We start from the raw sequence: 72,089 nt of genomic DNA, 5'->3' as shown, positions 1-72,089 counted from the left end.
AAAATAGCTTGCACCAACAATTAACGGTATCGAACCTACTATAATGACTATAGGGATTATGGCAATGGGCCAATTTGCCAAAATGTTGAACTATCCCTTTAATATACTTAAATATACTTATGTACAGCACTCAACAAGAGTCACAGTATCATTAAACATGTGTACTGTACAGTCAGTGCTGGAGTGGCTATATAGGCAACGTGATAGGATAAAGACTAGGGGCCCTAGTTTCTTAGACCAGGTGAAGTCTAACCTCAGCGCAGCTTCGCCACGTCAACGGGGTGTGGCCCAGGTCCATTTCGCAAGTCTGGTGGGCCGCGCAGTCAGACTTAGACCAGCGCAAGCCCTCCCCTCGTCCCTCCTACCGGCGCAAACGGTGAAGAGGGAGGAGAGAGGGCGGGAGGGAGACAGGAGGAGGAGAGAAAGGCGTGGAGTGGGTTTGACACAGCCGAGTCAGATCTTCACCAATCAAATGAGCTCCTCTCCTCACCTTTAACTGCGCGAAGGGCGATGCGCGCTGCAAGTTTGTCATTTTATACTTTGACATGGACTGAGGAGACAGCGACGCCAGAGGCCGAACCTCTCCCAGGAGTAAACAGCTGTTTTGGTCCGGAGGTCCGAGCTCAGAGTGACCAATAATGAGTTTACTAATATCCTTAATCAGGTTTGATCTGATACACTGAGAACGGCTGCCCAATGTAAGAAACAACAACTAATAAACTAATAAAGAAACTCACATTTATTCAAACCCTGTGTAAGCAAGATGAGAGGTGTAGCCTACACTAATCACAACATAAACAAACACCATGCGGTATGAAATCAGCGTAAAGGACGCGCCCCCCCCCCTCTCTCTCTCTCTCTCTGTCTGTCTCTTTTTTTTCTGTGATAGAGATGCTGAGTATACTGTAGTAGGCTATATACTGACTATCTGATACCGAGGATGTTGTGGTGGACTAAGAGAGATGAAGATTTGTGTTTTGTTTTTCATTACGGCTGCGTGATGCGGTCGCTCGCGCTAATGAATTAATAAGTAAATAAATAAATAAAGCGATCATCACAAGGGCAGAGTGGTATCTCAACACGGCAGCGACATGCAGTCATCCACCCTCAGTCCTGCTTTTGGGACATCCACAGCTGCTTTTCAGTGCCAGTTCGTCCCTGCTGTGTTAATTCAGGTGGAGTTTCCTTTACGCGCCGACAGCCTTTGATCTCTGCTTTGATCTGACTCAGATGTGACGGGACAATCTATATAGATATAAATCCACGTGTTGATTCCGTTAGTTGCATTAAATAGTGGTTATTGTGGATATTTATTGCATTGAAATGTGTCTGGAACTGTGGAGATCTGCCTGTGAGGTCTTGGTGACGTGTGTGCACTGCAGGTCAGTCAGCCAAACTTCCACTGCACCTACTCTCAGCCCTGCGCTGAGAGTAGACCTGGTTGGAGGTGGCAAGCTTTCAGCGCAACCTCGGCGGGACATTTTCGCACAAAACTTCCACTGCACCAAGCTGAATCTGTGACGCCTCCCCCTGCTGCGTGGCCACGCCTATCTCAGCGCAGCGCGATCTGCCAATCTTCCAATCTGACTTTGCACTAGGCTGCGCTGGTCGAAACTTGCATTAGACCAGCTGCGTTACCTTGCGCCACCTGCGCTGCGCCAAGAAACTAGGGCCCTAGATCTTTATCATGGTGCTATAGTGGTACCACAGTGTCATTACTTCATGTCACTTACCTGGCTTGTAGAGATTTGATAGTCAAAAGCTTTGGTGAAGGAGGCGTCTGTGAAGAGTTCAGGCATGGGGATGTTTTCTTCAGCTGTCTGCAACCTCAGACCCAACAGATGTCCCTCTATTCCCTGACCGCTGACCACCTGATAGGATGCAAAACACACCAACACACACTTTATATTCATCCTCATTTCCGTCAACTCTGTCAGACATTGAAATGCATTCCCTTCCCATTCGGATTCATAAACCTGCTCAGTTCATACGGTAGTTTACCTAATACTACTCTGTCTACCCTTCACTGTTGTATAGCACTTCATCTGTGTCTGACCCAGATGTGTATTTACTACAGTATAACCTCCTCTCAGTCTTTTAAATTGGACAAGGACAATTAAATATACAGAGATGATTATAATATAGAACCTGATGTGTGTGAGTTGGAATAATATATAGAGACCATTGGGACCAATGTCTATAGGCTAATAAGCATCTTGTAGCTACGTAGCTTTGTATGTATGCAGCTATTCGGAGCAGATCACTGCTGAATGAAGCTCTGTTTTGTTTTTAATATGCAATGACAATTAATATCTATCAATCTAATAAACTGAATCAATACTGAACGGGTGCTGCAAATGATACTCACCATGTTAGTGTACCACTTGTGTGTTTTTATAGCTTTCTTCAATAAATCAGCCTTCTCTGAGTTCTGTGTGAAACAAGAAAACAAAAGTGTTACAGCCACTGTAGATGATGTAAAGCAGCCTACTCAATACCTCTGATCCATCTGATATCTCAGACCAATCAAACATACAGTAAGTGTGCTGAACACTAAATTACGGTCAGTGGTTAAGTAAAATATTAGGCACAGAGACAGTAGCTACTATGAGGGGTGTCAAAACTAGAAATGACTATACGATTAGATGCAGCTAGTAGTTACACATAGTTGATGATATAATAGTTGCATCATCACACCTTTATGTTGGGGTCATCAAAGGCCTTGACAAAGTCAGCAGAGGCCTTTGAGTTTGAATGGATGGCAGCTACACGGCCCAGTTTGAACATACGCAGGGAGGCTGGTTCAAAGGTTGGACAGCACTGGTGGTGAATCCTGGAAACAAGCAGGAGAGATGTTCTCAGTGGTCTAACATACACACTAATACTGTCACTCTGCAAACACATCAGAGGCAACAGCAACAACAGAAAAATAATTCCAGCAGTCGGTTGCCAGACCCTTGCTAAGTATAACACCCCATTGCTAGGGAACTATGCAGGATATTTACCTTATGTTTAATTTTTACCTTCATGAAACAGCTTGGGACTAATTGTGATGTTAGATAAATGACTTGTAACTTGTTACAGGGAGAGTGGAGGCTCCTTCCACATTGTGGCTGAAAACACAGCTCTCGTCTTGGTGGCACAGCGAGTCCACAACAAACGCACCCGTAAACCGTAATCTGTCTTGCACACAACCAGGAGGAGGCTTAGCAAAACAGTGGAGAAGTGACTGCTACTGGCTGGTACAATGTAAACAGGAAGTCATTGTCAAACCCATCACAATTTCTTAAAGGGACAACAAGGAGTTTTGGAAAAGCAAAGCATTTTCACACTACATTTATGAGCCTCCGCGCGCACCGTGAAATTCTTTGACCGGCGGAAGACGGACTCATGTTTTCATTCATCAAGAATTAAAGTCGGAGGTTCAAAGACGATCACATACAGTAGTCCCGACCATAAACGGCGATTCGGCGGCGTTATTCTCATGACTCGCCACGAAACCGAAAGTAATGAAACGCTGGTTGGCTCGACCAGCATTTCCGCCACCACTAATAATAACAAAATAACGATAGAGACAAAACAAAATATTTATCGAAAATGGGCCCATGAACAAGTGTGGGTAGCGTAGATACATCCACATTAACGTGAGACTTTTTTATAACCAAATAGAAACTCCTCGTTGTCCCTTTTAAATGATATAATTCAGACTAAACATAATTTTTTATGGAAACGTAATTGTATTCTGCACCCCTCTAAACGCCCCATGCAAGTATTATTTTTCTTCAGGTTGTCAGTTGGTCTTATTCTCTCATTGGGGACAGCCAGGTCAGGATATCTCTAACACGCTATATAAACTTCTAATTTGCTAAAGTGGTGGTCAAGGGTCAATCAGTACCAACCTCACAAAACACAATTTAACCAAACCTCAAGACTTAAAGCAGATAACAGCGGCACGGCCGTTTCGGCTAATGCTGTGTTCAAGGCAGGCTTTTGAAACCGTAAGTTACAGCTTCAAGTCACAACTACGACTTGGTAGCGTTCCAGGTAACCCGTAGCTCGTGTTTTTACCGTCCTGTTGTCTGTGAAAGTCACTATAACGGCCACTCGTAACTTCCGACCCGTGAACTCGTACCAGATCGAACTGGTATGACTTCACAGGAAGGAAAAACACAAAGTACGAGTTTCCTTGAACGCACCATGAGTTAGCAGCCCCCGCCCTTGTCAGGCATCAATTGGTCCTCGTGCTACGTCACCACATTCACGCGCATCCCTTGGCTGCACACACAGCCCTTCATGCCGTTCTCTCTCCTCATTGGATAACACTTGTATCCCACAAGGAAAATTTTCTCCTCGGGTTACAGCAGAGCAGAGTGACGGAGAGACTCGTGTTTAGGCTGAAATACTTCATGTAAGTGATTGCTGACGGAAAATAGGACTATTTAGGACTTATATTAACAAAAACATTCCACTGATATCTGCTTTAACACAACAATTATGATAAAACTGTCACACAAATGGTTCATATTCCATCACTGGATAAACAGTAACTGAAACAGACAGACAAACACAAGGAGGTGATTCTAGTTTACTAAGTATCCAGTGAGATGTTTGTTTATTGGTAGCTCCAGTTACTGGCTGATGACCACATCCCAGCTCCAGGGATGGACACAGCCTGATGATTAATATATCCTATAATATAAACAGTCTGCCTCCACACTCACCTGTAGTAGGCTAGCTGTATAGCCATCTGCACAAATGCATCTGGGCTCATCTTGAGGGCCTTCAGGGCGTTCTTTCCAAAGTGGTTTAACGTGGTGATTCTCAGGGTCAGGTCTCGAACCATTCTGTGGAGGTGGGGATGGGAGAGGTGTCAGCATATCTCTGTGTCTAAACCTAACAGTGGTCAAAACCTATTAAGAATTAGTTTGTGTTATACAAGTGGGTCTGGCTACTACCTAGTGAATTGAGATGTAAACCTTCATACCTACAATCTACAATAGTCCTGTTGAAGAACCCTGTATGTAGTTTATTATTAGTTAGCTGTGCTGCGTTGCCAGTGGCAGTTGTTTGTATACTGAGCAACAAGCTCTGTGCAAAACTGAAAGCATCCTGAACCTGCAGCTTCTGTGCACAACATAAATTAGTTCCAATAATTCCACGTTTCTGAAGAGGAGTCTGAACTTATTTTGGTACTGCAAGTTGCACTGTTTTGGATTCAAGTTGTGTAAACAGATTTCCGTTCATTGTTCAAACTTACTGTTGCCCTATAATCTTTGGTGATTTAAGAGATGATGCAGAAGGAAAGGACCTGAATAATATAGTTAGTATGGTAGGAAAAATGCTTTATTTTCGAAGCTACAAAAAGACAACAATTAAATATAGAACGCTTTTGAAAAAGATATGAATAGAAACAAATGGGTGTTTTTTTGTGTGTGTTTGTCCTCCTTTTGGTTTGTTTTACCATGATCGCATGTATTTGATTACATAACTATGAATTTGTATTTGTGATTTATAATATACCAAGACTGACATTCCTCTGAGCGTGCTCACCTGGTTCATATACCTCTGTTCATATACCTTGATCACAGTTTTTTTTTCTAAACTGTCGTGTTAAATTGGAAAAATGACCACTGCCACATGTGGCTGTTCACACAGCAGCACATGGGTCTGTCTTTTTCGTGTAGGTTAAAACTGGGCTCACTTGTCAATGTGCTGCTTGGCCTCCTCAATGTCCTTCTTGACCTCAGGTGTAATGTTGAAGTGAAGTTTCTGGGGCATGGGCAAAGGCTCCTCTGGAGGCCGAGTGGTCTTTGGCTTCATCCTGTTTCCAGAATGAACGGAAATGAGACGTGAGACAGAACAAACTCTAATTTGGCAAAGAATAAAAATCCACAATTGACGGTGGTTCATAAAATACATAAAAGTATGGACATCTGATGGCTGAGCAGCCTTCCTATTTGAAACTAGTTGGTTTATATTCACTCGTACCAGAGACGGGGGCTCGAGTCATTGTGACTTGGACTTGAGTCGACTCGAGTCGCTGTTTTGGTGACTTGACTTGACAAAAATAAAAGACTTGAGACTCGACTCAGACTTGGACGTTAAAGGCTCGGGATTGATTCCATGTATTTTACTGAATATCAGTAATTACAATGCAAATCCAATTAATTGTCATACTTTTAAACAGGTTGAATGAATTGGCCAATGATGTTAACTGAGAGTTACTAATATCTTGTCTGTTCACTTAATTAAAGGGACAACTAGGAGTTTGTATTTGGTTATAAAAAAAAGTCTTACCCACACTTGTTAATGGGTCCATTTTCGATAAATAGGCTATATCACCTACAATAGCTCATTTACTGTTCGTCTACTCACATGAATGTTGCAGTAAGATCGCCCAACCCCATACAGACTGTCCCATCCGCGGCAGAGTGTAAGGCGTTTGCACCACACGTCCCATCCTCTCCAATCATTATCTGACAAAGACATAAGATGCGCAAACCGAACATTAGCCTCATATCCCAACTCTGTTAGTTACATCACACCACACTATCACATACATCACACACAACACTACATCATCATTAGACTTATTATTTATTTATTTTTCAATTTATTTTCTGGTCATTTAATCAATAAGTCACTTAGGACGATGCAATCACTACTACCTTTGCACATGTTTAACCTTTTTATCTGTTATTTGCACTCTTGAGTTTTTGTTGCTGGACCATATTGATATTGATATTTGGCACTAGTTTTGTTTGTGTTTTTTTGTTTGTTCGTATGCTTTCCCTTTTCTCTTTTTTCATATAGCACTGCAAGTGGAACCAAAATTTCCTGAAGGGATTTCCCCAAGGGATCAGCCAAATCCATCTATCTATCATCTATCTGATACAAACTGGTTGTAAAACTATACAAATAAAATTGCTCTGCCTTGCCTTGATCTCATTACAGTGATTTCCTTATTAGTGATATTGGTCACCAGCATCATGATACACCATATCATTATTTGCTTATGTTATATCACCTGTAATCCCTTGTCAAACCATCGATTCCCACTGTTACATTCACTGCCCCCTCCATGCAGTATCTGCAGAATGGCACTCTGACGCGTCTCATCTGGCATTCTGGCCTGTGCATTGTCCAAACACACTGTGAAGATGCTCCTCTCAATAGCTGACAGCGATTCTCTGTTGGTCTCATCTGGACACACCGGGGACATGCACATCAGGCTGCAGCAGTGCCATTTATCAGCTTCTACTTTCACATGGTCAATCAGGGAAAACTTCACATGCCATTCACATGAATGACTGTTTTTCGGTGACATCAGGTCAGTGGTTCTTCAGGATTATACCATGGTCTGGGTGAATCCTCGATTCTGATTGGCTGCGGGGTGTCCATTAAAAAGTGATAATGGACACCTATTCATTAGATTCACATGACGTCACTGTGTTTCTCCGCCGCCATATTTGTGTCCGAATCAGGGCGATCTGGGCACAGATCACAGCGTCACGTTACCAGAACAAGTGGAGTAGTTGGAGGAAATCAGCAAGAGACCGAAAATTGACGTTATTTGAAAGATGCCAGGATTATATTGTGCTGTTGAATGTGATAGCAGTCGCCAAAAAAAACCCCGGACTGCAGTTTTATTCCATCCCAAAAGACGTAAAGTTATAGGCGAAATAAATAGTTGACTGCAGGCAGTCTATCAGTGGCAGCATGGGCTGTGACAAGTCTCACTAAAAGAGGGGATTCACTTTTTTTTTTAATAACATGGATATATTGAATTCTGCATTTTGATTACTTTCTTATTAATTACTCACTGATTCTGCATTTAGGGTCTTTTATTTCTGTATAACAGACCGTTGCTAAGTAAAACGGGCCGTTGCTAGGGTCGCCGCTCTGATCAGCGGAGCAGGGCAGAAGAACTATCAAGGATTTTTACCTTGTGTTTCATTTTTACCAGCTTCAGACTAATTGTGATGTTAGAAACATGACTTGTAGCTTGTTAGAGGGAGAGTGGAGGCTCTCTACCTCCCTCACCGCTGCTGGAAACCAAACCTGCGATCAGAGCGGACAGAGCGGACGGGCCAGCGCAGTGACACAGCTTTGACCAGCTGTGTCTGTGCCACCGCGAGTCCGTGACACAAACGTGTCCCGTATCGTAATCTCTTATGACAGCCAGGACTACATAAATGCACACAACGTAACATTTACATGATAATTCATCAATCTACTGATTGATTATCAAAAGCCCATTGAAAACAACTACACACGAGTCGACCGAGAGGAGGGTGAGGAGCAAACAGCGGAGAAGTGACCGGACTAAGGACTTTGATCAACACGTCTCAAATTAATTAATTAATTCATAAACTGTGTAATAAGTGGGATAATATAGAGTTTGTCTGTTGTTATAGAGATATAAACCCAGACAGGATGTATGAAACCCTGTCATTTTGTCAAGAAACTGTCATTTCCATCCTGCGGTTTGCATGCTGTCATATGAGGAGACCTGTCAAATCGGACACAAATATGGCGGCGGTCCCTTCGACGTGACGTCACTGCAACCCATGAATAAAGATGTTCCGGTAAAATAGCCTGATTACGTTCTAAATATTACTGCGCTGGCTCAAACGCTTGTTGGTAACCACGGCAACGGACACTCGGACCATAACAACTTTTTTTCAGCGCATCACGGCACTGGAGTCTGTAAACACACCAGCGGTAAGAAGTGCACTGGCCGTCTGAAATAATACTTTGTGTCACGTAACATTTGAGCCGTCACATCACCTCGCTTCACTGATCAACTACCAGACTGTGACAGAGTCACTGGCTGTAACGTTACGCTGCGGTCACAGCGGGTCCCTCTTTTTTTTTATTTTTTTTTTATCGCCGACGAGTTATTAAATAGTCCGCTCGGCTCAGCCGCTTAAAGACGTGTGATTTTAACGGTAAAAACAACATTTTAACGGTAAAAACAACATTAAATTATAAGTAATTGATTTAATATGTATTTATCTCGTAAGTGACCATGGTATAAGCGGGATAATGCCCTTCGAGGTGTCCGATTATCAGAGATTAATGGACTTCGCGGAAGCAACCGTCCTCCGCTTCGCGTCGGACGGTTCACGCCTCCGCGTCGTCCATTAATTTCTGATAATGGACACCTCGTCGGGCATTATCCCTTACGTAACTCACCCTGAATGAGGCAGTTGTAGGTTCTGCTCCAGATGTCTCGGTACTGTGTGGTGAGGATGCCGACAGGCTCCGTGGTGGTGTGTGGTGAGGCCTCACAGATCCTCTCCAGCTGGACGTAGAGCTGATCGGATGTCAGCAGAGTCCCGTCACTGTTATGCACATCCAGTGCAAAGAACTGCATTCAAGGGGAGGACACACAAGAAAGAATGGATTACGGACTCAGTCACATGTGTGTGTACATCTGTATGTATACTCAATGCATGAGTGTAATTTATGGGCCCCTTTTCCACAAATTAAAGTAGTTCCCAGGTGTCTTAAAGACATGTCTGTGACATGCTTTGGTCAAAATACCCCAAGGATCAAACATCACAGCTCTTTTTATTCTCTCAAAACAGCCCTGTTCACAACGGCTGGTTTCAGTGCATGTCCCTTTAAATGCAAATGAGCCACTGCTTGCCCCACCCTGCCCCTTCTATTGGTACCAGGTAGGGGTGGTATTATGCAAATTACAACAAACCACATGGATTTTAACTATAGGGAGCCTGAAAATTACAGCTCTTTTTGTCAATTATCACATTTTGGGGGCCGGAAGGCAAGACAAACACCCAAATATACTGTATGTTAAAGAGCCTTCAAAAAGTGTTATTTCCATAATATTTCCCCTTTAATTAAAAAGCATTCATCAGCACCGGGACACATGCCCCCCTCCCCATGTAGCTGTATGTAGTTATGTATAATTTAGAGTTGGGAGGCCGTGAACAGTTTGATTGTGCCAAATGACCTGGCTGGAACCCTGACCTGGCCGTTGTGCACCACGCTGATGTGTTTGGGGGCATTGGGTGTCTTGGCGTGGAACACCAGAGAGTCCGTCTTCAGACCAGGGATACGGCAGGACGACAGCGCCTGGCTGTACTGCTTCATACACAGCGGCCTCCCTCCCATGTAGTCCACTGGTACTTTGTCACTACAAAACATACACTCATTAAACATGAACTCAGCCAAACTACAACATTTACAACTCAAGCTGCCTGATTCACTGGATGCTGAGGACTATTTGAAGTTATATAGAGCTGCTTCCATCTTGACTCAGCTGTAGCCTCTTTAGCTAATAACACAAGTCTTGAAGGTCAGTATGTCTTCATTGATGTTGCAGTGTTTTTAAGAAACCTTTGTTACAGCTGACATTTTGAAATATGCACTTAAAGGGATAGTTCAACATTTTGGCAAATTGGCCCATTGCCATAATCCCTATAGTCATAGCAGTAGGTTTGTTACCTTTAATTGTCGGTGCAAGCTCTTTTTAGAACGGCGGAGCAGAGCTGCGAGCTGCTCAGAGCTACGCTACGAAGGCTAATGGGATTTCTTGGTTTCCCTCATCAAACTCATCAAATACACAATCCAACAACTCCAAAACACTCTCATGGACAAGTTGTGACCAGCAAATTCACCACGCTATGAGATGATAACGAAACATTATGAGACAGAGTTGTTTTTGAGGTAAATTCATGCAAAACCGCTGATGCGCGATCCCTTCAGGTGCAGTTTTTCGGTAAGCAGTCTCTGCATTTGCCTCGAAAACAACTCTGTCTCGTAACGTTCCGTTATTATCTCATAGCGTGGTGAATTTGCAGGTCACAACTTGTCCACAAGAGCGTTTTGGAGTTGTTGGATTGTGTATTTGATGAATTTGATTAGGGAAACCAAGAAATTCCATTAGCCTCCATAGCATAGCTCTGAACAGCTCACGGCTCGGCTCGGCCGTTCTAAAAATAGCTTGTGCTAACAAATAAAGGTAACAAACATGCCAAAATGTTGAACTATCCCTTTAAGACAATAAGTCATGGCTGGATACAAGAAGAGCATCAGACCTGGATAAGACCAGTCTGTTAATGAGCTTGAGGTTAAACTCAAAGTACAGATGTCTGGGAAAATGATGACAATTTAAGGTCGGTACTCACTTATCAACCATTGCACTTGCATTCAGGAGACCTGATGCAAATTCAGCAGCAAACCTACACAGAGAAAACAAATGAAGGACGATTTTAACAAGAACTGTATTCTGACTCATACAGGTCATTCACCCACAACCCAAAACCTCAACCTACATTTTATTTGTACATATTTTGATTATTTTGTATATGTTGTCTTGTTCTTGTCTGTGTCTTTTTGACACTTACACAAAGCCTGTATGAGACAAAAGTGCCAAAACAAGTTTCTGTGTGTGTAAACATACTGGCCAATAAAGCTGATTCTGATTCTGTGTGTGTGTTTACCTTATTTGTTCCTTTTTACTCCTGAAGCCCATGTGGGGAAGGACTGTGCCGATGTTTGAAAAAACTGTCAGAGGCTTCCGTTTGTCCAGATACTCACACTTGATATACCCCTCTGTCAACTGTAAACGAAAAGGTGCAAACAAAAAGACAGGAGCGATTGAGATGTTTGTGACGTGATCTTCTCCCAGTCTGAGGGTGATATAAATTACATCTACAAGAGGTGATGACAGTAACATGCTCTGATCTCCTCCTGGATGTAACTGTATGAAGTGTTGAAGTGTAGGATGCGGTGCAGCGTGGAAACTTCAAGTTTCCGTTCTGGTTGAAATGACTGCTGGCAATGACAGTAAAAATAAATTTTCTCTACTATAGATTATATAAATACATCAAAAGTACTTGTGCTGTGTAACTTCTCTGTTAAATACGTAGGCCACTTATAAAGCTCTGAACATATAATTTTATTTTTATCCCAGTTGTTCAAAGCAAAGTTGGATTGGTACATTCCAGATAGACAAACTTTTCAAGACGACCAAATCCAGATAATGAGTGCTCTAAATGGGACTGCATATCACACTGAAGGCTGATAGGTCTGTAAACAACAGAAGCATGGGGGTTATTTGAAAAGGGGGTGTATGTATTGTTGTGCTCTTGGTTGTTTCTTCAATGTCTTAAAAAATATACAGTACACTAGTCAAATACACTGTGAATATTTCAAACTTCAAAATTCAACTTCAAATTTCATTAAATTATCCTGTAGTTGGGGAAAAAGTTCTTCCATTGTGGAATAATCAAAAATGAACTTTATCACTGTGATGGTTTAACAATCAGGTGCAAAATATAAATCAATGTTGTTTAATTGACCAGTTTGAATTTAATTTCAATCACATTTTGTTCCTGAAATCCCCCCTGAATCCACTTAACTGGGATCAGAATAATCATGATTTTTTTGGATCAAAGTTTTCCCGATCCTACTAAATTTTTTGAACAACACAAACTGAGGGTTTGATCCAGATTAAAACCAAGACTGGATTACGTGATCTAATCTGATATCAGAATCTGTTTTTACTTTTGAACAACCCATTCTCAAGAGTTGAGCCAATCCATTATCCAAAATCCGATCAGATTACTTTTGGGCCCAGATTGTCATATAAAAAGCAAACAGATATGTTGATATATTGTTGAACTCACCCAGTTGTCAGTGTTGCTTGCTTTCCTCTCCAGGCCCCTCTGCAGTCTCTCTCCAACCCCCCCTGGTTTCAGAAAGTCCTCCATCAGCTTCTCTGTGTGTTTCAGCTCATGTGGCTCCACCATGGGCTCCAGGACGCTGAGGTAGAGCTCACAGGTCTGCTTCAGAGGGGGCACGGGCAGACTGGGCAGCGTGCTCTGCTGAGTCAGGTTTCTGCCAGCAAGAGCAGCTGCTGGTGTCACCGATGGACAAGGTTTCATCTTGCCCATCTTTGCCTGAGGGGTTACAAGAATGTATCGAAATACAAATGTCACAGCTTTTGTTTTCACTCAGTAATGTTGACTGTGCCCCAAGGGAAAACAACACACTGGATCTGTTTGCAGGTTTTTCTTTATGTCTGACCTGACACCTGAAGGAGACCATTTACAAACAAACAGATCAGGAGAAGCTGATTCATGCTTTCATTCGTAACAGTCTTCTGACTGGACACCCCCCAAAAGTATCAAACAGCTGCAGCTCATTCAGAACGCTGCAGCTCGAGTTTTAACCAGAGATCAGATCACATCACCCCGGTTCTGAAGACCTTACACTGGCTCCCAGTCAGCTACAGAATAGATTTTAAAGTTCTGCTCCTGGTTTGCAAATCACTGAATGGTTTAGGTCCAGAATACATGAAAGACATGTTAGTAGAGTATAAACCCAGTAGAGCTCTGAGATCTACTGACTCAGGTCAGATAGTGGAGCACAGAGTTCAAGCCAGACATGGTGAAGCAGCATTTAGCTGTTATGCTGCTCACAACTGGAACAAACTACCAGCAGAACTGAAATCAGCCCCAACTGTATAAAGCACTTTTAAATCCAGGTTAAAAACATTTCTCTTTTCATGTGCTTATAGCTGAGCTCTTTTTAAGAACTTAAAGCTTTATCCATTTTCTTTTCTTCTACCTTTCTATTCTTCTTTGCTCCTGCTTTTAACTCTGTTTAATGTTTACAATTTTTTTCTAATTGTTTGTTTTCATGCTGTTTTATGCTGTTCTTTTTTAGTTGCCTTGGTATGAAATGCGCTATATAAATAAAGATGCCTTGCTTTGCCTTTACAAGGTGTGTGCACACACACCTTTTAAAGGTGTACAGAAATGGCAGTTTGTCCTGTTTGTCGCGCCGAGTTGTCACGAGCTGCAACACGAGTTTACCCGAGTAAGGAAAACGAATTTGATTGGTCGATATTCAAAGCTTGGGGCGAGACCGAACTCCGTGTGTGTGTGTGTGTCTCAGACGTTTGAATGACGGATTATGGATCCAATATCAGTGGCTGGTGAATCGTGTACAGACTGACGTATAATCCGTGCGCCTGCATTATCCAATGCGGAAAAAAAATACACACTTTCATCCCAGATTTATTCAAAAATAGAATTTTGCATAAAGTTTGGCCTACATCGTCTGATAGATGAGTTATTACACTAATTTTATGACCCAGAGTGGGCTCAAATTCAATTTTCTTTTCTGTACACCTTTAAGTCTGAGTTAAAAACTGATCTCTGGGTTGACTTACCCTGAACTGTCAAACTTTTAGACATTTAGGTTTCAGAACAGCTGAGAAAGTCAGCGCTAGTTTAATACAGAGCGCGCCAAGTTCTGGTTTTCAAAATAAAACATATTAATATTGACATTATTGATCCGAAGTTGATTGAGCCATTAGGTCACATAGAGGCTATTGAACTAAAATGCTAATGTTTTCTCATGAAAAGTATTTATTCTCAATAAAGTGCTACTGTAAAAAAAAAAAAAAAAAGAGAGAGAGAAAGAAAACTGTGATCCATAATGGATGACATTTTGGACCTACTCTATTTCATCTTGTTCATCATTTACGCACTTGTTCCTGCAGCCTTTGCCTGCTAATTTGGTTGTCCGTGTTTGTCGTTGTTTTTCTTTTGCTGATGTTGTAAATCAACTTTGGGTCCCATGAAAGGCGCTATGTAAATCAAAATAATAATAATAATAGTAATAATAATAATAATAATAATAATAATAATAGTAATGTCATCATCAGCATCTTCATGTCTTTTTTTAATCTGTAAAACTGCATTGTACATAACTAAACTATACTGTATTATCATTTTAAAGTAGTTACTGTCAAATGATGAATTTTAACATTCACTCAAACTGACATATGAAGACAAATGAAGCAAAATCCAAGCTATACACTTATACTATATGCAAGTAGGAAATAGTACAGTATATTGCATAGTTTGTGACATTACATATCTTGATTAGAAACAAGATGTCACCAGCTGTGTTATTAAGTGTGAAGGTTTGTCACTTACCAGATGTCTTATGCAAATCCTCAACATGATGATCTGACAGAGAGATAAATAGATTAGTTCCTTCTCTTAAAGCTCCAGTGTCCCCTATAGCTCTGTGACATTAACGGGAGAATGATCCAGGTCCAGGCTTTTTGTACAGGACTGTGAGCTCACCAACTGTCAAACTGAGTGGTCTGAGGGAGTAAATATGTGTTCATATTGTTGATCTAAGCAACAGTTTGTTTGTCTGTTTGTCTTTTCCAAATAGACAAATGTATGCAGAACTAGAAAAAGCATTTCCAAGAATGGAAATGGTGTGACTGCTGACAGCAACTGAACGCCGTTGCAGAATTAGCAAATAGTGCAAGCTGTGATCACCATACAAATGTTTGACCAAGGTCAGAATTGAACCCACATCCTCATGGTTATTGGACTTCCACTCTGCCTCTAGGCCACGGTGCACACACAGTTGCAGAGACTGTTGTCTGTTAATGATCTGCACACTGTCAACATCAAGAAAGCTTGAGAGTCAAGCTTGAATGACTTAGAATGAAAATGTCTGTGAATTTCAGGCTGAGCACTAACCATATGGCCACAGAGAACCTGAGTTACAATGAGCTTTATACTATGAGGAATCAAAGACTGTCCAATGACAGCTGAATAATTGGAATCAAAAGTCAAGCAATGAAGTGAAAAGACTGAGGCAGGAATCGAACCCATGACCATATGATCACTAAACCTTTACTCTGCCACTCGGCTACAGAGAGCACACTGCTTTTAAAACTGTTGTCATTCATTGTAATGTGATGATGTGCTGCAAACTGGTATGAGTAATCAAGGAGATAACAAACACCTGTAACCAATTGAAGGCGGGGGAGGAGAGCAGAATTCAACATAACATAACAAGAGTTCTTCCCTTGGATTCGAACCAGTGACCTTAGGGTTGGCAAACATTCACCCTAACCCCTACACTACAGTGGAGTTGTGAAGAAGAGAGGTTGAGACTTTGATGAATGTGAGATTTTTTGTGAAAAAGTTAAATATTTTAAAAAGTATAAATAGTTAAAAAGAGAAAAGTAATGCCGATAAAGTTCAAAAAAAAGCTGCACGTTTTGATATATGAATTGTTGAAATAGCACAAAGTATGAAGGACTAGAAGAAGACCGTAAAAAGGCGGAAGAAAATGGCCAAACAGAAGAACAATAGTGTGACTGCTTCAGCAGTCACACTAATAAATGAATCACACCCAGGGGTTAATTTGAGCTGGATCCTGCCGGAACAAGATCCGGCACCTCTTAATTTTGGCCTCCCTGTGTTCTGGTACTTATTTGGGCAGATCTGGCACCTCTCATAAAAAAAAACGTTTTAACTCATTGGCTGCCAGCCATTTTCAGAGCAGAGAGCCCCATACTGCCAGCCGTTTTAGAGCATTTTGAACGATCTTAAAAGACCCACAGAATATTGTGTTCTATGACTATGTAAACACTGAAACTACCAAGAGAAAGAGTAGACTCTTTTCTTTCAATAGGAAAAAAAAGTTTGTTTCTACCTTTTTCCGTTCTTTTGTAAACAGCAGTAGAACATAGGCTGGTTTCGCCAAAAACACCAGTTTTTGACGAAAACACAAGCTTTTTGTGGAAAGAAACAGGTCAAGCAGAACAGTGACTTTGACGTTAATATTTTTTGCTTTAGTGACACCTCACACATCTGAACAGTGTTCTCCTTCTATAAAACAACAAAAACAACACTGAGAAAGGACTTTTGATGGCAAAATAATAATTTATTTACAAATATCAGTAAAAATGCATGAACTTCTTTGTACGTTTGTAGCTGTCACATGACCTCTGCCCCATGGTCGACCACTGCTTGATCCACGACCTGTAAATCATAGAAATATATAGAATTACCATAAAAATACATCTCTTATAGTTGTAGTCAGTGTGATGTGGAGTTTTTTTTTGTTTTTTTTACCTTTCCGCCGGCGATCAAAGCAATCCGCCCTAATCTAAGCAGTAAAAGTTAGCTCGCTAGCAAGTTAGTTTTTTTTTTTTTTTTACCTTTGATGTATTATATTACCTTCATGTCTTTCTGGAGCGTCTGGGGACGAGTCTCTGCTGCTCCCGGTTGATCCGGACGGAACCGCTCATCTGACGAGCACCGTCAGCTGCTGACTCTCACCACTCGGCCCGGCTTGATCGCCGGTGTCCAGCGTCGGTGTCTTTTTCAATGATCTCCGTTGTTTTCTCACGATTGCTATGGCAATGGTTTATTACGTGGTTTATTGATTAAACCATTTATGCATAAATTCATATACATTTATAAACTTTATTTAATGAATTAAATCATGTTTTCATGAATCAGTTTTTAAATCCAAAGTACTGTATCAGGGTGTCCGCGGGGTTTTAAAAAGTATTAAAAAGTGATAAATCAAAAAAGCTAAATTTAATGGCCTTAAAAAGTGATAAATTTGGTCCAAAGGTATTAATTTTAAAGAATAGGTATTATTTTTTTTCTTTTGGACAATGACTGGTTTTATTTTGATGAAATAGGCTTAATAAAATAAATAAAGCATTACTTGCTTGCGCCGCTACTTCAAAAAAAAAAAGGAATGATATTGACGTCATATCAATTCATTGGCCGCTAGAAATCTAAAATCGTCTTCGCGCGCATAGTTGTCAGGCGGATAGAAGTGCTAGTGAATCTCTTCGGATTTTAGCGTGTGGCAAAACGTTTCGAATATGGGAAAATGCAAGTTTGCAGAAGACTTAAATTGAGATGACAGGCGCCTTGATGTAGCCTATGTGTGTGTCAATGTAGATGCACGTCACGCGCCGCACATCCGATGTGCTCTTTTTTCATGCATTCGCGGCTCACAGCTCCATGAACCTTCTACCGCCAGCCCGGTGTTTAGTCGGACCGGGTCCGGGTCTGCTCCGTTTGAAAGGGCAGGAAGCCCCGAAGCGCTACAGATACAGACACCTGCAGCAGCTGCAGCTTCTACTGAGAGCTGAGGTCAGATGGAACGCACGTGAGACACAGACCGACGGTGCAGATGTGCGGACATTGTTGAAACTTTTCACACTGATGTAAAAAAAAAAACATATATATGGCCTACCACTGTGTTCTGTGACGGTAGAGACAGAACCAGGTATTTATTTAAAGAGTTAGTGAGGTGAGTTGGGTGAGGGAGGGAGGTGAGGAAGGAAGACGGAGCGAGGCAAACTGGGTGAGGGAGGGAGGGAGGGAGGGAGGTGGAGTGAGGTGAGTGAGTGGGGGGGGGGGGGGGGGGGATGACTTATGGATGATGCCCTGTTGTGCAACCGAGTCTCCTGGGTAATGGTAATGATGTAAGTAAGTGTTGGATGATAAAATCTATGTACATGTCATAAAATCTTTCTGATTGATACTTGGTGCAACTCGATGTCGTGGTGGTATTAAAAAAAATCTGAAGGTAGTGAAAAAAGGTATTAAATGGTAGTAAATTGACTCAAAGATTTGTGTATATACCCTGTGTATGTATTTATTATGAATAGCTCATTTATATATATTTTTTCAATTCCTATTTTTTAATACCCATTTAAATAACAAATGAAAGGACGCTTCATTAGTTCATAATTATTATAGCTGTGATGCTCACTGTGCAGGGGTTAGAGGTAAAAACATAGACAGCAGGTCAAGATAAACAACACTAACAAGGCCTCAGTATGAGTGACAGTCAGTGTTGGGTAGTAACGCGTTATTAGTAACGCCGTTACGTAACGCCGTTACTTTTTTCACGTAACGCGTTGTTTTTTAAAAAACGGCTATGTTTTGAAATCAGCGTTAGCTGCTAATTAGCCTGGCAGTCCGCTCGGCTACAGGCAGCGTTAGCCGCTGCCAGGCTAATTAGCAGCTAACGCTGATATCAAAACATCGCCGTCACAACGTAGTTGCCCGTCACGGCGAAGACGGCTTCCTTTATTCTTTTTTCAGCCGAGATTAGACTGAGAATTGTCGCCGCCGCAGCAGCAAAGACAGGAGCAGCTAATGGAGGCACCAGAGTTGAACCAGTTAAGCACAGCACTCTCTCTACGAGCTCAGATAGATCCATGGCTCAGATACACAGGCGAGATGAGTCCTGTGTATCTGAGCTCGATTGCTCTTCCTTCATCCTTCAAGTACCCGGATGTCTGTCACACTAAAACTGAATTTGAATTTGAATTTGAATTTGAATTTGAATTTTGAAATTTTGAAATTTTGAAAACTGAATTTGAATTTGAATTTGAATTTGAATTTTGAAATTTTGAATCTGAATTTTGAAAACTGAATTTGAATTATGAGAGTTGGATTTTCAGTGAGGATCAAATTTCATTGGATTTCAATTTCAAATTATACTATTCAGATACAGTTTTCTAATGCAATGATTCAAATTAAACAATACAATTTCAAATTATGTGATTCAAATTTTCAATTTAATTATTCAAGTTTAGCAATTCAAATTCAAATATAAATGATTCAAATTCAATTTCTGGTGGCACAAGTTTCTGCCCATAAAAAGGACTCAATGTAAAACTACTGTGACAGGTGGAAAAGGTGGAAACAGATGCATTATGTCTTGTAATTTAACAGTGTCTTGGATCGTGTATAATATAATACACTCAGTAAACAGTAACCACAGGTTCATGTCTCTGTTCCTATCTGTGGTTTTAAAGTGAACACACAGTTGGATGATGTAGCTTTACAAGAGAATGTTATACATTTTTCCAGCTGTCCTTCAGTAAGACAGTGAATAAGGGTCAAACTACTGCTATACAGTGCCAGCTGAGGTTATCTGACGTGGGCGGGTGTGAGGTCGTCATTCAGACTGTGTTTTAGTTTCAAACTGCCTCTTGGTGTTCCAGCATCTTCCTCATGTCCAGCAATGCGTCCACCATGACTTCAATCAGACGTTCTGCATTTGTTTCTTTGCAGGTGTTGGGAGGTTCAAAGCGTGACACTATCAAGCTGATGTGATCGCTCAGAATGCTGTAGCACACGTCGTACATGTCGGCAGTTTCAGGGCCGACACATGGCAGAAAGTTGGTCTTTGATATGACCTGACCGGGAACAGAGAGGAAGCAGTGGTTACTTATTCATATAGTGCACATCTATAATGTGTTTCTCTGATTTGGAAATTTGCCCAGAGAGGACCGAGACAACTTGCCCCAGTGTGATATTTTTGTATCGCAAAATAAATAAAATTGTATTGTATAGCTTTGAATAGCACAGGTTGGCTTTTCAATATCAAAATACACCTGCATGCTCTTATATTCTGTGCAAAAGTATTCTCATTGTACATGTTCAATTATCATAATGCAGTTTGGTCTAAAAATTGAGATGATAATCATTCAGTAAAGAGCTAAATAATAGGGTTCAACAGGGTGTGTCCTACAGTATGGTCTACACAGAAGTCTAGTGGACTACTTAAAGGGATAGTTCAATATTTGGGCAAATTGGCCCATTGCCGTAATCCCTATAGTTTTAGGAGTAGGTTCGTTACCTTTAATTGTCGGTGCAAGCTGTTTTTAGAACCGCGGAGCTCAGAGCTACGCTACAGAGGCTAATGGAATTTCCTTGGTTCCCCTTATCAAACTCATCAAATACACAATCCAACAACTCCAAAACGCTCTTGTTCTCAACCGCAGATGTGCGTTCCCGTCGGGGGCAGTTTTTCGGCAAGCGGTCTCTTCATCTGCCGCGAAAACAACTCCGTCTCCTAACGTTCCGTTATTATCTCATAGCGTGGTGAATGTGCAGGTCACAACTTGTCCACCAGAGCGTTTTGGAGTTGTTGGATTGTGTATTGATGAGTTTGATGAGGGAAATCAAGAAATCCCATGAGCCTCCATAGTGTAGCTCTGAGCAGCTCACGGCTCTGCTCCGCCATTCTAAAATTAGCTTGCACCGACAAGTAAAGGTAATGAACCTCTTAAGACTATTGGGATTATGGCAATGGGCCAATTCCCTTTAATATACTTAAATATACTTATGTGCAGCACTCAACAAGTAGCAGAAGTAAGCAATATTTTTGTGTTAATATAAGTCTTAAATAGTTAAATCTTGTAAAGAGTGTTTGGACCGAAACACGGGTCTGTCAGTCCCTCTGCTCTGCTCTGAGCCAAGGAGAAAACTTTTCTCGTATCCTACAAGTTTTATCCAATGAGGAGAGAGAACGGCATGCAGGGCTGTGTGTGTGCAGCCAAGGGATGTGCCTGAATGTGGTGACGTAGGGACGAGGACCAATAGATCCATGACGAGGGCGGGGGCTGCTAACTCCGTTGGCTGACAAGAAGTTATGCTGCGTTCAAGGCAACTCGTAACTCGTGTTTTTCCGACCTGTGAAGTCGTACCAGTTCGATCTGGTACGAGTTCACGGGTCAGAAGTTACGAGTGGCCGTTATAGTGACTTTCACAGGTAAAACAGGTCGGAAAAACGCGAGTGGGTTGCCTGGAACGCTACAAAGTCGTAAGTCGTGACTTGAAGCTGTAATTTACGGTTTCAAAAGCCTGCCTGGAACGCAGCATTAGCCAAAACGACCGGATCGCTTACTTCTGCTTTAACTTACTATGGATGTTTGCTCACAGTACAGTGGTATCATGGTACACATAAATGCATGATGCATCAAGAACGTCATTTAAAGAACACAGTGGTGATGCAAAAGCAAACACTACTACAGAGTCACAGTATCATTAAACATGTGTACTGTACAGTCAGTGCTGGAGTGGCTATATACTGTAGGCAAAGTGATAGGATAAAGATGCTATGGTATAGATCATGGTTCTATAGTGGTACCACAGTGTCATTACTTCATGTCACCTACCTGGCTTGTAGAGATTTGATAGTCAAAAGCTTTGGTGAAGGAGGCGTCTGTGAAGAGTTCAGGCATGGGGATGTTTTCTTCAGCTGTCTGCAACCTCAGACCCAACAGATGTCCCTCTATTCCCTGACCGCTGACCACCTGATAGGATGCAAAACACACCAACACACACCTTATATTCATCCTCATTTCCTTCAACTCTGTCAGACATTGAAATGCAATTCCTTCCCATTCACATTCATAAACCTGCTCAGTTCACACGCTGTTTACCTGCTACTCTTCTGTCTACCCTTCACTGTTGTATAGCACTTCATGTGTGTCCGACTCGGATGTGTATTTACTACAGTATAACCTCCTCTCAGTCACTTAAATTGGACAAGGACAATTAAATATACAGAGATGATTATAATATAGAACCTGATGTGTGTGAGTTGGAATAATATATAGAGACCATTGGGACCAATGTCTATAGGCTAATAAGCATCTTGTATATACGTAGCTTTGTATGTACATTTTATGTATGCAGCTATTCGGAGCAGATCACTGCTGAATGAAGCTCTGTGTATTGTTTTTATTATGCAATGACAATAAATATCTATCAATCTAATAAACTGAATCAATACTGAACGGGTGCTGCAAATGATACTCACCATGTTAGTGTACCACTTGTGTGTTTTTATAGCTTTCTTCAATAAATCAGCCTTCTCTGAGTTCTGTGTGAAACAAGAAAACAAAAGTGTTACAGCCACTGTAGATGATGTAAAGCAGCCTACTCAATTACCTCTGATCCGTCTGATATCTCAGACCAATCAAACATAAGTGTGCTGAACACTAAATTACGGTCAGTGGTTAAGTAAAATATTAGGCACAGAGACAGTAGCTACTATGAGGGGTGTCAAAACTAGAAATGACTATACGATCAGATGCAGCTAGTAGTTACACATAGTTGATGATATAATAGTTGCATCATCACACCTTTATGTTGGGGTCATCAAAGGCCTTGACAAAGTCGGCAGAGGCCTTTGAGTTTGAATGGATGGCAGCTACACGGCCCAGTTTGAACATACGCAGGGAGGCTGGTTCAAAGGTTGGACAGCACTGGTGGTGAATCCTGGAAACAAGCAGGAGAGATGTTAGATAAATGACTTGTAACTTGTTACAAGGAGAGTGGAGGCTCCTTCCACATTGTGGCTGAAAACCAAACCTTCGATCACAGCTCTGGTCTCGGTGGCACCGTGAGTCCGCAACAAATGCACCCGTAAACCGTAATCTCTTGTTTGTGACAGATAAGACTACACAAATACACACATCGTAACATGTGATAATCCATTAATCCACCCATTGTTTATAAGGGGGGCTGCACATGACCAGGAGGAGGCTTAGCAAAACAGTGGAGAAGTGACGGCCACTGGCTGGTACAATGTAAACAGGAAGTCATTGTCGAACCCATCAAAATTTCTTAAATGATTTATTTCAGACTGAACATAATTTTTTATGGAAAAGCAATAGTTGTATTCTGCACCCCTCTAAACGCCCCATGGATGTATTATTTTTCTTCAGGTTGTCAGTCGGTCTTATTCTCTCATTGGGGACAGCCAGGTCAGGATATCTCTAACGCCCTATATAAACTTCTAATTTGCTAAAGTGGTGGTCAAGGCTCAATCAGTACCAACCTCACAAAACACAATTTAGCCAAACCTCAAGACTTAACACAACAATTTTGATAAAACCGCCACACAAATGGTTCATATTCCATCACTGGATAAACAGTAACTGAAACAGACAGACAAACACAAGGAGGTGATTCTAGTTTACTAAGTATCCAGTGAGATGTTTGTTCATTGGTAGCTGCAGTTACTGGCTGATGACCACATCCCAGCTCCAGGGATGGACACAGCCTGATGATTAATATATCCTATAATATAAACAGTCCGCCTCCACACTCACCTGTAGTAGGCTAGCTGTATAGCCATCTGCACAAATGCATCTGGGCTCATCTTGAGGGCCTTCAGGGCGTTCTTTCCAAAGTGGTTGAACGTGGTGATTCTCAGGGTCAGGTCTCGAACCATTCTGTGGAGGTGGGGATGGGAGAGGTGTCAGCATATCTCTGTGTCTATATACAAGCAAACTAAACCTAACAGTGGTCAAAACCTATTTAGAATTAGTTTGTGTTATACAAGTGAGTCTGGCTACTACCTAGTGAATTGAGATTGTAAACCTTCATACCTACAATCTACAATAGTCCTGGATCAGTGATTCCTTCTGTTGAAGAACCCTGTTTCTGAGTTTATTATTAGTTAGCTGTGCTGTGTTGCCAGTGGCAGTTGTTTGTATACTGAGCAACAAGCTCTGTGCAAGACTGAAAGCATCCTGAACCTGCAGCTTCTGTGCACAACATAAATTAGTTCCAACAATTCCACGTTTCTGAAGAGGAGTCTGAACTTATTTTGATACTGCAAGTTGCACTGTTTTGGATTCAAGTTGGTAAACAGATTTCCGTTCACTGTTGCCCTATTATCTTTGGTGATTTAAGAGATGATGCAGAATGAAAGGACCTGAATAATATTAATTATTATAGTAGGAAAAATGCTTTAATTTCAAAGCTACAAAAAGACAACAATTAAATATAGAACGCTTCAAAGTGTTAATATCTGAAAAAGATATTAATAGAAACAAATGGGTGTTTTTTTTGTGTGTTTCTGTCCTCCTTTTGGTTTGTTTTAGCATGATCGCATATATTTGATTACATAACTATGAATTTGTATTTGTGATTTATAATATACCAAGACTGACATTCCTCTGAGCGTGCTCACCTGGTTCATATACCTCTGTTCATATACCTTGATCATACAGTTTTTTTTCTAAACTGTCGTGTTAAAGTTGAAAAATGACCACTTCCACATGTGGCTGTTCACACAGCAGCACATGGGTCTGTCTTTTTCGTATAGGTTAAAACCAGTGTTAATTTTGTCGGCTTTAGTTTTAGTCTTAGTCTTGTGTCAAATGCCCTTATAAGTTTTAGTCATATTTAGTCAGCTTGTATTCTTTTTTGTTTAGTCACATTTTAGTCGACGAAAAGTCTTGGCATTTTAGTCTAGTTTTAGTCAAAGAAAATCCAAAGCATTTTAGTATAGTTTTAGTCAATAGTCTTTTTTTAGTCTTTGAAAGCAGATTGACAGTAATGTTAATCACAACTAATCTACTCAAACCAATAGATTAATTTTAGTCTTTTCCTCACTCATCTCACAAGATTTGTCATTATTGACAGCTGTCAGATGAGCCAACTTTCCAGCTTGTGTGTGCGTTTATGTAGGCTATTTGTCAGTATCTAAATAGAGATGAACACACACACACAGCGTAGAAGCGACCGACCAGCGCGGAGACGCGTCCACGCCAGGGACACACCGGCCGCAGAAGCGCCGCGAGTAGCCGAGAAGCGGAGCCCTTTGATGTTAACGATTGTGTTGGTACACCAGAGCCATATCGCTCTGGTTCACAGCAGCAGCGCCGCGGCCGCGAGCCGCCAGCGATGCTGTCAAGCCAGGCAGGAAGTCGCACAAAGAAACAACGAGAGAATCCGGTTAATTTTCAAAATAAAACACAGCGATTGACAAATGCAATGATGTGAACGGGAGGGCCCCGGCTCGCACATGATTTCCGTTAGGGCTGCCCCCGACCAAAGATTTTGTTGGTCGACCAATAGTCGTCACTTATGGCGATTAGTCGACTAATCGAGCCCCCACCTTGAGGGGAAAAAAAAAAAAAATTAAATTTTCTTTTTTTTTTTTTTGGCCCGCGGTCAGGTTGAGAATTAATTAATTAATGCTCGTGACTCCGGCCGTGTTGGGTCCGAGATTCAACAACAAGCCAGTCGGGTTTCACCGTTATTACCGGCAGTATGCCCGTTTATCACCAATAAACACAGTAGATGAGGAGAGTAAAAAGTTACTGAGCTCAGGCTGTGTGACGGGGGTGCGGGGGTGGGGGTCCGCGGCGTGGAGCGGTGCAGGCATAGACATAATGTCTATGGGTGTGGGTCTCTGACTGCAGCGGGGACCAACATGGATCCGCTCCGTGACACTGAGACTGACCGCCGGTGAGCGCTGTGGGACGGGACCGGGCTATAGCTCTGGGACCGGGGCTCAGACAGCACCCGCTAATGGTTGAGAACAGCGGTGATACGAGAGAGACTGCCGTGCCGGCCGTGCCGTGTAAAAAAAAAAAAAAAAAAAGTGTCACGTCACGACTTCCTGTATCTGGCCCTTCAAAATAAAAGCCCCATTACCTTTCATATACAGTTCAGTCATTGATGTTGGCTTAATTTTGACAAGACACGGCTCCAAATGTTTGTTTTTTTTTCCTGCGACCAATCGACCAATGAAATTTTGGTTGGCTAATGATTTTTTGGTCGACCAGTGCTTGGTCGACTATTTGGGGGCAGCCCTAATTTCCGTTGCTTGGAGCTTCGCAGCGATTCCGCTGCCGGTTTACAGCGCCCGCACCCCCCCCTGCAATGGCCATGTACCCCCCCCTAGCCAGTTTGTAGCCTACTCGCCGCACTTAGCACAGACAGCACGGGTGTGTGTGTGTTCCTCACTCAGGCACACACACACTCACCCCTGGCAGCAGCGCAGGAGGAGAAAAAACCTGACATGCATCCAGTGATGTGGCACTTTTTGGATTGTAATTTAAAAGTCTGTGACGAAAAAAGAAAGAGACATGTTATTAAGTTTTTATTTGATTAAGTAGATTTCGTCGCGTCTTTTTTCGTCAACAAAAAATGCGTGTAAATTTCGTCAGTCAGTGCTTAAGGGCATTGATTTCGTCTCGTTTTCGTCATGAAAAAACCCATCGTTGACGAATATTTTTCGTCTCGTCTCATCTGACGAAATTAACACTGGTTAAGACCAAGGGGGCAGTTGTCGGTCTGAGAAGTGAAGCTCACTTCCGCGTTCAAAAAACTGCAATCCCCTCGGCTGTCGCTGGGGGCTGGTGTCAGAAGGGAGCATTCTCCATTAAAATCGCCGACTTTACATCCTCAATAAACATGATCAAAGCCTGGTGTCAGAACGTTCTTTGGTCTCAATCGATAGTTTCTACCCCCGCACACACTCTGAGGGGGGTGAATTTTTTTTAACTCTAGCGTTTTACTGTTATTAGGTTAAAACCAGTGCTTTAAGTGGGCCGGTACTCACCGGTACGGAGTACCGGCACTTCTAGATTTTAACCCCCGGCGTACCGGGACTTTTTACGGCGTACCGGGGAGTACCGGGAGTCTGGACATACTCTGTCCTGTTCTCATTCTCTCTGACCGATTTGTGATAGTGATGCCTCTTTCACCCTGAACGCCACGGTTCTGTTGCCCTGTTCTCCGCTGCTCCTCTGTCTCTCACTGAGGGGCGGGGCTGCCGCGCTGTGCGCTCTCTCATCCATGACTCTCTCACATGCACGTACGGAGCGCACGCCGCTGCCTCGTCATAGTATAACTCCATGTGTCCAGACGAGATGTGAATGTGGAGCGACTAAAACCTTCGTGAGTTACAGTGTAAAGCCATTTACATGACTTTCCAGTGGTAGCCTACCAATAAGTAGCCTTCCACTTACTGTATTCAACATGCTTAAATGTGAGTCATATTTCCCAAAATGCTTAACACTACTCGTTAACAAGAGCAGAGTAAAATGAAAGCTCTTACTGAGAAACACTGTGAAACTGTTGCTGTCAGCTTGTTAGAACAATGACAGCTGTCTGTGGAGGCTGTTTATTTGGCCACAAATCACAAAAACTTCTTGATTTTAGTGAAAATTTTAATTTGGCAATAATTTAGGACAGCAATTAGGGAAGGATAGAGATACTTTATGAAGTGGGTAAACTTAAAATAACAAATACTGATTCATTTGTCGTCATACATTATTCACAGATGGATTTTAACAAGAAAATACTTTTTAAAAATCTTTCTGGAAAGTTCAATTGAACGTTTTTCTTTTTTTAATCAACATCATATTTGAATGTAAAGTAGCCTGTCACTTAATGATGTGCTGGTATCGACCGCCCACCGCCTAATTTACCAGCCAACAGCTGAAAAGGGGAGTACCGGCACTTATTTTTTCCCACTTAAAGCACTGGTTAAAACTCTGGCCAATTAGGGCGCGGAAACGTTGAGTGACAGGTCCGGAGCGGCCCGTGGACAGCTGCTTCGAGGCCAGTGGGCGGGTTCTCGGCCGGCCAATCCAACATGGCGCTGTTCAGGCCGCCATATTTGAGTCACAAAAACGTCTCCCCAAAACCAATGGGTGAGGTCACGGATGCTAAGTCCATTCTATTTACAGTCTACGGTTAAAACTGGGCTCACTTGTCAATGTGCTGCTTGGCCTCCTCAATGTCCTTCTTGACCTCAGGTGTAATGTTGAAGTGTAGTTTCTGGGGCATGGGCAAAGGCTCCTCTGGAGGCCGAGTGGTCTTTGGCTTCATCCTGTTTCCAGAATGAACGGAAATGAGACGTGAGACAGAACAAACTCTAATTTGGCAAAGAATAAAAATCCACAATTGACGGTGGTTCATAAAATACATAAAAGTATGGACCCTATATTCACTCGTACCAGAGACGGGGGCTCGAGTCATTGTGACTTTGGGCCCTAGTTTCCTAGCCTCGTAAACCAGCCTCTCGCGGAAATGCATTTCATTTCATTTCTCGGGAGAGTCTGGCCTCATCCCCCCCTAAGCGTTTGGGGTGGGCGGGAGTAGTAGCAAAGACGGTTTAATATCTTTGGTAGTAGCGTTGACAGACAACCCCATTCAGCCATTCAGCTGATTGGCTCGGCCTTCTGAGGGTTTCAGTCCAAACGCTTAGAATGGGGATGAGGCCAGACTCTCCCTCGGAATGAAATGAAATGCACTTCCGCGAGAGGCTGGTTTACGAGGCTACTAGTTTCCTAGACCGAGCGAAGTCTAAGCTCAGCGCAGCTTCGCCACGCCAACGAGGCGTGTCCAGGTCCATTTCGCAAGTTTGGTGGGCAGCGCGGTCCGACTTAGGCCAGCGCAAGCCCTCCCCTCGTCCCTCCTACCGGCGCAAACGGCAAAGGGGGAGGAGAGAGGGCGGGAGGGAGACAGGAGGAGGAGAGAAAGGTCGATTCGGATCTTAACCAATCAAATGAGCTCCTCTCCTCACCTTGAACTGCGCCACGGGCGATGCGCGCTGCAAGTTTGTAATTTTATACAGGACATGGACGGAGGAGACAGCGACGCCAGAGGCCGAACCTCTCCCAGGAGGAAACAGCTGTTTTGGTCCGGAGGTCCGAATAATGAGTTTATTAATATCCTTAATCAGGTTTGATCTGATACACTGAGAACCGCTGCCCAGTGTAAAAAACAACAACTAATAAACTAATAAAGAAACTCACATTTATTCAATTCAATTTATTATTCCCTGTGTAAGACAGATGAGAGGTGTACACTCATCACAACATAAACAAACACCATGCGGGATGAAATCAGCGTAAAGGACGCTCTCTCTCTCTCTCTCTCTCTCTGTCTGTCCGTCTCTTTTTTTTCCTTTTTTTTTCTGTGATAGAGATGCTGAGTATAGGCTATATACTGACTATCTGATACCCAGGATGTTGTGGTGGGCTAAGAGAGATGATGATTCGTGTTTTGTTTTTCATTACGGCCGCATGACGACGCGGTCTGAATTAATAAGTAAATAAATAAATAAAGTGGATCATCACAACGGCACAGTGCGTATCTCAGCACGGCAGCGACATGCAGTCATCCTCCACCCTCAGTCCTGCTCTTGGGACATCCACAGCTGCTTTTCAGTGCCAGTTCGTCCCTGCTGTGTTAATTCAGGTGGAGTTTCCATTACGCGTGCCACAGCCTTTGATCTCTGCTTTGATCTGACGTCAGATGTGACGGGACAATCTATATAGATATAAATTCACGTGTTGATTCCATTAGTTGCATTAAATAGTGGTTATTGTGGATATTTATTGCATTGAAATGTGCCTGGAACTGTGGAAATCTGCCTGTGAGGTCTTGGTGACGTGTGTGCACTGCAGGTCAGTCAGCCAAACTTCCACTGCACCTGCTGTGCTTCGCCCTGCGCTGAGAGTAGACCTGGGGTCTCATTTATAAAACTGTGCATGGGATCGTTACTAAAAGGGTGCGTACGCCCAAAAGCCAAGTTTTGCGTGCACCAGTAAATATTCAGACTTATAAAACCCTGCGTACGCACACTTGCAAGCAAACTTCCCTTTATAAATCACAGAGTTCCTACAAGTGTGCGCAGCTGAATCCGCTTCACGTTCCGCCCTGTACACGCCCTGTTTTAACCGTAGATGGTCAATGCAAACCACCACATGAATGCATCTGCATGTCAATGAGCCTGACGTGCTCTTGTTCTGTCGGTGTTGTGAATTAGCTGCAGGTGTGAAAGTGGCGACGTGACGTGTTGCTGCAGCTGTTAACGGCGTCAGCGGCTCAGAGCGCACGCGGTGTTGTTTTGGTGCGCTGCTCTCTCACATGCTGGACCCGGTTCGGCACATTTACAACAATGACAACAGTTCTAATCTGAAACGAGTTATTAACCATTCATCATGGTCTCCCTCTCCCTCCTTTCTCCTCCAGCGGTGCCGTGGTGCAGAATTACGCACCGCTGTATTATTTACAGTAATTAGACTGATCGATAAAACTTTGAATAATTAGCAGAATCAGTTACATTCTGAGGAATGATCAAACATGACACTTCTCTTGATAACATGAAAACAGAATCTAACAATTGTGCGAACTATTACTAGATTTTTTTCCCCAGGGTTTGAGATTGAATTGACTCTCGATCATATGTTCACAGTATCATAGGAACATATAGTTATTTACACCATGTATTTATTCCATGCAGCCGCGCCGTCCTCTCCTCCTCCTGCGCTCTGGGAGTGGACAATATGACGGAGAGATGGTGGTGATTAAATATAGAGAGGGAATTTTGATTTTGAATTTTAAGTTAGATTCTAAGAAGATGTTTCTGAAACATCAGTCCGATGCAAAATAAGGGCGCTGTTGAATTAAGTCACCGTGGCAACATGGATCTAACGCATACGGGTTGAAACTAAATGTGTGACGGCCGATAATAAAAACATAATCGTTCTTCTCAATCATCATCATTTCCTGAGTCTGACTTCAGTTCACCACCACACCGTCTGTGTCGCCAATTCCCCTTTTCCTCCAAACCATGCGTACGCAAGGGTCAGAGTTTGCTTAGAGCTGCGCACATTCTCCTGTCAAGTCTGTTTTTTATAGATCACAACCTTGGCGTGAAAAGTCACGTACGCCACTTTCAGACCCGTTTTGTGCGTACGCAACGGTTATAAATGAGACCCCTGGTTTGAGGTGGCGAGCTTTCAGCGCAACCTCGGCGGGACTTTTTCGCACGAAACTTCCACTGCACCAAGCTGAATCTGTGACGCCTCCCCCTGCTGCGCGGCCACGCCTATCTCAGCGCAGCGCGATCTACCAATCTGCCAATCTGACTTTGCGCTAGGCTGCGCTGGTCGAAACTTGCATTACACCAGCTGCGCTACCTTGCGCCACCTGCGCTGCGCCACCAAACTAGGGCCCAATGTCTGTTTTGATGACTTGTGATTTGACTTGACAAAAATAAAAGACTTGAGACTCGACTTGGACGTTAAAGGCTCGGGACTTGACTTGAGACACGCTGACTTGAGTGTTGTTCATTTCATGTTTTCAGTTAAATGAAATATAAAATTAATATCTACAGTAAGACTACCCGGTATGAGCACAGGCTGATTATGGTGTTGTCATGATTGGATCACTACCCTGTCAATCAGATTGACAAAAATAAAAGACTTTCCATGTATTTTACTGAATATCAGTAATTACAATGCAAATCCAATTAAGTGTCATACTTTTTAAACAGATTTAATAAATTGGCCAATGATGTCAACTGAGAGTTACTAATATCTTGTCTTTTCACTTTATTAAGATCAGATTCTGCAGGTAAAATTGCAATGATAAAAAAAAAAGAACAAAAACTCAACACCTACAATAGCTCATTTACTGTTGGTCTACTCACATGAATGTTACGGACATATCGCCCAGCCCCATACAGACTGTCCCATCCGCGGCAGAGTGTAAGGCGTTTGCACCACACGTCCCATCCTCTCCAATCATTAGCTGACAAAGACATAAGATGCGCAAACCGAACATTAGCCTCATATCCCAACTGTGTTAGTAACATCACACCCCACTATCACATACATCACACACAACACTACATCATCATTAGACTTATTATTTATGTATTTTTCAATTAATTTTCTGGTCATTTAATCAATAAGTCACTTAGGATGATGCAACCACTACTACCTTTGCACATGTTTAACCTTTTTATCTGTTATTTGCACACTTGAGTTTTTGTTGCTGGACCATATTGACATTTGACACTATTTATTTTAGAGTTGTGTTTGTGTTTTTTTGTTTGTTCGTATGCTTTCCCTTTTCTCTTTTATGGCACTGCAACTGGGACCAAAATTTCCTGAAGGGATTTCCCCAAGGGATCAGCAAAGCCAATCAATCTATCATCTATCTGATACAAACTGGTTGTAAAAACTATACAAATAAAATTGCCCTGCCTTGCCTTGATCTCATTACAGTGATTTCCTTATTAGTGATATTGGTCACCAGCATCATGATATTATTATTATGGGGGCGGGACTAGATAAGCTTTTGCTTCTCCCGCTTTCCCTTTCGGCCATGTGTATTGTATTATTTGAACGAAGATGAAGTGTGATGATGATGATTTAAATTGACATGCCCGAAATAAACAAATTGATTGATTGATACACCATATAATCATTATTTGCTTATGTTATATCACCTGTAATCCCTTGTCAAACCATCGATTCCCACTGTTGCATTCACTGCCCCCTCCATGCAGCATCTGCAGAATGGCACTCTGGCGCGTCTCATCTGGCATTCTGGTCTGTGCATTGTCCAAACACACTGTGAAGATGCTCCTCTCAATAGCTGACAGCGATTCTCTGTTGGTCTCATCTGGACACATCAGGGACAGAGATCAGGCTGCAGCAGTGCCATTTATCTCAAGCTTCTACTTTCACATGGTCAATCAGGTCAGTGGTTCTTCAGGAGTAACTCACCCTGAATGAGGCAGTTGTAGGTTCTGCTCCAGATGTCGCGGTACTGTGTGGTGAGGATGCCGACAGGCTCCGTGGTGGTGTGTGGTGAGGCTTCACAGATCCTCTCCAGCTGGACGTAGAGCTGATCGGATGTCAGCAGAGTCCCATCACTGTTATGCACATCCAGTGCAAAGAACTGCATTCAAGGGGAGGACACACAAGAAAGAATGGATTAAAATTAAATTAAAATAGTTCCCAGGTGTCTTAAAGACATGTCTGTGACACACTTTGGTCAAAATACCCCAAGGATCAAACATCACAGCTCATTTCATCCTCTCAAAACAGCCCTGTTCAGAACGGCTGGTTTCAGTGCCTGTCCCTTTAATGTGACCAAGACCCAAGAGATGGTAGTGACCTTCTCTAAAAGACAGAGGGAGCTGGCTGAGGCTGAAGTCACCATCATCCACGCGGAACCAGTGGAAATAGTGGAGAGATACAAGTACCTGGGTACAGTATTTGATCACCAGTTGAAGTTTGACCACAACACCGATGAGATTCTTAAAAAATGACAGAAACGCCAGTACCTCCTGAGGAAGCTGAACTCCTTCAGTGTGAGCAAAAACATCCTCACAACATTCTATTACTCCTTCATAGAGAGCATCATCACCTTCTCCTTCACATGCTGGCTCCATTCCATCTCACTCCAAAATAGAGACCGGCTGTTTGGTGTTGTAAAGCTCTGCTCCAGAATCATTGGTCTCCCTCTAAGACCTCTCTCCACCCTCTGTGAGCAACAGACCTTGAGGAAAGCCAGCAGGATCCTTCAGGATTCATCTCACCCCCTCTTCTCCACATTTGAGTGGCTCCCCTCTGGGCGTCGTCTCCGATGCCTGGGCTGCAGGACTCAGAGAAGGAGGGCAACCTTCGTGCCCAGAGCTGTCCTCCTGCTCAACTCGCAGCCATCGCTGGCCCATGAACTGTGTGGAGCCCCCCCCAGCCCATCCCCATCCAGTCACTCCAACCCACCCCGACCCAACCACCCACCTCCAGGCATGAACTGTGTGGAGGGTTGGATTGGACTTGAAGGACATGAATGCACTGCACTTTAAAGTTGCATTTATTTATTTATTATTTCATTTTTGTGTGTGTGCGCGTGTGTGTTTGTTGTCTATGTGATTTTTTTTTTTTTTTTTAAGTATATTTTTCGGCTTTTTGCCTTTTATTTGATAGTGATGACAGTAGAGATAGACAGGAAATGGGGAGGCAGAGAGAGGGGGAATGACACGCAGGAAAGGTCTGCCCGACGCGGGATTCGAACCGGGGACGCCTGCGGCGAGGACTGTAGCCTCTACATGGGGCGGCCGCTCTACCCACTGCGCCACGCACCGCCCCGTCTATGTGATTTTACTTGAACTGCTCAGCTTGCTCTTAAATTACCCCTCGGGGATAAATAAAGTTTTTTGAATTGAATTGTATTGAATAACACTTTTTGAAGGCTCCGTATATTTGGGTGTTTGTCTTGCCTTCCAGCCCCCAAAATGTGAGAATTGACAAAAAAAATCTGTAATTTTCAGGCTTCCTATAGTTAAAATCCATGTGGTTTGTTGTAATTTGCATAATACCACCCCTACCTGGTACCAATAACCAGGTAGGGGCAAGCAGTGGCTCATTTGCATTTAATAACATTTTTTCTGATCCCATCTACACTTCAACTGGTTCACCGCAGGGCTGCGTTCTCTCCCCTCTCCTGTTCATTCTCTACACTGGTGAGTGCAGGTCTACCCACCGCAATTGCCATCTTGTTAAGTTTGCCGACGACACAGTCCTCCTGTCCCTTCTGTCTGGCTCCTCCCACCACCACAGGTCGTCTCTAAGTGACTTTGTTTAATGGTGTGATAGATCATGTCTGGAGCTTAACCAGCACTCTCTGTAGCTGGGTTTCCATCCGAATTTAAAAGCGGATTTTGTGAAAATGCGCAAAAAGCAAAGCGAATTTATGCCTGTTTCCATTCATTAGTGTTTTGCGATTAGGAGGAGTGCACCGTGAGATTACGTCATAAGAGAGCGTGACTGTATCCAACAGTTGACACTCAGCTGACACTCAACATCATGGACAATTTACGTACTTTCCGGACTATAGACGCACCTGTATAATCCGCACCAGCTACATTTTAAAAGAAAATACATATAGCCTATAGGCCGCACTTGAATATAAACTGCAGGTTTTCATGTTGTAACATGAGATATTTACACAGAAAGACAGTAGGAACTGTCCAAGTCCGCTCGCTTTTCCGCTGTTTTGGTTATGCTCCTCTCCTCCATGTGCATCTGTTTACATACGAAGCCGGTGAAAAATCAATAAGTTACATAACGATGTTACGGCGTGTGTTTGTGTAGTCTTAACCGTCATAAACAAAAGATTATGGGTTACGGAGCGCGTTTGTGTTGCGGTGCAGAGAGGAGAGCTGGGAGACCGGGGCGTCGCTGGGTGAAGTCCAGCAGCTTCACCCACAAACTCTGCCTCAATTCGCATAATCTGTTTCCATCACAAAAACTCGCATTTCCTTTATTCGATACGCTGACAAATCCACCCCCTCCAAGCGTATAAACTTTTATGCGCATTTACTGCCTTTATTCGAATTTCTGGCGTTTCCATTCAAGTATTTATGCGCATTTTCATAAAATGCGCATAAGAAAAGGTGGATGGAAACCCAACTTGTGGCCTGTTGGTTAAAAAATCCAGGATCCAAAGAATGAGACTGTTATCAAGATGAAAGCGGGTGGTGAGTCTTTCAGCTAGAATATGTGGCTGCAGGGTGTTGAATGCAGAGGAGAAATCAGCAAACAGCAACCTGGCTGTTGTGTTCGGGGATTCAAGATGCTTGTGTATGGTGTCTATGATAAAAACTTTTGCATCGTCCACCCCTCTCCTCGCCCGATATGCAAACTGGAGCGGATCCAGCTCAGAGTCCACTGCTGTGACGATGTGATTTTTAACGACCCTCTCCAAAGCATCGTTCGGCATCTTTACAGTGCTTTTCTTGGGGAGGGGGATGACAGTAGAGTGTTTCCACAACTGGGGAACTGCAGCTGGCAACAGAGCTCTGGAAGAGGAGCTGGAACACCCCCCCTAGCTGGTTAGCACAGTACTTCAGAGTTCGGCCACAGATCTTATCAGGTCCAGGTGCAGTGTTTCTCACCACCTCTTCAGTACAAATATTCAGAGCAGAACCACCAGTTTCCAGTGAAGTGATGCTTGTTTCCAGCTGGGTGCTGTTGTCAGTCTCAAATCTAGTGAAAAATAAGTTGAGGTCATTAGGCAGTGACGCTGGACTGCTGCCTTCAACATGGATGGCCACTGCCATGTTTTTAAGGCCTTGCCAGGCTGCACGCAGGTTCCCACTCTTGAACTTTTGCTCAACTTTGTCCCTGTCCCTCAGCTTAGCAATTTTTATGGCCCGCTTCACCTCTTTATTGATCTCCTTTTTCTCTCCGTCAGAACCAGTAAAGAATATTCTCTTTTTCCTGTTGAGAAGGGCTTTGAGTTCTTTTGTCACCCATGGTTTATTGTTAGGAAAAATGGTGGTGGTTTTGGTGGGAATGATGTTGTCCACATAAAAGGAAATATATGATGTTACAGTGTCCACCTGCTCATTGATGTTACTATTAGGTTGGTCCAATCAGTGGCTTCGAAGCAGGGGCGGATCTAGGTTCATGGGAGATCCGAGGCTTAGCCCAGAGGGAGGAAGACAAATCTGCCTTTTTTTTTTGTCTTTGTTGCTGACTGTGATAGGCCTATACTGGAAATTTGAGGTAGACAAAAGCAATGTCCTGAAGGATCCACAGGTGTTACATCATAAAAAAAAGAAAATATAAAACATGACCATAGGCTACTGTTGAGGTCACTTCCGTAGGTTTGAGCAGGTGGGCTGCCATATTGTGTAATGTTTTGATTGGTTGCCTGGTTACCTGGCCGCTTAAAGGGATAGTTCACCCTAGAATGATATTTCGCTCATTATCTACTCACCCTCATGTTGACTAAGGGCTGGAAGAAGTTTCAGATTCCTCCGTGGCTTCTCTGAGTTACAGGGGGTCTCGGCATAGCAGTGCATGTCCATATAACGGTTGCAAAGGGACACCGGAGCTCTTCGTAAAAAAACACACACAAAAAAACATCCAAATACCTCCATGATGCTCGTATGTAATGTCCGTCTTGTGCTGAAGCCCCAAATTGCGTAATTGTCCCGAAAAAAATTAAATAAGTCTATATTTCAGTGACGGCTGGTATCAATGGGCTAGTGGGGCTAAGCCCTCCCTGCATTACACAACAAAAGATGAGGAAAAAATATTATATATAGCCTATATTATATTCTCTAAATAACATACAAAAGATTGTTCTAAGTCTTAGTAAAATCGGAACTGGCAACAATATTAAATAGTTTCAAGAAAAACACAGGATATCTCTAAATGGGCTAATTTTAATCAGCCCGAGCTCACCCAGTCTGCTCTCATTCATTTTCCGACTGTGGATGATTGACAGGTGCCATGTCCCGCCCTCGCCATTCACCGACTGTTGGGGCTAATTTCATTCAGCCCACAGGCCGAGCGGTTCTGACCAATCAGCAGGGGGCTGACGCAGGGTCAGTGACTGACAGGCGTCATGTCCCGCCCCCTTGGTTAACTTGTCATTGGGGCTAATTTCATTTAGCCCAACACCGCTGTTTTCAGACCAATGACAGGAACCGGAGGAAAAGTTGTGTTGTTGTGGGAGGGAGAAGACAAAACAGCGGCGCTAGGCGCTAGCATCACAGGTAGCATTACTTTGCTGCTCTAAACTGTCTTTGCTAACATGAACGAAGCGGAGAATCTAGTTTCTAAACTCACCGGGAGCACCAGACTTAAATGACATGGCGATAACAGACCAGAAAGGCCGTCGATATGAGCTGCATATATCGTCTTTTTTATTTATTTATTTATTTTTTAATTGAGCAATATCGTCGGGTGTGTGTGCGTGCGTGCGTGCGTGCGTGTAAGTAAGTGTTTGTGTGTGTGTGTGTGTGTGTGTGTGCGTGCGTGCGCGCGCGCGCGCGTGTGCGTGTGTGCGTGCGTCTGTGTGTGTGTGCGTGCGTGCGTGAGAGAGGGAGAGAGAGAGAGAGTGTGTGAGATAACCAGGTGAAGTTTTTTTGTTTTGTTTTGGACTAGACCCTTACTTAATGCAGTGTGTAGGCCTAGTTAGTTGCTATACTTTTGTGAGATGGGATAACCCTAACTTTTAGCTGTGTTAACCATTTAATGGGTATAATTTATTTATTAGCCCACCCAACTAATTTGACCACCAGCCGCCACTGCTATATTTTAAGCTTGTTTGTAGCGGAAGCTTCTCGAAGCTCCTCTTCCTGGTCCGTCCAAATCTCACGTGATTTGCGCCGGCGTCAGTATGCGTCAGTGCGGTTACTGCGAATCACGCGAGATTTGGACGGACCAGGAAGAGGAGCTTCGAGAAGCTTCCGCCACAAACAAGCTTAAAATATAGACTTATTTAATTTTTTTCGGGACAATTACGCAATTTGGGGCTTCAGCACAAGACGGACATTACATACGAGCATCATGGAGGTATTTGGATGTTTTTTTGTGTGTGTTTTTTTACGAAGAGCTCCGGTGTCCCTTTGCAACCGTTATATGGACATGCACTGCTATGCCGAGACCCCCTGTAACTCAGAGAAGCCACGGAGGAATCTGAAACTTCTTCCAGCCCTTAGTCAACATGAGGGTGAGTAGATAATGAGCGAAATATCATTCTAGGGTGAACTATCCCTTTAAGTCTGACGTGAGCGGAAGGAGCAAGGGATGCTGGGAAAAAGCCAAAAGACAGTCTCGTGCAGCAACGAGGCGGCCGCCCCGGGGAGTTGACGAAGAATCCCCCTTCACTTCAAGCAGGGGCGGAGTGGGGCACCGCACCGGCCCACCATCGGCCCCAACCCCCCCCCCCACACACACACACACACACACACACAATTTACATATTTCTGTGCCGCTCACCGCTCAAACAGAGCTATGTTGTCATTCCATATGGCAAAATATATGAGTGCCAGAAGCAAAAATAAATAAATAAATGTGGGTGAAACAACTTAATTGGGGGTCTGGGGGCCTCCCCCAGAATTTTTTTTATAAAGGCTACACCATTTCCCATACTCTGGTGCATTTTAACACATTGTTACTTTTATCTATAGCTAAAAAAAAAAAAGAAAAGAAAAGAAAGAAATTACATATACAGAATGTGAAAGAGCTGCAATTAGTGCCTCCCAAGCAGATTTAGCCTACTTAACACTGCTGACCATAACATTACATCCAGTCATGTTTACTCCTTTATTTCCCCCTCTCAACTACTCTACTCTGCAAATTGATTTTACTAACAGCGCGCTGCAAACGCCACGGTTTCGTTTCGGGTCTTGTCCTACTCACCAACATGCTTGCGTGCCCATGGAGAAGACAGAGTAGGCTGCTGCTGTGATGTGAGAGGCTCCGCCGGCTCAAACCGCGGTCCGCGTACCAACGCCCCCTGGCCCACTTGCAGTAAAGCACGGACTGTGTTGTCTTGCTAAAATAATATAACTTATAGATAACGTAACACACGGGCAGGACTGATAAGGTTTGCTGGGTAGCTTCCGTGAGTCGATCTGTTTTTAGCCGTAGCCGCTAGTTTAATGATAACTTTCACAGTGACAGGCTGACGCATTTCCCATGAGGCTTTGCACATTGCTACATTAGTTTAAGAACAAACAAACAAATTAAATTGCTGGTTATTAATATTTTGTGGTCATGAAAGTTCTGTAACATTGAACAGCTTCACTCCCGTCAGTCTTCACAGACAGTCCACACATGAGTTTTTTGGTTTTTTTTGACCCGGCTTGTATATAGGGCCGACCTTTTTTTGTTCGTGTAATGATTGAATACAGGCCATTATTTGATGGAATGCGGTATGCTATTATAAAGTAACTTCAAATCACATAATCACTGATAAGTGTGCGTCTCTTAGCCTCGTAAACCAGCCTCTCGCGGAAGTGCATTTCATTTCATTCCGAGGGAGAGTCTGGCCTCATCCCCATTCTAAGCGTTTGGACTGAAACCCTCAGAAGGCCGAGCCAATCAGCATCGCCCGCTGTGATTGACACTGCACGTTGGCCAATCAGGGACCGACTAGTGCAAAGCCCCGTCACTACACCAACTTGCTGATTGGCTGAATGGGGTTGTCTGTCAACGCTACTACCAAAGATATTAAACCGTCTTTGCTACTACTCCCGCCCAGCTCCCGCCCATCCCAAACGCTTAGAGGGGGGATGAGGCCAGACTCTCCCGAGAAATGAAATGAAATGCATTTCCGCGAGAGGCTGGTTTACGAGGCTATGCGTCTCTCCCCCGACCCTCCCAATACAAATCCCCACCTCTCAATAAACAGTTCCGACGTCCATGAGGCTACACTTCAGACTGGTGCGGTCAGCGGAGGGAGACTGACATAAACCGCGTTGAGGTTTTTTTTGCCCCTACTGTAAAACATTCGGGGCTTTGGCAAAAACATCCGGGGCTTGAGCCCAAGTAGCCATCCCCTAACCCCGCCCCTGCTTCGAAGCATCCTTGTAGCCTCTCAATGTTGTCACTTGTCCATTGCTTGATATCCTTAATGGCCTTATCCGCTCTCCTCACAACAGGTAAGTATGATGGTGCAAGCAGAATGGAAGCATGATCAGCAGATCCAAGAGGGGGCAGGGCAACAGATTTATATGCATTAGGAACAGAGCCATAGCATTTATCAAGGGTCTTCCCCATGTGTGTGGTGCAGGTGACATACTGATAAAAACCTTTAAGAAATTTATTGTCAACACTGCAGTGGTTAAAGTCACCAAGGACGAATTTAGGAGAGTCTGGGGAGATAAGTTCAAACCTGTTGTGTGGACATAATATGGTCAGAAGCTGCAGATGGCTTAGCTTTAGGGTGGATATACACCAAAATGAAAAAAAGCTGTGGGAATTCCCTAGGAAGATAAAAGGGACGTAGGGGAGGGGGGGCATGTGTTATTTCCATAATATTTCCCCTTTAATTAAAAAGCATTCATCAGCACCGGGACACATGCCCCCCTCCCCATGTAGCTGTATGTAGTTATGTATAATTTAGAGTTGGGAGGCCGTGAACAGTTTGATTGTGCCAGATGACCTGGCTGGAACCCTGACCTGGCCGTTGTGCACCACGCTGATGTGTTTGGGGGCATTGGGTGTCTTGGCGTGGAACACCAGAGAGTCCGTCTTCAGACCAGGGATACGGCAGGATGACAGCGCCTGGCTGTACTGCTTCATACACAGCGGCCTCCCTCCCATGTAGTCCACTGGTACTTTGTCACTACAAAACATACACTCATTAAACATGAACTCAGCCAAACTACAACATTTACAACTCAAGCTGCCTGATTCACTGGATGCTGAGGACTATTTGAAGTTATATAGAGCTGCTTCCATCTTGACTCAGCTGTAGCCTCTTTAGCTATAACACAAGTCTTGAAGGTCAGTATGTCTTCATTGGTGATGCAGTGTTTTTAAGAAACCTTTGTTACAGCTGACATTTTGAAATATGCACTTAAAGGGATAGTTCAACATTTTGGCAAATTGGCCCATTGCCATAATCCCTATACTCATAGCAGTAGGTTCATCGGTGCAAGTTGTTTTTAGAACGGCGGAGCAGAGCCGCGAGCTGCTCAGAGCTACACTACGGAGGCTAATGGGATTTCTTGGTTTCCCTCATCAAACTCATCAAATACACAATCCAACAACTCCAAAACGCTCTGGTGGACAAGTTGTGACCAGCAAATTCACCACGCTATGAGATAATAACGGAACGTAGCTCTGAACAGCTCACGGCTCTGCTCCGCCGTTCTAAAAATAGCTTGCGCTAACAAATAAAGGTAACGAACCTACTCCTAAAACTACAGGGATTACGGCAATGGGCCAATTTGCCAAAATGTTGAACTATCCCTTTAAGACAATAAGTCTTGGCTGGATACAAGAAGAGCATCAGGCCTGGATAAGACCGGTCTGTTAATGAGCTTGAGGTTAAACTCCAAGTACAGATGTCTGGAAAAATGATGACAATTTAAGGTCGGTACTCACTTATCAACCATTGCACTTGCATTCAGGAAACCTGATGCAAATTCAGCAGCAAACCTACACAGAGAAAACAAAGTAAGGACGATTTTAACAAGAACTGTATTCTGGCTCGTACAGGTCATTCACCCACAACCCAAAACCTCAACACTGATCCACAATGAACCTGATTAGATCATAGGGTTTTTCAGCCTTCAGAGAGTGGCCTGCAGGACAACACTGGGATCTGATCATGTGTATTAGTTCCTGTTCAGAGAAGTAGGAGGGATGTTGTGTGCTCTGTGTGTCTCACGAACCAATCAGACAGGGTTTATCAGGGTTGACCGCTGCCCTCCAACAAAAACATCACAGCTATAGACTATATAGACGACAGTGTTTCCTTACTGGAAAACTACAGATGCATTAATGGCAAAGGCAGTATTGTTTGTTGTGGTCACTCTCTGGTTCATTAACAACACACAAACTTCACAAACTTAAGTAAGGAAATTGTTTTACCATTGTATAAAGCTCTGGTGAGATCTCATCTTGAATTTGCTAGCTCTGTCTAGTGTCCATATAAAGTAAAATATATTGAAAAAATTGAAGCAGTTCAGAGACGAGTAACCAAATTAATTCCAGGTCTGAATGTGATGTCATATGAAGAAAGATTAAGGCACTTGAAACTGCCAACTCTTGTCTAGCCATCTCAAAGGTCATTGAAAAGGTCGTAGCAGAGCAACTAGCTGCACATCTGGATTCTAAGTCCTTTTTACATCCAATGCAGTTTGGTTTCAGAAAGAAACATTCTACTGAATCTGCTTGCTGCTACTTCCTTGAGGAAATTAAAACCAGCCTAGATCAGGGAGGAGTGGTGGGAGCAGTCTTCCTTGATCTACGCAAGGCCTTTGATACAGTAAATCACGAGGTGCTGTTACATAAATTAAAAAATTATGAACTCTCTATCAATGCACAAAATTGGGTGAAATCTTACCTAAGTGGTCGACACCAGTGTGTACGAGTGAATGGTACACTATCTCCATTTCTAGCATCCACACTGGGAGTCCCACAAGGGTCAATTTTAGGGCCACTGCTGTTTTGTTTATACATTAATGACTTGCCCTCTGTCTGTCAGGATGTTAACACTGTAATGTATGCCGATGACACTGTATTGTATACTCATGGGAAAAATGTAACAGAGGTGGCTGTGAAATTAACAAAGGCAATGAACAAGGTTAGTGATTGGTTATACAACTCATGCCTCACGTTAAATGTGGAAAAAACTGTGACCATGTTCTTTACAAATAGGTGTAAACTTAAAAGTTACCCTGATATTGTAGTAAATGGGCAAAAAATAAAACATGTAGAACAATTTAAATACCTGGGGGTAACGTTGGATCCAACACTTAGTTTTAAAGGGCATGTCAAAAAGCTGAGTAACACGTTGAAATATAATTTAGCTAATTTCAGATTAGGGTTGTTCGGTATACCGGTACTAGAGTGGTACCGGTGGTACTAACGCATTTAAAACGGTACTGCGCTTAGATGGGACCGGTACTTTCATTTTGCGCCGCCGGCAGCGGTGACGTCGCTCCGTGAAGTCGCCACATTGTAATTTGAGCCGCGGCGAGCGAGTGAGCGAGTCACAAACGAAGCAAGGTGCTTTTTTTTAAAATTACCATTACAGCGCCACCTGTCCATGTGCCTGTGTTTATGTGTGTGTGTGCGCCGCGCGGGAGAGAGAGAGACGGGCTGCTACAGACTCGTTAATTAATGCAAACACTGCTGGTTGATACGGTAAGTTTCGTTTTTACCGCGCACCACCACTGGCATGCATAGTCTCTCTCTCTCTCTCTCTCTCTCTCTGTGAGTGAGTGAGTGAACACAGCGAAGGAGCGGAGGGGGGGGATCAATTTGGTCTACGTATGGGAAACAATAGGTATGTGTGTTTGAGTAAAGTGAACGTTTGTGTTTCATTCTATAAACTACTGATGACAATTTCTCCCAAAAATTACAACTGGTCAAAATAACAAAAAAAGATGCAGTGTTTTCAGACCTCAAATAATGCAAAGAAAACAAGTTGATATTAATTTTTAAACAGACCACTAATGTTTTAATTTAGGAAGAGTTCAGAATAATATAGATGGAAATTTAATCCTGCAGCAGCAGTGACTGTTTACTGATTTAGTGATTATTTACTGGTACATATGTTATAGTTCTAAAATTTTCTATTAAAATAAAGCCAATAATGACATTTTTTGTGTTCTCTTTTTATTTGGAAAAGTACCGAAAAGTATCGAAAAACATGTTGGTACCGATACCGGTACCAAAATGTTGGTATCGTGACAACACTATTTCAGATACATAAGAAATTCTCTCACCCTTGAGGCATCAAGTACATATTTAAATGCAATGATTAAGCCCCATTTTTTGTACTGTGTTACATCCTGGTCTCAGGCATGTAAAACAGTTACAAAACCACTAGAGTTATTGTACAAAAGTAGTCTTAAGATCCATGCCAAAAAACCACGGCATTACCATCATTGCCATGTACTTGCCAAATATGATATGTTGAGCTTTGAAAACTTGATTATACACTCAAATGTTTGTCTATACTTCACAAAATTATTCATAATGCTTATGCCCCCCCTCTGAAAAAGTTTGTGACACTCTGCTCTGAAAACACAGTACGTCTAACTAGATCTGTAACGAGGGGTGAGTGTAGTATTCCTCAACGTAGAACTCAGTTTGGCAGCTCTTCTTTTTCATGTGTGGCCATGAGTCAGTGGAATGTCCTTCCCACAGAACTTATTCTATGTACAAATCCTCACACATTCTCATGCCTGTCAAAGCGCTGGTTACTAAGTAAGCAAGTTTGCACACATTGTTGAGTATTATCTGAGTGTGTGTATGTGTCTGGCTATGAGTGTGATTATTAGAGGAGGATGATTGTTATCTGTGTATTGTATGTGTATGTGTTTGAATGTGTGATGAGAGTGAGAGAGAGTGTATGTGCTGTTGGTCTCTATTGTGCACTTTATGATTTGGCGCTCTTGTTTCCCTGCTTTTATTAGTGCATTCTGTCAATTTTTTAAATATTATGGTTATTATGTCTAATTTCGATTAATCTTAATATTGTATCTGTTTAGCACTTTACCTGCCCAGGGACTACAGGCAGAAATTAGCAATTGTTGCTATAACCTGGCTCAAAGCATCTCTTCTTGTTTTACAAGATTAATGTTTTTTTTGTGCATTGTCCCTGTTTTAAATAAATAAATTCAATCAATCAATCAAATAGGAGGTATAGAGGTGACATGATTGAGGTGTATAAACTTGTACATAAAATATATGACCCCACGGTGGAGCCGGTTGTTAGTTTCTGGAATAATAGTTATGAAGTAAGAGGGAATTCCTTAAAACTCCTACCAAAAAGGTGTCGTTGTGACAAAAGAAAATATTTTTTTGCACTCAGAGCTGTAAGAGTATGGAACGAGCTTCCTGAGGATGTAGTACAGGCTCCGTCAGTGAACTCTTTTAAAAATAGACTCAATCAATGTTGGTCAAACAAGGACTTTTTATATAATTACAGGGCAAGGGTATGAATTATTTTGTTTTGTGTTTGTTTCTTTCTCTTTCTTGTTTTTGTTTTTCTTCTGTAGTTTTCTTGAGATTTTTGGGGATTATTCTGTTATATGTATTTTAGTGATTATGTATGGGTTGGTATATTTGTGTTTAATTTTTGTATATTGTTATTTATTTGAGTCTGATGTAAAGGATTTATGTCCTGTATCAGATGTTTTTCATTAAATTTCATTAAACACAAAACTTAATCTTTATTTGTCTAGATCTCAATTAGATGAGTTTCTGTCATTGTGACTCTAAGCTTCTATTGACAGAATTCATCATCAGTATCTGTGTTTATTCAGAGCAGCAGTGAGAGAACAGAGAGAAAAACTTTGCATCATAGCAATAAATAAACATTCATAGGTCCCTAGTTTACTGGCGCAGCGCAGGTGGCGCAAGGTAACGCAGCTGGTCTAATGCAAGTTTCGACCAGCGCAGCCTAGTGCAAAGTCAGATTGGAAGATTGGTAGATCGCGCTGCGCTGAGATAGGCGTGGCTGCGCAGCAGGGGGAGGCGTCACAGATTCAGCTTGGTGCAGTGGAAGTTTTGTGCGAAAATGTCCCGCTGAGGTTGCGCTGAAAGCTCGCCACCTCAAACCAGGTCTACTCTCAGCGCAGGGCGGAGCGCAGCAGGTGCAGTGGAAGTTTGGCTGACTGACGTGCAGTGCACACACGTCACCAAGACCTCACAGGCAGATCTCCACAGTTCCAGACACATTTCAATGCAATAAATATCCACAATAACCACTATTTAATGCAACTAACGGAATCAACACGTGAATTTATATCTATATAGATTGTCCCGTCACATCTGACGTCAGATCAAAGCAGAGATCAAAGGCTGTGGCACGCGTAATGGAAACTCCACCTGAATTAACACAGCAGGGACGAACTGGCACTGAAAAGCAGCTGTGGATGTCCCAAAAGCAGGACTGAGGGTGGATGACTGCATGTCGCTGCCGTGTTGAGATATGCACTCTGCCCTTGTGATGATCGCTTTATTTATTTATTTACTTATTAATTCATTAGCGGCGAGCGACCGCATCACGCAGCCGTAATGAAAAACAAAACACAAATCTTCATCTCTCTTAGTCCACCACAACATCCTCGGTATCAGATAGTCAGTATATAGCCTACTACAGTATACTCAGCATCTCTATCACAGAAAAAAAAGAGACGGACAGAGAGAGAGAGAGCGTCCTTTACGCTGATTTCATCCCGCATGGTGTTTGTTTATGTTGTGATTACACCTCTCATCTTGCTTACACAGGGTTTGAATAAATGTGAGTTTCTTTATTAGTTTATTAGTTGTTGTTTCTTACATTGGACAGGGGTTCTCAGTGTATCAGATCAAACCTGATTAAGGATATTAGTAAACTCATTATTGGTCACTCTGAGCTCGGACCTCCGGACCAAAACAGCTGTTTCCTCCTGGGAGAGGTTCGGCCTCTGGCGTCGCTGTCTCCTCCGTCCATGTCCAAGTATAAAATGACAAACTTGCAGTGCGCATCGCCCGTGGCGCAGTTCAAGGTGAGGAGAGGAGCTCATTTGATTGGTGAAGATCCGAATCGGCCTTTCTCTCCTCCTCCTGTCTCCCTCCCGCCCTCTCTCCTCCCCCTTTGCCGTTTGCGCCGGTAGGAGGGACGAGGGGAGGGCTTGCGCTGGCCTAAGTCGGACCGCGCTGCCCACCAAACTTGCGAAATGGACCTGGACACGCCTCGTTGGCGTGGCGAAGCTGCGCTGAGCTTAGACTTCGCTCGGTCTAGGAAACTAGTAGCCTCGTAAACCAGCCTCTCGCGGAAGTGCATTTCATTTCATTCCAAGGGAGAGTCTGGCCTCATCCCCATTCTAAGCGTTTGGACTGAAACCCTCAGAAGGCCGAGCCAATCAGCGTCGCCCGCTGTGATTGACACAGCACGTTGGCCAATCAGGGACCGACTGGTGCAAAGCCCCGTCACTACACCAACTTGCTGATTGGCTGAATGGGGTTGTCTGTCAACGCTACTACCAAAGATATTAAACCGTCTTTGCTACTACTCCCGCCCACCCCAAACGCTTAGAGGGGGGATGAGGCCAGACTCTCCCAAGAAATGAAATGAAATGCATTTCCGCGAGAGGCTGGTTTACGAGGCTAGGAAACTAGGGCCCAAAGTCACAATGACTCGAGCCCCCGTCTCTGGTACGAGTGAATATAAACCAGCTAGTTTCAAATAGGAAGGCTGCTCAGCCGTCAGATGTCCATACTTTTATGTATTTTATGAACCACCGTCAATTGTGGATTTTTATTCTTTGCCAAATTAGAGTTTGTTCTGTCTCACGTCTCATTTCCGTTCATTCTGGAAACAGGATGAAGCCAAAGACCACTCGGCCTCCAGAGGAGCCTTTGCCCATGCCCCAGAAACTACACTTCAACATTACACCTGAGGTCAAGAAGGACATTGAGGAGGCCAAGCAGCACATTGACAAGTGAGCCCAGTTTTAACCGTAGACTGTAAATAGAATGGACGTAGCGTCCGTGACCTCACCCATTGGTTTTGGGGAGACGTTTTTGTGACTCAAATATGGCGGCCTGAACAGCGCCATGTTGGATTGGCCGGCCGAGAACCCGCCCACTGGCCTCGAAGCAGCTGTCCACGGGCCGCTCCGGACCTGTCACTCAACGTTTCCGCGCCCTAATTGGCCAGAGTTTTAACCTAATAACAGTAAAACAGTAAAAATTCACCCCCCTCAGAGTGTGTGCGGGGGTAGAAACTTATCGATTGAGACCAAAAAACGTTCTGACACCAGGCTTTGATCATGTTTATTGAGGATGTAAAGTCGGCGATTTTAATGGAGAATGCTCCCTTCTGACACCAGCCCCCAGCGACAGCCGAGGGGATTGCAGTTTTTTGAACGCGGAAGTGAGCTTCACTTCTCAGACCGACAACTGCCCCCTTGGTCTTAACCAGTGTTAATTTCGTCAGACGAGACGAGACGAAAAATATTCGTCAACGATGGGTTTTTCATGACGAAAACGAGACGAAATCAATGCCCTTAAGCACTGACTGTGACGAAATTTACACGCATTTTTTGTTGACGAAAAAAGACGCGACGAAATCTACTTAATCAAATAAAAACTTAATAACATGTCTCTTTCTTTTTTCGTCACAGACTTTTAAATTACAATCCAAAAAGTGCCACATCACTGGATGCATGTCAGGTTTTTTCTCTGCCTCTGGCGTCGCTGTCTCCTCCGTCCATGTCAAAGTATAAAATGACAAACTTGCAGTGCGCATCACCCGCGGCGCAGTTAAAGGTGAGGAGAGGAGCTCCTTTGATTGGTGAAGATCCGAATCGGCTGTGTTAATCCCACTTCTCCTCCTCCTGTCTCCCTCCCGCCCTCTCTCCTCCCTCTTTGCCGTTTGCGCCGGTGGGAGGGACGAGGGGAGGGCTTGCGCTGGTCTAAGTCTGACTGCGCGGCCCACCAATCTTGCGAAATGGACCTAGACACACCTCGTTCGCGTGGCGAAGCTGCGCTGAGGTTAGACTTCACCCGGTCTAAGAAACTAGGGCCCATAGTTGTTAAATTCTGAAATAAAGGTCACACCCTTTCTGCCTGATTGCACATTTTCTTACTGCACATCACAGTCTCTGCACATTATGTATAGTAATGTATAGTACCGTTTACATTTTTTGTATTTATATATTTTATTTGGACATATTTTGATTGTTTTGTATACATCGTCTTGTTCTTGTCTGTCTGTGTCTTTTTGACACTTTCTGTATGAGACAAAAGTGCCAAAACAAGTTTCTGTGTGTGTAAACATACTGGCCAATAAAGCTGATTCTGATTCTGTGTGTGTGTTTACCTTATTTGTTCCTTTTTACTCCTGAAGCCCATGTGGGGAAGGACTGTGCCGGGGTTTGAAAAAACTGTCAGAGGCTTCCGTTTGTCCAGATACTCACACTTGATATACCCCTCTGTCAACTGTAAACGAAAAGGTGCAAACAAAAAGACAGGAGCGATTGAGATGTTTGTGACGTGATCTTCTCCCAGTCTGAGGGTGATATAAATTACATCTACAAGAGGTGATGACAGTAACATGCTCTGATCTCCTCCTGGATGTAACTGTATGAAGTGTTGAAGTGTAGGATGCGGTGCAGCGTGGAAACTTCAAGTTTCCGTTCTGGTTGAAATGACTGCTGGCAATGACAGTAAAAATAAATTTTCTCTACTATAGATTATATAAATACATCAAAAGTACTTGTGCTGTGTAACTTCTCTGTTAAATACGTAGGCCACTTATAAAGCTCTGAACATATAATTTTATTTTTATCCCAGTTGTTCAAAGCAAAGTTGGATTGGTACATTCCAGATAGACAAACTTTTCAAGACGACCAAATCCAGATAATGAGTGCTCTAAATGGGACTGCATATCACACTGAAGGCTGTTAGGTCTGTAAACAACAGCAGCATGGGGGTTATTTGAAAAGGGGGTGTATGTATTGTTGTGCTCTTGGTTGTTTCTTCAATGTCTTAAAAAATATACAGTACACTAGTCAAATACACTGTGAATATTTCAAACTTCAAAATTCAACTTCAAATTTCATTAAATTATCCTGTAGTTGGGGAAAAAGTTCTTCCATTGTGGAATAATCAAAAATGAACTTTATCACTGTGATGGTTTAACAATCAGGTGCAAAATATAAATCAATGTTGTTTAATTGACCAGTTTGAATTTAATTTCAATCACATTTTGTTCCTGAAATCCCCCCTGAATCCACCTAACTGGGATCAGAATAATCATGATTTTTTTGGATCAAAGTTTTCCCGATCCTACTAAATTTTTGGAACAACACAAACTGAGGGTTTGATCCAGATTAAAACCAAGACTGGATTACGTGATCTAATCTGATATCAGAATCTGTTTTTACTTTTGAACAACCCATTCTCAAGAGTTGAGCCAATCCATTATCCAAAATCCGATCAGATTACTTTTGGGCCCAGATTGTCATATAAAAAGCAAACAGATATGTTGATATATTGTTGAACTCACCCAGTTGTCAGTGTTGCTTGCTTTCCTCTCCAGGCCCCTCTGCAGTCTCTCTCCAACCCCCCCTGGTTTCAGAAAGTCCTCCATCAGCTTCTCTGTGTGTTTCAGCTCATGTGGCTCCACCATGGGCTCCAGGACGCTGAGGTAGAGCTCACAGGTCTGCTTCAGAGGGGGCACGGGCAGACTGGGCAGCGTGCTCTGCTGAGTCAGGTTTCTGCCAGCAAGAGCAGCTGCTGGTGTCACCGATGGACAAGGTTTCATCTTGCCCATCTTTGCCTGAGGGGTTACAAGAATGTATCGAAATACAAATGTCACAGCTTTTGTTTTCACTCAGTAATGTTGACTGTGCCCCAAGGGAAAACAACACACTGGATCTGTTTGCAGGTTTTTCTTTATGTCTGACCTGACACCTGAAGGAGACCATTTACAAACAAACAGATCAGGAGAAGCTGATTCATGCTTTCATTCTTAACAGTCTTCTGACTGGACACCCCCCAAAAGTATCAAACAGCTGCAGCTCATTCAGAACGCTGCAGCTCGAGTTTTAACCAGAGATCAGATCACATCACCCCGGTTCTGAAGACGTTACACTGGCTCCCAGTCAGCTACAGAATAGATTTTAAAGTTCTGCTCCTGGTTTGCAAATCACTGAATGGTTTAGGTCCAGAATACATGAAAGACATGTTAGTAGAGTATAAACCCAGTAGAGCTCTGAGATCTACTGACTCAGGTCAGATAGTGGAGCACAGAGTTCAAGCCAGACATGGTGAAGCAGCATTTAGCTGTTATGCTGCTCACAACTGGAACAAACTACCAGCAGAACTGAAATCAGCCCCAACTGTATAAAGCACTTTTAAATCCAGGTTAAAAACATTTCTCTTTTCATGTGCTTATAGCTGAGCTCTTTTTAAGAACTTAAAGCTTTATCCATTTTCTTTTCTTCTACCTTTCTATTCTTCTTTGCTCCTGCTTTTAACTCTGTTTAATGTTTACAATTTTTTTCTAATTGTTTGTTTTCATGCTGTTTTATGCTGTTCTTTTTTAGTTGCCTTGGTATGAAATGCGCTATATAAATAAAGATGCCTTGCTTTGCCTTTACAAGGTGTGTGCACACACACCTTTTAAAGGTGTACAGAAATGGCCGTTTGTCCTGTTTGTCGCGCCGAGTTGTCACGAGCTGCAACACGAGTTTACCCGAGTAAGGAAAACGAATTTGATTGGTCGATATTCAAAGCTTGGGGCGAGACCGAACTCCGTGTGTGTGTGTGTGTCTCAGACGTTTGAATGACGGATTATGAATCCAATATCAGTGGCTGGTGAATCGTGTACAGACTGACGTATAATCCGTGCGCCTGCATTATCCAATGCGAAAAAAAATACACACTTTCATCCCGGATTTACTCAAAAATAGAATTTTGCATAAAGTTTGGCCTACATCGTCTGATAGATGAGTTATTACACTAATTTTATGACCCAGAGTGGGCTTAAATTCAATTTTCTTTTCTGTACACCTTTAAGTCTGAGTTAAAAACTGATCTCTGGGTTGACTTACCCTGAACTGTCAAACTTTTAGACATTTAGGTTTCAGAACAGCTGAGAAAGTCAGCGCTAGTTTAATAGAGAGCGCGCCAAGTTCTGGTTTTCAAAATAAAACATATTAATATTGACATATTATTATTGATCCGAAGTTGATTGAGCCATTAGGTCACATAGAGGCTATTGAACTAAAATGCGAATGTTTGCTCATGAAAAGTATTTATTCTCAATAAAGTGCTACTGTAAAAAAAAAAAAGAGAGAAAGAAAACTGTGATCCATAATGGATGACATTTTGGACCTACTCTATTTCATCTTGTTCATAATTTACGCACTTGTTCCTGCAGCCTTTGCCTGCTAATTTGGTTGTCCGTGTTTGTCGTTGTTTTTCTTTTGCTGATGTTGTAAATCAACTTTGGGTCCCATGAAAGGTGCTATGTAAATCAAAATAATAATAATAATAGTAATAATATTAATAATAATAATAATAATAATAATAATAATAATAATAGTAATGTCATCATCAGCATCTTCATGTCTTTTTTTAATCTGTAAAACTGCATTGTACATAACTAAACTATATTATCATTTTAAAGTAGTTACTGTCAAATGATGAATTTTAACATTCACTCAAACTGACATATGAAGACAAATGAAGCAAAATCCAAGCTATACACTTATACTATATGCAAGTAGGAAATAGTACAGTATATTGCATAGTTTGTGACATTACATATCTTGATTAGAAACAAGATGTCACCAGCTGTGTTATTAATTAATTAAGATCTGTCCAAAACGACCAACGCTGACAATTAATTAATTAAATATGAATCAAACTAAAAAACTATGGGATATCTTAAACAAAGTGACTAATAACAAAAGAGCAAAACCAAACCTCCCTCCCTACTTCAACCATAACAACACGCAAGAAGACGACCTAGGAGTCATAACAAATAGATTCAACTCATTCTTTGTAAACATCAGTCCTGAGCTAGCCAAGGACATTCCTGACTCACCCCTACACTGGGACCACTTTGATAAAGACGGAGACAGAAATCCCAACTCAATGTTTCTCACACCAGTGAAGGACACAGAGATAAGACACCTGGTCAACACATGCGTAGCAACAACATCCTCTGATGTCAATGACCTGGACATGAAGTTGATTAAGAAAGTGTTACCTGGTATCATCGCGCCGCTAACATACATATTCAATCTATCATTTCAAACTGGAACATTTCCAAACAATATGAAAGTTGCCAAAGTTGTGCCACTGTTTAAGAATGGGGACACACATGAGTTTACCAATTATAGACCAATCTCAATACTACCACAACTGTCCAAGATCCTAGAGAAGCTATTCAACAATAGACTTGACAACTTCATAAATAAGCACAAATTACTAAATGATAGCCAGTATGGATTCAGAAAGAATCACTCGACTGCCTTGGCTCTAACTGAGTCGGTGGAGATCATCACTGATGCTATTGACCAAAAACTTCACTCAATAGGAATTTTCATAGACCTGAAAAAAGCCTTCGACACCATTAACCATGATATCTTAATATCTAAACTGGAAAGATATGGCATTAGAGGCATAGTACTGAAGTGGGTCAAGAGCTACTTAGACAAAAGATCCCAATATGTTAAAATAGATGATTACTCATCCACTTGCCTAAACATAGTCTGTGGGGTCCCGCAGGGCTCAGTTCTAGGTCCGAAGCTGTTTATACTATATATAAATGACATATGTAAAGTGTCAAACATTCTGAAACTAATATTATTCGCGGATGATACCAATATTTTCTGTTCTGGGAGTAACTTGATCCAACTCGTGGAAACGGTAAACCACGAAATGGCCAAGCTCCATGTGTGGTTTAACATAAACAAACTATCACTAAATTTAGAGAAAACAAAATACATGCTATTTGGGAAAAAAGGCCTCAGCAACAGTATTAACATCCAAGTAAATGGAGTGAATATTGAAAGGGTTAGTGAGAATAAAGTACTGGGTGTGACTATTGATAATATGTTAAGCTGGAAGCCACACATAAGAACTTTAAAAAGCAAGTTGGCCAGAAGTGTATCCATAATATGGAAAGCACAAAAAATAATAAATCAAAAAGCCCTCCATATGTTGTACTATGCACTAGTCTCTCCACACCTACAGTACTGTGCAGAGGTGTGGGGACACACATACAAAGGCTCCACCCATCCATTGTTAATACTCCAAAAAAGAGCACTGAGGATCTTACATTATGCCAATTATAGGGCACACACAAATCAGTTATTTATTAAATCTAATATTCTCAAACTATATGATTTAATAAACTATCGCACCATGCTAATGATGTACAAAGCTGCCAACAACAGCCTCCCCCTCAACCTGCAAAAGCTATTCATGAACAGAGAAGGGAGACACAATCTTAGAGGGGAAAACATCTTTAAGCTGAGGAGGGTACGAACCACACTAAGATCCTTTTCCTTATCGGTCAAACTATGGAATGTGCTAGAGGATGAAGTCAAAAAATTACCAACATTTAACGTCTTCAAGAAAAAGTATGTAAACTCAACGATTGACCGGTACAGAATGATACATGAGAGCTGATAAAGGTCAGAGAGGCTAACGGCAGACACAGTATCGAGACTGTATCAGTATCTGTGACAGTATCATTGTGTTCCCAAAACAATGTGATGAACCAGAGAAACTTGTGTGACCAGAGGCCAATGTCAGTTTGTACGTAGAATGTTATTATAATACGTAGTATGTTATTATAATGAGTATCAACAGGGTGATGATAAATTGGGGCACAAATGCAACTGTGATTTAATTGTGAGAAATCAGTCAAGTGAAGAACTCAACTAACTGCTAATCGACACACCAACGCCAATCAACTGGTCCACGATGGAGTTGCTGAGCTGGTCACTGAATGCGATTGACAGAGTGTTCTCAACAAGGCGTGCGGCCTCTGGTGAGCCAAGATGCCCGGACGGAACCTTCATGTCCGGCTACATGCTGGATGGATGGGAGAAGTGGAGAGTCCTTTGCCTTGCCCCACTGGATGTGGAGGATGTCGAGGACGTGTACATCTTCACGTTCATGACAATTGGAATGATCGCCCTGGGTTTTGGCGCCTACATGCGATGCTACATCGGAAAATGAAAAAGATCGCCACCGAGCAGACCGACGCGAGGGAGGATAACGCAACAACTCGGAGTGATGTGGTCGGGATACGGTCCGACATATCCGCAATCCGAGAGTATGTGTCACTGATGCGAGCTGACATAGCCAAAACTCGGGAGGAAATCGAGAGAAATGGCGACGAAAACCGCAGAGAATGAGTAAAAAGAAGAATTGGCACAAAAAGGGCTCCCACACCATCCCACCATCCCAACAAATAATCAGTACACTGGACTTTTGCTCTCTGTCAATTGGACCACACCAGACTTTGCTCTCTGTCAATTGGACCATCTTGTGACTTTGTGACTTTTGTGACATGCCTGGCAATAAGAAGAGACTGTTGTTCGCTCATGACGGAAAAAAAAAAAAAAAAATTTTTGGACACATGTGCAGACACACACGTAATCCTTATGCTCTATCTAGAGCTGGACTTCAATTTCTTCAACTCTACATACTAGGGGTGTAACGGTATATGTATTCGTCCCGTGCCGTCACGGTACGGGGGTCACGGTTCGGTGCACACAGTCACACGACGAATACGTCTGAATGAATATTAAAAAAAAAAAAAAAAAAAAGTTGAGTCCTCACTCGAATCCAGGTGGCGGTAATGAGCCTCGAAGCTGCCTGCAACCGTCATAGCAGACGAAGAAGAGAAGTGATGAGAGAGTGAAGTTAGAGGAGGAGAGCTGTCTGCTTCATTCATGTCACTGTGGCTTCTCAATGAAACAAACGGCGGCGGCGGCGGCTCGCGACCTTCTATGCTCGCGACCATAATACATCCATGCTCGCGACTGGTCCACCGGACAAAGTCCGTCGGCGATGTTTCACGGATGCGCGGTGCGTCGCTAGAAACGCATCTAACACGTAGCGCATGTTCAACCCGATATGTCAATCACTGGTGCAAGGAAAAAGACAAGTTGTGTGCAACAACTTATCCCGAAGCTTTTAAGCCTCTTGACATGAACACAGACAGATGAGGAGAAAAGGAGACCGCACACTATATATAATCAGACACATTTTGTCTGATGAAGGGCTGACGCCCGAAACGTGTGAGTGACATTAAACTGTCACGGGAGCTTTTAACTAGTGTGCGGTCTCCTTTTTTCCTTACCTGTGTCTTTCTTGGTGGTCCAGCACCTAGTCTTCAGTTTTTTGGGGGATGTGCGTGTAGCTGCCTAATATGTTTTATGAACACAGGCAGGACCAGAAACATCACCAAAGTAACTGCTAGTCTAATTTAACTGTGTAAACCAACATTGATGTCAGTTTATTGTTTTGTTTTTTTAATAATATTTTTTTAATAATAATAATAATTTAATAATTCGAATAATAGTTTCCAGTTGTCAAGTGCACGTTTTTTTCCCTCTAGAATTAATGAATGGCATTATAACACTCCTAATGCACTTGTTTTATTTTGTATTCTTTTTTCATTTAACTTTTATAACACAAGACAGATTTTAGTTTTACATTCAATTAGTGTCTGTTGTACCGAAACCGTACCGAACCGTGACCCCTGAACCGAGGTACGTACCGAACCGTGACTTTTGTGTACCGTTACACCCCTACTACATACTGCCTAATGCTGCAACACATTATGTCAAAATGTCAAATGTTGAAAAAAAAAAAAAAGTGAGAAATGTCATGTTAAAAAAAACAAAACAAAACAAAACAAAAAATGTTATGTCAAATTGTTAAATTTTGAAAATACTGGAAGAATGTTATGTCAAAAATGTAACATGCAGAAAAAATGAATATGTGAGTATTGGGGGCGGGACTAGATAAGCTTTTGCTTCTCCCGCTTTCCCTTTCGGTCATGTGTATTGTATTAATTGGATTGAGATGATGTGTGATGATGATGACTAATTGACATGCCCGAAATGAACCAAATAAATAAATAAATAAGTGTGAAGGTTTGTCACTTACCAGATGTCTTATGCAAATCCTCAACATGATGATCTGATACAGAGAGATAAATAGATTAGTTCCTTCTCTTAAAGCTCCAGTGTCCCCTATAGCTCTGTGACATTAACGGGAGAATGATCCAGGTCCAGGCTTTTTGTACAGGACTGTGAGGTCACCAACTGTCAATATCATATTGTTGATCTAAGCAACAGTTTGTTTGTCTGTTTGTCTTTTCCAAATAGACAAATGTATGCAGAATAAATGAATCACACCCAGGGGTTAATTTGAGCTGGATCCTGCCGGAACAAGATCAGGCACCTCTTAATTTTGGCCTCCCTGTGTTCTGGTACTTATTTGGGCAGATCCGGCACCTCTCATAAAAAAAAACGTTTTAACTCATTGGCTGCCAGCCATTTTCAGAGCAGAGAGCCCCATACTGCCAGCCGTTTTAGAGCATTTTGAACGATCTTAAAAGACCCACAGAATATTGTGTTCTATGACTATGTAAACACCGAAACTACCAAGAGAAAGAGTAGACTCTTTTCTTTCAATAGGAAAAAAAAGTTTGTTTCTACCTTTTTCCGTTCTTTTGTAAACAGCAGTAGAACATAGGCTGGTTTCGCCAAAAACACCAGTTTTTGACGAAAACACAAGCTTTTTGTGGAAAGAAACAGGTCAAGCAGAACAGTGACTTTGACGTTAATATTTTTTGCTTTAGTGACACCTCACACATCTGAACAGTGTTCTCCTTCTATAAAACAACAAAAACAACACTGAGAAAGGACTTTTGATGGCAAAATAATAATTTATTTACAAATATCAGTAAAAATGCATGAACTTCTTTGTACGTTTGTAGCTGTCACATGACCTCTGCCCCATGGTCGACCACTGCTTGATCCACGACCTGTAAATCATAGAAATATAGAATTACCATAAAAATCTCTTATAGTTGTAGTCAGTGTGATGTGGAGTTTTTTTTTTTTTTTTTACCTTTCCGCCGGCGATCAAAGCAATCCGCCCTAATCTAAGCAGTAAAAGTTAGATCGCTAGCAAGTTAGTTTTTTTTTTTTTTTACCATTGATGTATTATATTACCTTCATGTCTTTCTGGAGCGTCTGAGGACGAGTCTCTGCTGCTCCTGGTTGATCCGGACGGAACCGCTCATCTGACGAGCACCGTCAGCTGCTGACTCTCACCACTCGGCCCGGCTTGATCGCCGGTGTCCAGCGTCAGTGTCGGTGTCTTTTTCAATGATCTCCGTCGTTTAGCATCAGCTTTATTGGCCTTTATTTAATGAATTAAATCATGTTTTCATGAATCAGTTTTTAAATCCAAAGTACTGTATGTATTTATTATGAATAGCTCATTTATATATATATTTTTTCAATTCCTATTTTTTAATACCCATTTAAATAACAAATGAAAGGATGCTTCATTAGTTCATAATTATTATAGCTGTGATGCTCCTGGGCCTCCTCACTGTGCAGGGGTTAGAGGTAAAAACATAGACAGCAGGTCAAGATAAACAACACTAACAAGGCCTCAGTATGAGTGACAGTTGTGTGGACAGGAGCAGCTTCAGATTATTTCATAAACTGGTGTAACTTCTGATTTTTTATTGTAAAGCAGATAACTGCTTATTTCAGGGAAGTATTTCCAATGTGAAAACAAGGCTAGTTGTTCTTTTGACGAACGTTTCACTAATACGATCACCATATTTTCCATATGAATGAGTTCCAGATCATACATGTGCATCATTCAAAAAAAAACTTGCATGCCTTTGTGTTAAAAGTTTTTTTCAGTGTAGTAGCTGAGGTTTGTCAATACAGTCTTTGGACTGACTGTAGTACGACAGACAGCAGCACAGCTGACAGGCAGAGACAGGTGTGCCTCTGTCTTTAACACATCTGGAGGCTTTTTATTTGCTACATTGTTGTTTGATATCTTGTTTCATAACAAACTCTCTTGAACGTAAGACATTGTTCAGTAGACATAACAGTATATGCTGTATTTTATATTTTATTACATTAAAATCTTGTATACAGTTTATTTGATAAATTAAATTACATTCTCATCAATCTCAATCATCTGTGACTGGTCATGTTTTGTCCATGTGTCCGATTAAAATATTAGGTAACCCTTTAATTCACAGGCCGCCAATTATGTGATAATGTCAAGAAATAGCCTTGTAAATAGCCTTGAAATAGTAACGTTATGTTTTCTATAAAGGCAAAAGACTACACATGCTTTTCATGCTTTGAATTTTTTGGGGAAGGCCAGAATTTTTCTCTACCAAGTCCTTGCACTTGACTGTTATTTCTGGGCAATTTCTACTCAATTGTTATTTCTTGGCTATATTTCTCAACATTACTATGAAATTGACCGTTAGTTCTAGGCTATTTCTAGACATTATGACACAATTACTTGTTGTTTATTGGCCATTTCTTTACATTATCACGTAATTAGCGGCCTGTAAATTAAAGGGTTACCAAATATTTAATAAAAACATAATAACATTTTACTTTATAAATACAGTATAAAAACAGTTTGGCACATTTAGCACGTTGTTTCTTTCTTGTTGACAGTTGAGATGACCGGCACCACTCTCATATCCATCTGATAAATCTACTGCTACATCCAGCTTCGCTTAGTTTACTGTAATATTTACAGTCGTGTTCCTACTGCACTGAAACTAACTGGTGCTCCTCCCTTGTACGTCGCTTTGAATAAAAACATCTGCGAAAAAGGACTCAATGTAAAACTACTGTGACAGGTGGAAAAGGTGGAAACAGATGCATTATGTCTTGTAATTTAACAGTGTCTTGGATCGTGTATAATATAATACACTCAGTAAACAGTAACCACAGGTTCATGTCTCTCTGTGGTTTTAAAGTGAACACACAGTTGGATGATGTAGCTTTACAAGAGAATGTTATACATTTTTCCAGCTGTCCTTCAGTAAGACAATGAATAAGGGTCAAACTACTGCTATACAGTGCCAGCTGAGGTTATCTGACGTGGGCGGGTGTGAGGTCGTCATTCAGACTGTGTTTTAGTTTCAAACTGCCTCTTGGTGTTCCAGCATCTTCCTCATGTCCAGCAATGCGTCCACCATGACTTCAATCAGACGTTCTGCATTTGTTTCTTTGCAGGTGTTGGGAGGTTCAAAGCGTGACACTATCAAGCTGATGTGATCGCTCAGAATGCTGTAGCACACGTCGTACATGTCGGCAGTTTCAGGGCCGACACATGGCAGACAGTGGGTCTTTGATATGACCTGACCGGGAACAGAGAGGATACAGTGGTTACTTATTCATATAGTGCACATCTAACAAACAAATTGTCACAATTTGCCCAGAGAGGACCGAGACAACTTGCCCCAGTGTGATATTTTTGTATCGCAAAATAAATAAAATTGTATTGTATAGCTTTGAATAGCACAGGTTGGCTTTTCAATATCAAAATACACCTGCACGCTCTTATATTCTGTGCAAAAGTATTCTCATTGTACATGTTCAATTATCATAATGCAGTTTGGTCTAAAAATTGAGATGATAATCATTCAGTAAAGAGCTAAATAATAGGGTTCAACAGGGTGTGTCCTACAATATGGTCTACACAGAAGTCTAGTGGACTACTTAAAGGGATAGTTCAATATTTGGGCAAATTGGCCCATTGCCGTAATCCCTATAGTTTTAGGAGTAGGTTCGTTACCTTTAATGTGCAAACTGCTTTTAGAACCGCGGAGCTCAGAGCTACGCTACAGAGGCTAATGGAATTTCCTTGGTTCCCCTCATCAAACTCATCAAATACACAATCCAACAACTCCAAAACGCTCTTGTTCTCTTGTGCTCCGCCATTCTAAAATTAGCTTGCACCGACAAGTAAAGGTAATGAACCTCTTAAGACTATTGGGATTATGGCAATGGGCCAATTTGCCAAATGTTGAACTATCCCTTTAATATACTTAAATATACTTATGTGCAGCACTCAACAAGTAGCCTATACTTAACTTACTATGGATGTTTGCTCACAACTACAGTGGTATCATGGTACACATAAATGCATGATGCATCAAGAACGTCATTTAAAGAACACAGTGGTGATGCAAAAGCAAACACTACTACAGAGTCACAGTATCATTAAACATGTGTACTGTACAGTCAGTGCTGGGGTGGCTATATAGGCAACGTGATAGGATAAAGACTAGATCTTTATCATGGTGCTATAGTGGTACCACAGTGTCATTACTTCATGTCACTTACCTGGCTTGTAGAGATTTGATAGTCAAAAGCTTTGGTGAAGGAGGCGTCTGTGAAGAGTTCAGGCATGGGGATGTTTTCTTCAGCTGTCTGCAACCTCAGACCCAACAGATGTCCCTCTATTCCCTGACCGCTGACCACCTGATAGGATGCAAAACCCACCAACACACACCTTATATTCATCCTCATTTCCTTCAGCTCTGTCAAACGTTGAAATGCAATTCCTTCCCATTCACATTCATAAACCTGCTCAGTTCACACCCTGTTTACCTGCTACTCTTCTGTCTACCCTTCACTGTTGTATAGCACTTCATGTGTGTCCGACCCGGATGTGTATTTACTACAGTATAACCTATAATGTCTATAGGCTAATAAGCATCTTGTATATACGTAGCTTTGTATGTACATTTTATGTACAGTATGCAGCTATTCGGAGCAGATCACTGCTGAATGAAGCTCTGTGTATTGTTTTTATTATGCAATGACAATAAATATCTATCAGTCTAATAAACTGAATCATACTGAATGGGTGCTGCAAATGATACTCACCATGTTAGTGTACCACTTGTGTGTTTTTATAGCTTTCTTCAATAAATCAGCCTTCTCTGAGTTCTGTGTGAAACAAGAAAACAAAAGTGTTACAGCCACTGTAGATGATGTAAAGCAGCCTAATCAATACCTCTGATCCGTATGATATCTCAGACCAATCAAACATAAGTGTGCTGAACACTAAATTACGGTCACTGGTTAAGTAAAATATTAGGCACAGAGACAGTAGCTACTATGAGGGGTGTCAAAACTAGAAATGACTATACGATTAGATGTAGCTAGTAGTTGATAGATGATAGATGATATAATAGTTGCATCATCACACCTTTATGTTGGGGTCATCAAAGGCCTTGACAAAGTCGGCAGAGGCCTTTGAGTTTGAATGGATGGCAGCTACACGGCCCAGTTTGAACATACGCAGGGAGGCTGGTTCAAAGGTTGGACAGCACTGGTGGTGAATCCTGGAAACAAGCAGGAGAGATGTTAGATAAATGACTTGTAACTTGTTACAGGGAGAGTGGAGGCTCCTTCCACATTGTGGCTGAAAACCAAACCTTCGATCACAGCTCTCGTCTCGGTGGCACCGTGAGTCCGCAACAAACGCACCCGTAAACCGCAATCTCTTGTTTGTGACAGATAAGACTACACAAATACACACATCGTAACATGTGATAATCCATTAAGCCACCCATTGTTTATAAGGGGGGCTGCACACGACCAGGAGGAGGCTTAGCAAAACAGTGGAGAAGTGACGGCTACTGGCTGGTACAATGTAAACAGGAAGTCATTGTCGAACCCATCAAAATTTCTTAAATGATTTATTTCAGACTGAACATAATTTTTTATGGAAAAGCAATAGTTGTGTTCTGCACCCCTCTAAACGCCCCATGGATGTATTATTTTTCTTCAGGTTGTCAGTCGGTCTTATTCTCTCATTGGGGACAGCCAGGTCAGGATATCTCTTACACCCTATATAAACTTCTAATTTGCTAAAGTGGTCAAGGGTCAATCAGTACTGACCTCACAAAACACAATTTAGCCAAACCTCAAGACTTAACACAACAATTTTGATAAAACCGCCACACAAATGGTTCATATTCCATCACTGGATAAACAGTAACTGAAACAGACAGACAAACACAAGGAGGTGATTCTAGTTTACTAAGTATCCAGTGAGATGTTTGTTTATTGGTAGCTCCAGTTACTGGCTGATGACCACATCCCAGCTCCAGGGATGGACACAGCCTGATGATGAATATATCCTATAATATAAACAGTCCGCCTCCACACTCACCTGTAGTAGGCTAGCTGTATAGCCATCTGCACAAATGCATCTGGGCTCATCTTGAGGGCCTTCAGGGCGTTCTTTCCAAAGTGGTTGAACGTGGTGATTCTCAGGGTCAGGTCTCGAACCATTCTGTGGAGGTGGGGATGGGAGAGGTGTCAGCATATCTCTGTGTCTAAACCTAACAGTGGTCAAAACCTATTAAGAATTAGTTTGTGTTATACAAGTGGGTCTGGCTACTACCTAGTGAATTGAGATGTAAACCTTCATACCTACAATCTACAATAGTCCTGTTGAAGAACCCTGTATGTAGTTTATTATTAGTTAGCTGTGCTGCGTTGCTAGTGGCAGTTGTTTGTATACTGAGCAACAAGCTCTGTGCAAGACTGAAAGCATCCTGAACCTGCAGCTTCTGTGCACAACATAAATTAGTTCCAATAATTCCACGTTTCTGAAGAGGAGTCTGAACTTATTTTGATACTGCAAGTTGCACTGTTTTGGATTCAAGTTGTGTAAACAGATTTCCGTTCATTGTTCAAACTTACTGTTGCCCTATAATCTTTGGTGATTTAAGAGATGATGCAGAAGGAAAGGACCTGAATAATATAGTTAGTATGGTAGGAAAAATGCTTTATTTTCAAAGCTACAAAAAGACAACAATTAAATATAGAACGCTTTTGAAAAAGATATTAATAGAAACAAATGGGTGTTTTTTTTGTGTGTTTGTCCTCCTTTTGGTTTGTTTTACCATGATCGCATGTATTTGATTACATAACTATGAATTTGTATTTGTGATTTATAATATACCAAGACTGACATTCCTCTGAGCGTGCTCACCTGGTTCATATACCTCTGTTCATATACCTTGATCACAGTTTTTTTTTCTAAACTGTCGTGTTAAATTGGAAAAATGACCACTGCCACATGTGGCTGTTCACACAGCAGCACATGGGTCTGTCTTTTTTGTGTAGGTTAAAACTGGGCTCACTTGTCAATGTGCTGCTTGGCCTCCTCAATGTCCTTCTTGACCTCAGGTGTAATGTTGAAGTGAAGTTTCTGGGGCATGGGCAAAGGCTCCTCTGGAGGCCGAGTGGTCTTTGGCTTCATCCTGTTTCCAGAATGAACGGAAATGAGACGTGAGACAGAACAAACTCTAATTTGGCAAAGAATAAAAATCCACAATTGACGGTGGTTCATAAAATACATAAAAGTATGGACATCTGATGGCTGAGCAGCCTTCCTATTTGAAACTAGTTGGTTTATATTCACTCGTACCAGAGACGGGGGCTCGAGTCATTGTGACTTGGACTTGAGTCGACTCGAGTCGCTGTTTTGGTGACTTGACTTGACAAAAATAAAAGACTTGAGACTCGACTCAGACTTGGACGTTAAAGGCTCGGGATTGATTCCATGTATTTTACTGAATATCAGTAATTACAATGCAAATCCAATTAATTGTCATACTTTTAAACAGGTTGAATGAATTGGCCAATGATGTTAACTGAGAGTTACTAATATCTTGTCTGTTCACTTAATTAAAGGGACAACTAGGAGTTTGTATTTGGTTATAAAAAAAGTCTTACCCACACTTGTTAATGGGTCCATTTTCGATAAATAGGCTATATCACCTACAATAGCTCATTTACTGTTCGTCTACTCACATGAATGTTACAGTAAGATCGCCCAACCCCATACAGACTGTCCCATCCGCGGCAGAGTGTAAGCCGTTTGCACCACACGTCCCATCCTCTCCAATCATTATCTGACAAAGACATAAGATGCGCAAACCGAACATTAGCCTCATATCCCAACTGTGTTAGTTACATCACACCACACTATCACATACATCACACACAACACTACATCATCATTAGACTTATTATTTATTTATTTTTCAATTAATTTTCTGGTCATTTAATCAATAAGTCACTTAGGACGATGCAACCACTACTACCTTTGCACATGTTTAACCTTTTTATCTGTTATTTGCACTCTTGAGTTTTTGTTGCTGGACCATATTGATATTGATATTTGACATCTGGCACTAGTTTTGTTTGTGTTTTTTTGTTTGTTCGTATGCTTTCCCTTTTCTCTTTTATCATATAGCACTGCAAGTGGAACGAAAATTTCCTGAAGGGATTTCCCCAAGGGATCAGCCAAATCCATCTATCTATCATCTATCTGATACAAACTGGTTGTAAAACTATACAAATAAAATTGCTCTGCCTTGCCTTGATCTCATTACAGTGATTTCCTTATTAGTGATATTGGTCACCAGCATCATGATACACCATATAATCATTATTTGCTTATGTTATATCACCTGTAATCCCTTGTCAAACCATCGATTCCCACTGTTACATTCACTGCCCCCTCCATGCAGCATCTGCAGAATGGCACTCTGACGCGTCTCATCTGGCATTCTGGCCTGTGCATTGTCCAAACACACTGTGAAGATGCTCCTCTCAATAGCTGACAGCGATTCTCTGTTGGTCTCATCTGGACACACCGGGGACATGCACATCAGGCTGCAGCAGTGCCATTTATCAGCTTCTACTTTCACATGGTCAATCAGGGAAAACTTCACATGCCATTCACATGAATGACTGTTTTTCAGTGACATCAGGTCAGTGGTTCTTCAGGAGTAACTCACCCTGAATGAGGCAGTTGTAGGTTCTGCTCCAGATGTCTCGGTACTGTGTGGTGAGGATGCCGACAGGCTCCGTGGTGGTGTGTGGTGAGGCTTCACAGATCCTCTCCAGCTGGACGTAGAGCTGATCGGATGTCAGCAGAGTCCCGTCACTGTTATGCACATCCAGTGCAAAGAACTGCATTCAAGGGGAGGACACACAAGAAAGAATGGATTACGGACTCAGTCACATGTGTGTGTACATCTGTATGTATACTCAATGCATGAGTGTAATTTATGGGCCCCTTTTCCAAATAGTTCCCAGGTGTCTTAAAGACATGTCTGTGACATGCTTTGGTCAAAATACCCCAAGGATCAAACATCACAGCTCTTTTTATTCTCTCAAAACAGCCCTGTTCACAACGGCTGGTTTCAGTGCCTGTCCCTTGAAATGTAAATGAGCCACTGCTTGCCCCACCCCGCCCCTTCTATTGGTACCAGGTAGGGGTGGTATTATGCAAATTACAACAAACCACATGGATTTTAACTATAGGGAGCCTGAAAATTACAGCTCTTTTTGTCAATTATCACATCTTGGGGGCCGGAAGGCAAGACAAACACCCAAATATACTGTATGTTAAAGAGCCTTCAAAAAGTGTTATTTCCATAATATTTCCCCTTTAATTAAAAAGCATTCATCAGCACCGGGACACATGCCCCCCTCCCCATGTAGCTGTATGTAGTTATGTATAATTTAGAGTTGGGAGGCCGTGAACAGTTTGATTGTGCCAAATGACCTGGCTGGAACCCTGACCTGGCCGTTGTGCACCACGCTGATGTGTTTGGGGGCATTGGGTGTCTTGGCGTGGAACACCAGAGAGTCCGTCTTCAGACCAGGGATACGGCAGGACGACAGCGCCTGGCTGTACTGCTTCATACACAGCGGCCTCCCTCCCATGTAGTCCACTGGTACTTTGTCACTACAAAACATACACTCATTAAACATGAACTCAGCCAAACTACAACATTTACAACTCAAGCTGCCTGATTCACTGGATGCTGAGGACTATTTGAAGTTATATAGAGCTGCTTCCATCTTGACTCAGCTGTAGCCTCTTTAGCTAATAACACAAGTCTTGAAGGTCAGTATGTCTTCATTGGTGATGCAGTGTTTTTAAGAAACCTTTGTTACAGCTGACATTTTGAAATGTGCACTTAAAGGGATAGTTCAACATTTTGGCAAATTGGCCCATTGCCATAATCCCTATACTCATAGCAGTAGGTTTGTTACCTTTAATTGTCGGTGCAAGCTCTTTTTAGAACGGCGGAGCAGAGCCGCGAGCTGCTCAGAGCTACGCTACGGAGGCTAATGGGATTTCTTGGTTTCCCTCATCAAACTCATCAAATACACAATCCAACAACTCCAAAACACTCTCATGGACAAGTTGTGACCAGCAAATTCACCACGCTATGAGATGATAACGAAACATTATGAGACAGAGTTGTTTTCGAGGTAAATTCATGCATACCGCTGATGCGCGTTGTGTTCAAGGACAGTTTTTCGGCAAGCAGTCTCTGCATTTGCCTCGAAAACAACTCTGTCTCGTAACGTTCCGTTATTATCTCATAGCGTGGTGAATTTGCAGGTCACAACTTGTCCACAAGAGCGTTTTGGAGTTGTTGGATTGTGTATTTGATGAATTTGATTAGGGAAACCAAATTCCATTAGCCTCCGTAGCGTAGCTCTGAACAGCTCACGGCTCGGCTCGGCCGTTCTAAAAATAGCTTGTGCTAACAAATAAAGGTAACAAACCTACTGTGGGTTAGATTCCCGCCCGGGCCCTCTTCACCTTGCCACACTAAGACTACAGGGATTTCGGCAATTGGCCAATTTGCCAAAATGTTGAACTATCCCTTTCAGACAATAAGTCTTGGCTGGATACAAGAAGAGCATCAGGCCTGGGTAAGACCAGTCTGTTAATGAGCTTGAGGTTAAACTCAAAGTACAGATGTCTGGGAAAATGATGACAATTTAAGGTCGGTACTCACTTATCAACCATTGCACTTGCATTCAGGAGACCTGATGCAAATTCAGCAGCAAACCTACACAGAGAAAACAAAGTAAGGACGGTTTTAACAAGAACTGTATTCTGACTCGTACAGGTCATTCACCCACAACCCAAAACCTCAACCTACATTTTATTTGTACATATTTTGATTCTTTTGTATATGTTGTCTTGTTCTTGTCTGTGTCTTTTTGACACTTACACAAAGCCTGTATGAGACAAAAGTGCCAAAACAAGTTTCTGTGTGTGTAAACATACTGGCCAATAAAGCTGATTCTGATTCTGTGTGTGTGTTTACCTTATTTGTTCCTTTTTATTCCTGAAGCCCATGTGGGGAAGGACTGTGCCGTGGTTTGAAAAAACTGTCAGAGGCTTCCGTTTGTCCAGAAACTCACACTTGATATACCCCTCTGTCAACTGTAAACGAAAAGGTGCAAACAAAAAGACAGGAGCGATTGAGACACAAAAGAAGTTGCTTCATGGTGTTTCATGTAAAATGTTTGTGATGTGATCTTCTCCCAGTCTGAGGCTGATATTAATTACATCAACAAGAGGTGACGACAGAAACATGCTCTGATCTCCTCCTGGATGTAACTGTATGAAGTGTTGAAGTGTAGGATGCGGTGCAGCGTGGAAACTTTCTCTACTATAGATTATATAAATACATCAAAAGTATATGTGCTGTGTAACTTCTCTGTTAAATACGTAGGCCACTTATAAAGCTCTGAACATAATCTTATTTTATCCCAGTTGTTCAAAGCAAAGTTGGATTGGTACATTCCAGATAGACAAACTTTTCAAGACGACCAAATCCAGATAATGAGTGCTCTAAATGGGACTGCATATCACACTGAAGGCTGATAGGTCTGTAAACAACAGCAGCATGGGGGTAACTCAAATTGTGTTTATTTGAAAAGGGGGTGTACGTATTGTTGTGCTCTTGGTTGTTTCTTCAATGTCTTAAAAAAGCAAATATACAGTACATTAGTCAAATACACTGTGAATATTTCAAACTTCAAAATTCAACTGGGGAAAAAGTTCTTCCATTGTGGAATAATCAAAAATGAACTTTATCACTGTGATGGTTTAACAATCAGGTGTAAAATATAAATCAATCATTGTATAGGCTACTAAATGTTGTTTAATTGACCAGTTTGAATTTAATTTCAATCACATTTTGTTCCTGAAATCCCCCCTGAATCCACCTAACTGGGATCAGAATAATCATGATTTTTTTGGATCAAAGTTTTCCCGATCCTACTAAATTTTTGGAACAACACAAACTGAGGGTTTGATCCAGATTAAAACCAAGACTGGATTACGTGATCTAATCTGATATCAGAATCTGTTTTTACTTTTGAACAACCCATTCTCAAGAGTTGAGCCAATCCATTATCCAAAATCCGATCAGATTACTTTTGGGCCCAGATTGTCATATAAAAAGCAAACAGATATGTTGATATATTGTTGAACTCACCCAGTTGTCAGTGTTGCTTGCTTTCCTCTCCAGGCCCCTCTGCAGTCTCTCTCCAACCCCCCCTGGTTTCAGAAAGTCCTCCATCAGCTTCTCTGTGTGTTTCAGCTCATGTGGCTCCACCATGGGCTCCAGGACGCTGAGGTAGAGCTCACAGGTCTGCTTCAGAGGGGGCACGGGCAGACTGGGCAGCGTGCTCTGCTGAGTCAGGTTTCTGCCAGCAACCAGACCAGCTGCTGGTGTCACCGATGGACAAGGTTTCATCTTGCCCATCTTTGCCTGAGGGGTTACAAGAATTTATCTAAATACAAATGTCACAGCTTTTGTTTTCACTCAGTAATGTTGACTGTGCCCCAAGGGAAAACAACACACTGGATCTGTTTGCAGGTTTTTCTTTATGTCTGACCTGACACCTGAAGGAGACCATTTACAAACAAACAGATCAGGAGAAGCTGTTTCATACTTTCATCTCCAATAGACTCGACTACTGTAACAGTCTTCTGACTGGACTCCCCCCAAAAAGTATCAAACAGCTGCAGTCAAGTTTTAACTAGAAAAAAGAGATCAGATCACATCACCCCAGTTCACACTGGCTCCCAGTCAGCTGCAGAATAGATTTTAAAGTTCTGCTCCTGGTTTACAAATCACTGAATGGTCTAGGTCCAGAATACATGAAAGACATGTTAGTAGAGTATAAACCCAGTAGAGCTCTGAGATCTACTGACTCAGGTCAGATAGTGGAGCACAGAGTTCAAACCAGACATGGTGAAGCAGCATTTAGCTGTTATGCTGCTCACAACTGGAACAAACTACCAGCAGAACTGAAATCAGCCCCAACTCAGCTAATAATAATAATAATAATAATAATAATAATAGTAATGTCATCATCAGCATCTTCATGTCTTTTTTTAATCTATAAAACTGCATTGTACATAATTAAACTATATTATCATTTTAAAGTAGTTACTGTCAAATGATGCATTTTAACATTCACTCAAACTGACATACGAAGACAAATGAAGCAAAATCCAAGCTATACACTTATACATAGTAGGAAATAGTACAGTATATTGCATAGTTTGTGACATTACATATCTTGATTAGAAACATCACCAGCTGTGTTATTAAGTGTGAAGGTTTGTCACTTACCAGATGTCTGCTGCAAATCCTCAACATGATGATCTGATACAGAGAGATAAATAGATTAGTTCCTTCTCTTAAAGCTCCAGTGTCCCCTATAGCTCTGTGACATTAACGGGAGAATGATCCAGGTCCAGGCTTTTTGTACAGGACTGTGAGGTCACCAACTGTCAAACTGAGTGGTCTGAGGGAGTAAATTTGCCTTTGACCACTTATGTGTTCATAGTGTTGATCTAAGCAACAGTTTGCTTGTCTGTTTGTCTTTTCCAAATAGACAATGTATGCAGAATAAATGAATCACACCTGTTAACCGGAGCACAAGTAACTTATGTTTAATGTTGTCTATGGATATTCTCATTCATCCAGGTCATCGTTCTTTTCTGGGAAAATTGAATCGTAAGCAACTGGACTTGTATTTATCTGGGAAGACGTTTCGCCTCTTATCCAAGGGGCTTCATCAGTTTGTACACAACAAGTCTCACTAGTCCGCACTAGCTAGACAAAGACAGTGGAGTAAGACCCATTGTAACCTCTGGGAGTGTTTACCAGAGTACCTGTGGGTGTGTTTACAAAGGTACTGGTTTCACTTGACCATTGCTGGGGTCCCCTTTAGAGTCCTGTGCCACTTGGGGAATGACAGTCAGGAGAAACCCTGGTGAACAACGATCGTTGAGAGTCATTCGAGGTTGAGTTAAAGATGAAATTACCAATGATACTTTACGAACTGTAACTGTAACTTCTTTTTCCATTTTATTGCAGGTTGCACCAGCTTTTCAGGTGCATTTTCGCCACCTGATTCCTGCATTTCTTTGTCTTGATTTGTCAAACGAAGGAAGATCATTAAAGCCCACGCAACAGGTAACACAACAGCTGGAACCAGCATTTTCAAACATGGATGAAAACCATGGAAACCCACCACAGGTTGTGGCTCCTACGTCGTCTATACACGTGACGTAGGTGAACACGTCAGCTACGCTAAGTGGTGTCTCATTGTGTAGGGTACGGTCTCTACTCTCTACTACACTTCATCGTTAAGGGGTATCTCCCTTTGGAGGCCACTCAAAACTGTGCTAGTGTTAAAGGAAGAGAAATGGGATTGGGACTTAGTTCTGCCTCAGGTCTTCAGACTTTAAACTTAGAAACAACTCTGTCTATATTTGCTGTACCTGTTGTCCTAAATAAAGACTTGCAGGGCTGCCCCCAAGGATTTGGTTTCCTCTCCTCTGCCCCTCTGTACATATGCATAAACAAACTCATTGATTGTTAAACACATTGGTAAACTGCCACAGTACCTGCAAACCCAAACAAGAGCAGATAAACATGCAAGTGTGCAAATACGTTTCA

The 72,089-nt window shown here is 42.2% G+C and overlaps 3 pseudogenes across 2 annotated transcripts; all 3 read right to left on the bottom strand.

Moving 5' to 3' along the window:
* Nucleotides 1–15,008, bottom strand: part of LOC146988315 (carnitine O-acetyltransferase-like) — a 17,438-nt pseudogene extending 2,430 nt beyond the window's left edge.
* A 4,808-nt stretch (nt 15,009–19,816) lies between these two features.
* Nucleotides 19,817–50,993, bottom strand: LOC146988314 (carnitine O-acetyltransferase-like; annotated as a pseudogene). Its single transcript, XR_015035754.1, has 13 exons — nt 50,727–50,993; nt 49,539–49,657; nt 42,098–42,151; nt 41,168–41,333; nt 32,963–33,137; nt 32,683–32,858; nt 31,864–31,979; nt 28,147–28,266; nt 23,744–23,866; nt 22,772–22,907; nt 22,447–22,509; nt 21,800–21,937; nt 19,817–20,035 (listed from the first exon to the last, which is right to left on the bottom strand). The product of XR_015035754.1 is annotated as a carnitine O-acetyltransferase-like (transcript).
* Nucleotides 50,994–60,395: 9,402 nt separating this feature from the next.
* Nucleotides 60,396–70,781, bottom strand: LOC146988313 (carnitine O-acetyltransferase-like; annotated as a pseudogene). Its single transcript, XR_015035760.1, has 14 exons — nt 70,755–70,781; nt 69,609–69,884; nt 68,430–68,548; nt 68,115–68,168; nt 66,880–67,045; nt 66,090–66,264; nt 65,760–65,935; nt 65,083–65,198; nt 64,425–64,544; nt 63,446–63,568; nt 62,477–62,612; nt 62,152–62,214; nt 61,606–61,743; nt 60,396–60,617 (listed from the first exon to the last, which is right to left on the bottom strand). The product of XR_015035760.1 is annotated as a carnitine O-acetyltransferase-like (transcript).
* Between the last annotated feature and the right edge of the window lie 1,308 nt (nt 70,782–72,089).

The sequence above is a fragment of the Trachurus japonicus genome, chromosome 4 (genome assembly GCF_045865225.1).
Source record: "Trachurus japonicus isolate A0001 chromosome 4, Traja_1.0".
In the NCBI taxonomy this organism is placed as follows: Eukaryota; Metazoa; Chordata; class Actinopteri; order Carangiformes; family Carangidae; genus Trachurus; species Trachurus japonicus.
Note: the sequence above shows the minus strand (reverse complement) of the source record. Positions and strands in the feature narration are given on the sequence as shown.